Consider the following 72,089-nt stretch of genomic DNA (forward strand, 5'->3'; position numbering starts at 1 on the left):
TAAACGCCTACATACAGATTTAACGGTTTCAGTCCAGAATGGTTTGTATGGTCAGGGAACTTCTCCTATTCCGTCAACAAGGGGCGTAAGACAGGGATGTATCCTAGCGCCTTTTCTTTTCTTGATATATATAAATGGGCTTTATGACTCGCTGGTAAAACATGGAAAGGATGTACCAAAGATGGGCCAGAGACCACTTCCAGTTTTATTATATGCTGATGATGCTGTTTTAATTGCTCGTACCGCAAATGGTTTACAGAGACTCTTGGACCTATTTTGCAAATTTATGTTGGACCTTGATCTGAAAGTAAACTGCCCTAAGACTTTTGTTATGACATGCGGCCCACGTAATACAAAGTCCAAACAATTTATTATGGGTGGACATATTTTAAATAAGGCTAAACATTTTTGTTGTTAAGGTATGTATATGAGTTCCTCTTTGTCCTGAAAGTCTCACATTAATTTCAAGTTCCAGCAGTTGACAAGGAATAATGAAGCGATTTTTCGCTTTACTAGTAAATTAGGTCACAGACATGAAAACACTTTATAACTCCAAGTGTGCTGCAGCAGTCTTATATGGGGCAGGAGTTTGGGGCTATAACAAAATACCCTCCCTCCAAAGTGCTGAAAATAAATTCCTGCGTAGATTACTGACGGTTCCAAAGTGTATAGCAAACATCATCAGTCATGAGGAAATTGGTCAACGATTTTTGGAGGACAGGGTTTCAAATGCTCCTTTACTGCTCGGGATTAGATGCTGGCTGAACCCTGCGGTAAAACTTGTTCAAGACTGCATTTCTGATTGCTTACAGTTGGACAACTCAAATAGGATTCCCTGGCTTGTGTTTCTGCGAAACTCCTTTGAGAAGCTAGGGCTCAGGTACATGTTTGAAGAACCCCAACTGTTAACCACAAACTCTAGGTCTGTCTTGAAGTCAACTTATTTTGAGCACATATCAGAGTTGAGATTTTATAGCTCCCTGAAATTGAAATCTTTCGACCCCTATATCCGGATTGTAACTGTCCCATGTCTTGAACCTTACTTGATCTGGATTTCAAGTTCTAAAATAACCTCTCTTTTAACATTTTTTAGATTTAATTTGATTCATTTTAAGGTAGCCTTTCCCAAACCATGTTTTTGGAAAAAAGGATTTACCACCCTGCCCCTGTGATTCCAAATCAAAGCAGAGTACCTCACATTTTTTTCTCTTTTGTTCTTTATATGTTGCTCCTAGAAAGGTCTTTATTTTACCCATTTTATGTCCTCTTAGACCTATCCATTATAAGGAAGCTCTATTATATTTTCAGAGACTGCCAGATATTCAAACTTGTCACCACGTATTAAATTTTGTTACAGCTTCATTAAGTATCAAGAAAAGGTCTATTCCATTTTAATCTCTATATGTTTGTGAGAGATATCTGTATAATATTACAAGATAGTTTCTATTCTGAGATAACATCTGTAAATCTTGTGTTTCTGCGATTCTTAATTATGTTCAGTATACTTATTTGTCATATGTTAAGGGGTTTTTAGATCGGATGTTTACATGGTGTTCTTAGAATTTGTTTTTACAGTATTTAATAGTGTTTTATATTATTTACAGATTCGTAATATGTGTCTTTGTATGTACTTTTATGGCAACTGCCGAATAAAGTTCTTTGACTGACTGACTGACACTGGCAAAGAAGGTTCCTCCCGAGGGTATTAGGGCCCATTCCACCAGGGCTAAGTCTGCCACTTTGGCCTTGGCTAGAGGTGTGCCAGTTATGGATATTTGGAAGGCAGCTACTTGGGCTTCCCTCCATGCTTTCGTGAAGCATTATTGCTTGGATTCGGAAATTAGGATGGATGGCCATTTTGCACGTTCTGTGTTGTAGGGTTTCTTGGTGTGACCGACCAGGCACCCATCTCCGAGTGAAGGACTGCTTTGGGACTCTAGTCATAAGGAGAGGAATCCATAGGTAGTTGTAGGAGGCTGGACTGGCTTGTAGTGAGTACCAAGGGGTACTTGCACCTTGCACCAGGCCCAGTTATCCCTTATTAGTGTATAGGGTGTCTCGCAGCATAGGCTGATAGATAATGGTAGCTTAGCAGAGCAGCTTAGGCTGAACTAGGAGACGAGTGAAGCTCCTACAGTACCACAAGTGTCATATGCACAATATCATAAGAAAGCACAATACACAGTTATACTAAAAATAAAGGTACTTTATTTTTATGACAATATGCCAAAAGTATCTCAGTGGGTACCCTCAGTTTAAGGATAGCAAATATACACAAGATATATGTACACAATACCAAAATATGCAGTAATAGTATTAGAAAACAGTGCAAACAATGTATAGTTACAATAGGATGCGATGGGGACACATAGGGATAGGGGCAACACAAACCATATACTCTAAATGTGGAATGCGAACCACGAATGGACCCCAAACCTATGTGACCTTGTAGAGGGTCGCTGGGACTATTAGAAAATAGTAAGGGTTAGAAAAATAGCCCACCCCAAGACCCTGAAAAGTGAGTGCAAAGTGCACTAAAGTTCCCCAAAGGACATAGAAGTCGTGATAGGGGGATTCTGCAGGAAAGACACAAACCAGCAATGCAACAACGATGGATTTCCAGTCGAGGGTACCTGTGGAACAAGGGGACCAAGTCCAAAAGTCATAAGCAAGTCGGAGATGGGCAGATGCCCAGGAAATGCCAGCTGTGGGTGCAAAGAAGCTGCTACTGGACAGTAGAAGCTTAGGTTTCTGCAGGAACGACAAGGGCTAGAGACTTCCCCTTTGGAGGACGAATCCCTCACGCCGTGGATAATTGTGCAGAAGTGTTTTTCTGCCGAAAGACTGCCAACAAGCCTTGCTAGCTGCAAATCGTGCAGTTAGTGTTTTTGGATGCTGCTGTGGCCCAGGAGGGACCAGGACGTCGCCAATTGCGTCAGGGGACAGAGGGGGCGTCGAGCAAGACAAGGAGCCCTCTCAGCAGCAGGCAGCACCCGCAGAAGTGCCAGAAACAGGCACTACGAGGATGCGTGAAACGGTGCTCACCCGAAGTCGCACAAAGGAGTCCCACGTCGCCGGAGAACAACTTAGGAGGTCGTGCAATGCAGGTTAGAGGGCCGTGGACCCAGGCTGGACTGTGCACAAAGGATTCCCGCCGGAAGTGCACGGAGGCCGGAGTAGCTGCAAAAGTCGCAGTTCCCAGCAATGCAGTCTGGCGTGGGGAGGCAAGGGCTTACCTGCACCAAACTTGGACTGAAGAGTCACTGGACTGTGGGATTCGCTTGGACAGAGTTGCTGGATTCGAGGGACCTCGCTCGTCGTGCTGAGAGGAGACCCAAGGTACCGGTGATGCAGTTCTTTGGTGCCTGCGTTTGCAGGGGGACGATTCCGTCGACCCACAGGAGATTTCTTCGGAGCTTCTAGTGCAGAGAGGAGGCAGACTACCCCCACAGCATGCACCACCAGGAAAACAGTCGAGAAGGCGGCAGGATCAGCGTTACAAGGTCGCAGTAGTCATCTTTGCTACTTTGTTGCAGTTTTGCAGGCTTCCAGCGTGGTCAGCAGTCGATTCCTTGGCAGAAGGTGAAGAGAGAGATGCAGAGGAACTCGGATGACTTCTTACATTCGTTATCTAAGGAATCCCAAGAGACAGAGACCCTAAATAGCCAGAAAAGAGGGTTTGGCTACCTAGGAGAGAGGATAGGCTAGCAACACCTGAAGGAGCCTATCAGAAGGAGTGTCTGACGTCACCTGATGGCACTGGCCACTCAGAGCAGTCCAGTGTGTCAGCAGCACCTCTGTTTCCAAGATGGCAGAGGTCTGGAGCACACTGGAGGAGCTCTGGACACCTCCCAGGGGAGGTGCAGGTCAGGGGAGTGGTCACTCCCCTTTCCTTTGTCCAGTTTCGCACCAGAGCAGGGCTAAGGGGTCCCTGAACCGGTGTAGACTGGCTTATGCAGAAATGGGCACCAAATGTGCCCATGAAAGCATTTCCAGAGGCTGGGGGAAGCTACTCCTCCCCTGCCTTCACACCATTTTCCAAAGGGAGGGGGTGTAACACCCTCTCTCAGAGGAAGTCCTTTGTTCTGCCATCCTGGGACAAGCCTGGCTGGACCCCAGGAGGGCAGAAACCTGTCTGAGGGGTTGGCAGCAGCAGCAGCTGCAGTGAAACCCCTGAAAAGGCAGTTTGGCAGTACCAGGGTCTGTGCTACAGACCACTGGGATCATGGGATTGTGCCAACTATGCCAGGATGGCATAGAGGGGGCAATTCCATGATCATAGACATGTTCCATGGCCATATTCAGAGTTACCATTGTGAAGCTACATATAGGTAGTGACCTATATGTAGTGCACGCGTGTAATGGTGTCCCCGCACTCACAAAGTCCGGGGAATTGGCCCTGAACAATGTGGGGGCACCTTGGGTAGTGCCAGGGTGCCCTCACACTAAGTAACTTTGCACCTAACCTTTACCAGGTAAAGGTTAAGACATATAGGTGACTTATAAGTTACTTAAGTGCAGTGTAAAATGGCTGTGAAATAACGTGGGCGTTATTTCACTCAGGCTGCAGTGGCAGGCCTGTGTAAGAATTGTCAGAGCTCCCTATGGGTGGCAAAATAAATGCTGCAGCCCATAGGGATCTCCTGGAACCCCAATACCCTGGGTACCTCAGTACCATATACTAGAGAATTATAAGGGTGTTCCAGTAAGCCAATATAAATTGGTAAAATTGGTCACTAGCCTGTTAGTGACAATTTGTAAAGAGAGAGCATAACCACTGAGGTTCTGGTTAGCAGAGCCTCAGTGAGACAGTTAGGCATCACACAGGGAACACATACCTATAGGTCACAAACTTATGAGCACTGGGGTCCTGACTAGCAGGGTCCCAGTGACACATAACAAACATACTGAAAACATAGGGTTTTCACTATGAGCACTGGGCCCTGGCTAGCAGGGTACCAGTGAGACAGTGAAAACACCCTGACATACACTCACAAACAGGCCAAAAGTGGGGGTAATAAGGCTAGAAAGAGGCTACTTTCTCACACAACCCCCCCCAAACGAAGGACAATAAGGCTAACCTTGGCCAGTTGAGACTTTATTGTCTAAGTGGTGATAAGTAGAGAGTAGCTCTGCAATAGACTGGTTACTCCCTTTATCATCCACTATCTGGTTACTTCCCTGTGGGGATGTAAACCACCCTGTTTGAAGTTTTTTAGCTAAGCCACAATGTGAAGATGTATTTTCAGAGTTTCTATCAGTAAGTTTTAGTTTAGAGCAGTGAGAATTGTCCACTGAACCTATTTGTAGTGATGGAAATGCCAGACAGGGATGCTGTCTCAGAAAAGCCATGGCTGGGCAAAAACTTTGTCCATATGGCTGGAAGAGAGAACAGGGATGCTGTTTCTCTTGAGTTGGAGCAGGGCAGGGATGCTGTCCTATGAGCTCCACACTAGGGCAGGGATGCTGTCCTAAGTGTTGTGAGGCAGTGCAGAGTTTCTGCACTAAAGTTTCTCTGGGAGGGTTGGAGGGATGCTCCATGTTAACTAAAATGGTGCTCTTTTTCTCACCAATGTTAGTTATCCCACAGAGAGGTACTTCTACCTCAGGGAGTACAGCTTTGCCAGCTGATGTTTCCCTTGGAACAGGTGCCACCCCAGGAGAGGTTTCTCCCACCACAGGAATGGTATCCTGAATGGTAGGGTGGTTAGGGGATACTGTGGTACCCCTTTTACCTGTTGTTGGAGAGGGATCCTGAGTTTTCAGGCCTTCTCTCCTTTGCTTTTTCATTTCAGTAGAAATGAGAGGGAACAATTCCTCTGGGATGCCCAGCATGGCTGCATGGGCATAAAACTCTACATCAGCCCAACCTGAGGCCTCTAGGTCAATACCTAAGAGACAGTCTACAGGTAAGCTAGGTGATACCACCACCTGCTTAGGGCCAGTAACTCCACCCCAACTAAACTGAATTATAGCTAAGGGAAGAAACTTAGTGGAGTTATGGACATCAATAATTGTATACTGTTGTCCAATGATGTGTTGTTCAGGAGCCACTAGGTTTTCAGTCACCAAAGTGATACTGGCACCTGTGTCCCTGTAGGCTAAAGGCCTCAACACCATTTATTGAAACTGTCTGCCTGTACTTATCCATTGTAAGGGGACAAGCAGCCAGTGTGGCAAGGCCAATGCCACTAGGTGTGACAGAAACTGTCTTGGGACTGACTACCCCAGTTTCTATTATGGACCCATAAGTGAACCCAACTACACCCTTAACTAGACTGTTGCCAGCAGTCCCACCACTAGTACCACTACTGCTAGGGGCACTAGAGCTTGATGTATTAGTGGTGGTAGGCTCAGGGGCTTTACCTGGACAGGACTTATCCCCTGGCCTATGGCCTCTGTTTTTACACACAAAGCACCAAGGCTTTTTAAATTGTGTAGGTTGAGAAGAAGAAGAATTTGTTTTGTCCCCACCCCCTGAAGAGTGTTTAAGATTTGAAGTGGGATCTTTGGTTTTACCCTTATCCCCATGCTTATCTTGAGATTTTTCACCATCTTTCTTCTTATTGTTCTCTTTGTCACCCACTGTATGAACTTTTCTGTTCACCCTTGTTCTGACCCATTTGTCTGCCTTCTTTCCCAATTCTTGGGGAGAGGTCAGATCAGAGTCCACCAGGTACTGGTACAACAAATCAGACACACAATTATTAAGAATAGTCTCTCTCAGGATCAAGTTATACAGGCTGTCATAATCAGTAACTTTACTGCCATGTAACCACCCCTCCAAGGCCTTCACTGAATGGTCAATGAAATCAACCCAGTCTTGTGAAGACTCCTTTTTGGTCTCTCTGAACTTTATCCTGTATTGTTCAGTGGTTAAGCCATAACCATCCAGGAGTGCATTCTTAAGAACTTTGTCATCATTGGCTTCACTTTCTTTCACAGTAAGGAGCCTATCCCTACTTTTTCCACTAAATGATAGCCATAGCATAGCAGCCCACTGCCTTTGAGGGACATCCTGTACAGCACAGGCCCTCTCAAGTGCAGCAAACCACTTGTTAATGTCATCCCCCTCCTTATAAGGGGGAACTATCTTATGCAGATTCCTGGAATCATGCTCTTTTGCAGGATGACTATGGGGAATACTGCTGCTGCCACCATGGGTTTCTAAACCCAACTTCTGTCTTTCCTTCTCTACTTCTAAGGTCTGTCTATCCAAATCCAGCTGTTGCTTCTTGAGCTTCAGTCTGGTTTGTTCCACTCTCAATCTATTGAGTTCCCTTTCTAACAATCTGTCATCAGGGTGGGTGGGAGGGACATGCCTTGAAACAGAAGTATGGTGAGAATGGACAGAAGGAGACCTATCCCTTACAGAAGGCACCCTAACAGCTTGGTTAACAGAAACATCACTTCTACTGTGCTGAGAATGAATGCTCTTGCTATGATGTGAGACAACACTATCTGTATGGTGTGACTCTACATCAGTACCAACTATGCTAGACTGTCTAGTAATGGGCAGGCTCTGAAGTTCCTTTCCTGAATCTTTTCCTAGGGGTGTCCCTGGATCAGATTGGGAACCATTAGCTACTTTTTCAACAGATGGGGCCCCTTTGGCCTTATCTTGTTCTCTAAGCATGTTAAGCAATAATTCCAAGGAAGGATTCTTCCCTACACTCAAACCTCTTTCTACACAGAGACTCCTTGCCCCTTTCCAGCTAAGGTGGTCATATGCAAGTTTGGACAGATCAACATTTTGGCCTGTGCCAGACATTTTAGAAAGAGTTAAAGTGATAGAAAAAGGATAAAAAGTTTGTCAGAGCTTTTACAAAGACAGAAAAAAACTTTTTAAACTTTTTAGAACTTTTAGAAAGTTTAGAAGTACTTTTCAGCACTTAGAAAAGAGTGAAAAGAGGAAATGCAAAACTTTTTAGTTATGTGTACACACACTGAACTTGTTTTGTATATTTTTCTCTTATGAAAAGTACAATGACAAGAGTGGTAAGTAGTCTCAAAGCACTTATCCCACCGCTGCACAACCAATGTAGGAGGCTGGACTGGCTTGTAGTGAGTACCAAGGGGTACTTGCACCTTTCACCAGGCCCAGTTATCCCTTATTAGTGTATAGGGTGTCTAGCAGCATAGGCTGATAGATAATGGTAGCTTAGCAGAGCAGCTTAGGCTGAACTAGGAGACGAGTGAAGCTCCTACAGTACCACTAGTGTCATATGCACAATATCATAAGAAAACACAATACACAGTTATACTAAAAATAAAGGTACTTTATTTTTATGACAATATGCCAAAAGTATCTCAGTGGGTACCCTCAGTATGAGGATAGCAAATATACACAAGATATATGTACACAATACCAAAATATGCAGTAATAGTATTAGAAAACAGTGCAAACAATGTATAGTTACAATAGGATGCGATGGGGACACATAGGGATAGGGGCAACACAAACCATATACTCCAAAAGTGGAATGCGAACCACAAATGGACCCCAAACCTATGTGACCTTGTAGAGGGTCGCTGGGACTATTAGAAAATAGTAAGGGTTAGAAAAATAGCCCACCCCAAGACCCTGAAAAGTGAGTGCAAAGTGCACTAAAGTTCCCCAAAGGACATAGAAGTCGTGACAGGGGAATTCTGCAGGAAAGACACAAACCAGCAATGCAACAACGATGGATTTCCAGTTGAGGGTACCTGTGGAACAAGGGGACCAAGTCCAAAAGTCACAAGCAAGTCGGAGATGGGCAGATGCCCAGGAAATGCCAGCTGTGGGTGCAAAGAAGCTGCTACTGGACAGGAGAAGCTTAGGTTTCTGTAGGAACGGCAAGGGCTAGAGACTTCCCCTTTGGAGGACTGATCCCTCACGCCATGGAGAGTCGTGCAGAAGTGTTTCCCGCCGAAAGACCGCCAACAAGCCTTGCTAGCTGCAAATCGTGCGGTTAGTGTTTTTGGATGCTGCTGTGGCCCAGGAGGGACCAGGATGTGGCCAATTGCATCAGGGGACAGAGGAGACGTCGAGCAAGACAAGGAGCCCTCTCAGCAGCAGGCAGCAACCGCAGAAGTGCCAGAGCAGGCACTACGAGGATGCGTGAAACGTTGCTCACCCGAAGTCACACAAAGGAGTCCCACGTCGCCGGAGAACAACTTAGGAGGTCGTGCAGTGCAGGTTAGAGGGCCGTGGACCCAGGCTGGACTGTGCACAAAGGATTCCCGCCGGAAGTGCACGGAGGCCGGAGTAGCTGCAAAAGTCGTGGTTCCCAGCAATGCAGTCTGGCGTGGGGAGGCAAGGACTTACCTCCACCAAACTTGGACTGAAGAGTCACTGGACTGTGGGAGTCACTTGGACAGAGTTGCTGGATTCAAGGGACCTCGCTCGTCGTGCTGAGAGGAGACCCAAGGTACCGGTGATGCAGTTCTTTGGTGCCTGACATCAGACGGAGTCGCTTGCAGAGCTGTGCAATTGTGACGACCTCGTCGGCGTGAAGAGCTGGGAAGAAAGTTTCTGTCGAATGCTGGCGCATTGGGAGAATTCATAAGATGAGGAATCGACAGGTAGCTACTGTTTCCACCAGAAAAAGCGTTACCGAAGGTAAGTAACTTGTTTGTCAACGCTTTAGTATGCAGCGGTTCTGAATATTCTTGGTCGGCGCTGAAACAGTGCTCAAAGTTGAGAGTTGTTTCAATGTTGGAAGGTATTGGTTTTCTCATAGTTTCACAGTCTTCAACCATATTTGGCTCACCTTCTCAGAAATGGAAGAGAATCTCAGATACTTTATTTTCTACATAACTGTTGAGGGAAGAAGATACTTTTGCAAAAATCTCTTTACACAGCTACTTCAACACATCCACCTTCACTCCCATCGCTTGAACCACAACACAGAAATATCTGAAGCAGTCTAAACAAGTATTGTCAGCAGAGTCACCAAAAAGGGTGGTGTAGGAAAATGGCTCCCTGTTGCAGTTACCCCACCCACTTTTTGCCTGATATTGATGCTGGCTTGACTGAGAAGTGTGCTGGGGCCCTGCTAACCAGGCCCCAGCACTAGCGTTCTTTCGCTAAAAATGTACCATTGTTTCCACAATTCGCACACCCCTAGCACACAGATAAGTCCCTTGTAAAAGGTACCAGTGGTACCAAGGGCCCTGTGACCAGGGAAGGTCCCTAAGGGCTGCAGCATGTGTTGTGCCACCCAAAGGTACCCCTCACCCAACACATGCACACTGCCATTGCAGATTGTGTGTGTCAGTGGGGAGAAAAAAGCAAAGTCGACCTGGCATCCCTCTCAGAATGGCATGCACAAAAAACACTGCCTGTGGCATAGGTAAGTCACCCCTCTAGCAGGCCTTAAAGCCCTAAGGCAGGGTGCACTATACTACAGGTGATGGCATAGCTGCATGAGCAATACGACCCTACAGTTTCCAAGTCCATTCTGAGACATTTTAACTACAGTGTGGCCATATTAAGTATATGGTCTGGGAGTTTGTCAAAATGAACTTTTATAGCCCCATAATGGCTACACTGAACACTGGGAAGTTTGGCATCAAACATCTCAGAATAATAAACCCACACCGATGCCAGTGTTGGATTTATTACAAAATGCATACAGAGGGCATCTTAGAAGATGCCCCCTGTATTTTACCCAATTCTTCAGTGCAGGACTGACTGGTTTGTGCCAGCCGCCACTGAGAGATGAGTTTCTGACCCCTTGGGGTGAGAGCCTTTGTGCCCTCTTAGGCCAGAAACAAAGCCTGCACTGGGTGGAGGTGCTTATCACCTCCCCTCTGCAGGAACTGTAACACCTAGCAGCGAGCCTCAAAGGCTCAGGCTTCGTGTAACAATGCCCCACGGTACTCCAGCTAGTGGAGATGCCCACCCCCTGGACACAGCCCCACTTTTGGTGGCAAGTCCAGAGGAGATAATGAGAAAAACAAGGAGGAGTCACCCACCTGTCAGGACAGCCCCTAAGGAGTCCTGAGCTGAGGTGACCCCTGCCTTTAGAAATCCTCCATCTTGGTTTTGGAGGATTCCCCCAATAGAAATAGGGATGTGCCCCCCTGCCCTCAGGGAGGAAGCACAAGGAGGGTGTAGCCATCCTCAAGCACAGTAGCCATGGGCTACTGCCCCTCAGACCTAAACACATCCCTAAATTGAGTATTTAGGGATGACCCTGTACCCAGGAAACAGGATTCCTGCAACCTACAACAAGAAGAAGGACTGCTGACCTGAAAGCCCTGCAGAGACGACGGAGAGGACAACTGACTTGGCCCCAACCCTACCGGCCTGTCTCCAGACTCAAAGAACCTGCACAGCGACCCATCCGATAGGGACCAGTGACCTCTGAGGACTCAGAGGACTGCCCTAAACCCAAAGGAACAAGAAACTCCCAAGAACAGCAGCACTGTTCAAAATCTGCAACAACTTTGCAACAAAGAAACAACTTTCAAAGAACTCTCTATTCCTGGCGGAAGCGTGAGACTTCACACTCTGCCCCCGGCGCCCCCGGCTTGAGTTTAGGAGAACCAACACTGCAGAGGGGACTCCCAGGCGACTGCGATGATGTGGGTACCCTGAGTTGACCCCCCTGCCCCCCTATATCAATGCCCGCAGAGAGGATCCAGATGCTCCTCCTGACCGCGACTGCCTGGTAACAAAGGAACCAACGCCTGGACCAAGCACTGCACCCACAGACCCCAGGACTGAGAGGAACCACCTACCAGTGCAGGAGTGACCAACAGGCAGCCCTCATCCTAGCCCAGTCGGTGGCAGGCCCGAGAAGCCCCCCTGTGCCCTGCCTGCATCGCCAGAGTGACCCCCGGCTCCCTCCATTGATTTCTACAGCAAACCCGACACCTACTTTGCACACTGCACCCTGCCACCCCTGTGCCACTGAGGGTGTGTTTTGTGTGCCTGTTTGTTTCCACCTACCGTGCTCTACCAAACCCCCTTGGTCTGCTCCCTGAGGACGCAGGTACTTACCTGCTAGCAGACCGGAACCAGAGCACCCCTGTTCTCCATAGGCGCCTATATGTTTTGGGCACTCCTTTGACCACTGCACCTGACCGGCCCTGTGTTGCTGGTGCTGTGGCTTTGGGGTTGCCTTGAACCCCCAAAGATGGGCTGCCTATGCCCAGGAGACTGATTGTGTAAGTGGTTTACTTACCTGAGAAACCTAACCAAACTTACCTCCCCCAGGAACTGTTGATTTCTGCACTGTGTCCACTTTTAAAATAGCTTATTGCCCTTTTAACCTAAACTGTGTGTACTTCTGCTTTGAATCAAAGTTCTATACTTACCTGTGTGAAGTACCTTACATTTTATGTACTTACCTCAAATCTTGAATCTTGCGGGTATAAAACAAATTAAGAAAATAATTTGTTTCTATGTAAAAACTATAGGCCCGGAGTTAAGTCTTTGAGTGTGTCTTCCTCATTTATTGCCTGTGTGTGTACAACAAATACTTAACACTACCCTCTGATAAGCCTACTGCTCGACCACACTACAACAAAATAGAGCATTTGTATTATCTAATTTTGCCACTATCAACCTCTAAGGGGAACCCTTGGACTATCTCTCACTTTGAGATAGTATATACAGAGCCAACTTCCTACAGGTGGATTCTCCTTTATAATCACAAAAGAAAAACAAAGAGAAAATAGAGATATAGACTCCTGCCACAGTTGTTCCTGACTTCGTGATGGTGAGCCTCTTTGTCCAAGGAGGGTCAGGAGACACAGCAGGGTGTCTGACAATTCTGACTCATATTCTAATCTAGCTCCATCACCTCTACAGATTGAAGGGCTCTTTCACCTGTGTTATCCTTTCCAGTAGAGCTGCAAGGAAGTTCAGAGAGTACTAATAGGAGTACAAACATCAGTGTTTTTGAGACTATTCAGAAGGCACAAGCTCACCCCTCTAATTTCCAGAATTTTGGAACTAATTATAGAGGTTTTTAGTAATTAATTCTCGGTGTGCCCAGTATGTGTTATAGTGGGTACCTTGTGGTACTTACACCTTGTGCCAGGTCCAGTTATCCCTTTTTAGTAGATTTGAGGTGTTCTAGCAGCTTAGGCTGATAGCGGTAGCTATAGCAGAGCAGCTTAGGCTGAACTAGGAGACATGCAAAGCTCCTACTATACCACTTATATCACTTAGCACTATATCATAAGAAAACACAATACTGTGTTACTATATATACACACACAAACCAAATCAGGTAAGTAAACAATTAGAAAAGTAGTGCAAACACTGTAGAACACAATAGAATGCAATAGAAGATAATAGGCCTAGGGGTAACACAAACCATATACTCCAAAAGTGGAATGTGAACCACAAATGGACCCCAGGCCTAGTGTAGTGTGTAGAAGGTCGCTCGGAGTGTAAGAAAACACAAAGGGTGTCCAAGATATCCCACCACAAGACCCTGAAAAGTAGGAGTAAAGTTACCCCAGAAAGACAGTAAAGTCGAGACAGGGGATTCTGCAAGGACAACAACTGACTGCAAAGCACTGAAGACAGATTCCTGGACCTGAGGACCTGTAAAGGAAGGGGACCAAGTCCAAGAGTCATGCAAGTGTCCGGGTGGGGCAGGAGCCCAGTAAACTCCGGATGAAGGTGCAAAGGGCTGCCTCTGGGTGGAAGAAGCCAAAGATTCTTCAACAACAGAAGGTGCCAGGAACTTCTCCTTTAGTCAGAAGATGTCCCACGGCGTGATGGAGGATGCAGAGTTGTTTCCATGCAGAAAGCCTGCAAACAAGCCTTGCTAGCTGCAAGAGTTGTGTTTGAAGGTTTTGGGTGCCTGCCAGGGCCCACGAAGGACCAGGAGGTCGCCCCTTGGAGGAGGAGACAGAGGGGGTGCTCAGCAATACGGAGAGCCCACAAAGAAGCAGGCAGCACCCGCAGAAGCACCTGAGCAGGCACTTAGAAGATTGGTGTAACTGGAGTCACAAAAGGAGGGTCCAACGACGTCGGAGTCCAACTCAGAGGGCTGAGCACTGCAGGACGGAGTGCTGGGGACCCAGGCTAGGCTGTGCACAAAGGAATCCTTGGAGAAGTGCACAGAAGCTGGAGCAGCTGCAAATCACGCATTGCACAGGTTTGCAGTCTAGCGTGGGGAGGCAAGGACGTACCTCCACCAAACTTGGACTGAAGGATCACTGGACTGTGGGGGTCACTTGGATCAAGCTCCTGTGTTCCAGGGACCACGCTCGTCAGGATGAGAGGGGACCCAGAGGACCGGTGATGCAGTCTTTTGGTGCCTGCGTTAGCAGGGGAAAGATTCCGTTGACCCACAGGAGATTTCTTCTTGGCTTCCAGTGCAGGGTGAAGGCAGACAGCCCCCAGAGCATGCACCACCAGGAAACAGTAGAGAAAGCCGGCAGGATGAGGCGCTACAATGTTGCTGGTAGTCGTCTTCCTACTTTGTTGCGGTTTTGCAGGCGTCCTGGAGCAGTCAGCGGTAGGTCCTTGGCAGAAGTTAAAGAGAGAAGTGCCGAGGAACTCTGGTGAGCTCTTGCATTCATTATCTCAAGAATACCCCAAAGGAGAGACCCAAAATAGCCAGAAAAAGGAGGTTTGGCTACCAAGAAAGGAGTTTTGTCTACCAACAGAGGTGAGAACCTATCAGAGGGGGTCTTTGACGTCACCTGCTGGCACTGGCCACTCAGAGCAGTCCAGTGTGCCCCCAACACCTCTGAATCCAAGATGGCAGAAGTCTGGGACACACTGGAGGAGCTCTGAGCACCTCCCCTGGGAGGTACTGGTCAGGGGAGTGGTCACTCCCCTTTCCTTTGTCCACTTTCGCGCCAGAGCAGGGCTGGGGGATCCCTGAACCGGTGTAGACTGGCTTATGCAGAGATGGGCACCATCTGTGCCCATCAAAGCATTTCCAGAGGTTGGGGGATGAAGTACTGGGTTTTTCAGAACCCAGTGGTGCCAGGGAACACACCCTAAGACTTCGAGTCCTTCCTGTTTCAGACTACAGAAACACAGAGGGGGTCATTCCTACCCTGGCGGTCCGAGACCGCCAGGGTAGGGGACGGAGGAAGCACCGCCAACAGGCTGGCGGTGCTTCTGGGGCTATTCTGACCGCGGCGGTAAAGCCGCGGTCAGAAAAGGGACCCTGTGAATCCTCCACGGGGATTCCGACCCCCTTCCCGCCATCCTGGTCCTGGCGGTAAAATCCGCCAGGAACAGGATGGCGGGAACGGGTGTCGTGGGACCCCTGGGGACCCCTGCCACTGGCATGGGCACTGCAGGGGCCCCCTAACAGGGCCCCATTGAGATTTTCAGTGTCTGCTTGGCAGACACTGAAAATCGCGACGGGTGCAACTGCACCCGTCGCACACCAGCAACTCCGCCGACTCCATTCAGAGCCGGCTTCCTCGTTGCTGGTGCTTTCCCGCTGGGTGGGCGGGCGGCCTTTTGGCGGTCGCCCGCCAGCCCAGCGGGAAAGTCAGAATGACCGCCGCGGTCTTTTGACCGCGGTACGGTCTTCTGGCGGTTCCCGCCAGGAGGGCGGCGACCACCACCCGCCAAGGTAGGAATGACCGCCAGAGTCTTCTTGGTGAAGTCAAATATCTTGTTTATTGGCTGCAGCCAGTAACAGGTATCCTAGAAGTACAACACGGTGTATATTCTCAGGAGTCTGCTCCCCTTGCAAAGCTAACCTTCTCTTTTTATACAAAATATTATGCTTTAGGCAAACATCCCTTATTTTACAGTTGACCATTCACATATTTTCACTACAAAGAAATAGCAGGGTTATGATGACAAGCCCATATTTCAGTTTGTCCAGCCCTCAATCAATTACCCGGCAAGGCTCAGTACTTTCATCAGATATCGATGGACCCCCAATATAAACAGGCACCTCCTCCTTGTAAAGCAAGTCATAAAGAAAGAAACAGGGACAGGTGCGTGTAAGATTAGGCATGGTTTGTGTGTGATGAAAGGTTTTATGATGTGTTGTGCCTTGATACTAATCTCATTCAGCCACTGGGAAAGAAACTGGCCGAACAGGTTTGGCTTCAGGCAGTGGAGTCAGCTTGCCCAGGTCACAGAGGAGTCAGCAAAGATGTACGTGTCCTTCAGACTCGTTTTCGGCATTATTCATTGGCCTATGTGAGGGCAATCACAAAATGGCTGTCGTTTAAATGGAACCCGAGGGTTCAGGACGGAAACTCTGATATTCGGGTGATTTCGTCACCCGAATATGAATACAATGCTTGTGCATACTATTCTCATCATTCTCGGTCTGCTGATACCAAAATCGTTGTGATACGACGATGTTTATAACACGGGTCCAGAATTTTCAGTACCACAGACCCTCCTTTTGCCCTTACATAGGCAATAACCTATACTCACGCTAATCTGAGTCCAGGTCTATATTCATAAAGTCGTTGAGATGTTGCTGTAGCATCATCCTATTACCTAGCTCGTCTTTTGATACAGGTTTCCTTACACATGATGTAGCACAGAGGCCACATATTGCAGGAGCACACTGTACACACAGACAGGACAGGAAAAGAATGGCTAAGATCATCCCAATGACTACCAGAGTCTTCCATCCCCAGGCGGATATCAGCTCCCAGAACCACCCCATCAATGACCAATCTCCTTTATCCACGTGAATAGATTCGGAGATCTTATGCAGTTTGGAAATGGCCTGGTAGACTGTCGGAGCGTTATCTGGGATGAAAACACAGCAACTTGATTGGATCACTTTACATACCCCACCTCGGTCTGCAAGTATGACGTCTAATGCGACCCTGTTCTGAAGAGTCATAAGGCGATCCGACTGGAGCTCAGCAGTCAAATTACTAAGGGCACCGGCGGTTTCAACTACCGTGGATTCAACCACCCTTGTCAATTGCCTTATGTTCCTGCTGTTAACCATAGGAACCCAAAACGGCAGAAAACCCTTTACGAAATCTCCAAATTCTTGTCCTGTAGTGTCTTCTTTACTTATGACACCTCTAACTATCCTTGTCTTATGGTAATCTGCCGCGGCCGTGTAGGTGGGAGGTAACAGGAACGAAACAAAACATGTGCCTGAGAAGTCAGGGGGCAACCATGTATAGGCTCTATTATGGCAGATGAAATAGGTACCCTTAGTTGCTAAGAACGAAGGAGAAGTCTGAGACGCAAAAACATATGTTTCAGTGCAGATACTTTTCCCTAACTGAGCTCTGGGATTCTTGCCATTACCTTGCAGACATAGGTGACCCTGATGGGGTACAATCCAAATCGGGGAGGATCTCTTTGCTCGCTGGTTCCCACTCAGAGTAACTCCATATCCTGTTATGTTCCATCCAATATATGCTAGTGTCTCATCTCTCGGGATAGTCTCATAGGAAATATCTTCCCTAATCATTTCTACTATACCCTTAGCTAGAGCACTATTCTTAGGATTATCTTTCACAGAACGTAGGGGGTTGGCTTCATACGCGTATATGAACACCGTTCTATATGCCCACACAGAACCATTATGGCTGAAAGGCAGGACCAGATAAGGGATACCTTTATCAGTAGTATGAGGCATAAGACCACACACCCAACAGTTAGTTGTGTTCACTAATAATTGGTGTTGGTGTAGAAGCTGAATGAATGAATTGTTGACAAATTCTAATCTTCTGGCAGACTTGTGTTCAGGCAGGGGGTGAAAAGAATGCGAGGAAACAGTAGAAGGAGGTATGGGCTGTGTAATGGGTGCAAATGTCACTTGAAAAGAGAATAAAAACATATCCTATTAAAAACTTCATTACACTAAGAAACATGAAAATACATAATATCAAAAATCGTTTCTTTGTCATTATTATACACATTCTGGCTTTAAAGTCCATCTGTCTGGCAGGTCTCTCATTCTTGAAAAACTCCATCCTCTCTAATTGCTGCTCGCGGTGGTAGGGTGTTCTATGCTAGGGAATGCTTCTGTCAGTCCAGGGCAACTCCCTTAGACCGACCAGAACTGTCGACCTAACGTCTTCAGCTGCACTCCAAAGACTTGGGCAACCACGACCCTACAGCTGAACCCGGATGGCGGTTCGAAAAGAAAAAAAACAAAAATAAGAAAGTTTCTCAGATGAGAGAGCCGCACTTTAAAAAAAAATAGCAAAGGAACAGGAAAAAAATTATTTGTCATTAGTTCTTGGTCTCAAATTATAACGGCTTTTTCCAGGTACTGTCTGGTTCTGGAACAAGAGTTCAGGCTCTGTAGTGTTCAATCGAATTGACGATGGCACAGCTTCTTGCAAATTATTGTCACTTTCTCGTTCAGAAATTGTTCCTTTTACACGTGCATCGCTAAATGGCAAAAAACGAGGCACAGTCTCAGTCTCAGAGTCAGCGATCCCCTCCTGGATCCACCGGTCGTACGGTAGAGGAAAAGGGACCCTCTTGCAGTGTACGCCGTGGATCCAGTTCTTTTTCCCTTCCACTCGAACAGCTGATCTTGTTGAGAGAAGGACGAGGTGGGGGCCGGTCCAACGGGGCTCGTCATTCTTTGTCCGCTGGAAGTTCTTGACCAGCACCCATGATCCAGGATCAATAAGATGTCCTGGAGCTTCAGAGACCTGAGGCAGAGTATCGTGAACCTGTTGGTGTAGAACACGCAATTTAGCCGTCAATTCATACAAATAATCAAGCAGTACAGGGTGTTCGATCTCACTGAATTTTGTTGGTCTTGGCACTCCCCATATGTTGGCCGGGCGGCCAAACACAATTTCATAGGGACTAAGTCCCACTCGCGAATGCACAGTCATTCTTGTTGATAGGAGTGCTAAAGGCAGAGCGTCAGGCCATTTAAGACCAGAGCTCGCTTGTATCTTTGCCAACTTCAGTTTTAGCGTGCCATTATAGCACTCTACTAGTCCAGCTGATTGGGGGTGATTTGCAGCGTGGAATTTTTGCTGGATACCTAGCCCCTCACATACTTTTTTCATCACTCAACCCACAAATTCACTCCCATTATCACTCCAGACCATTCTCGGCATTCCAAACCTAGGGAAGAATTATTTGGCAAGGGCTTTAGTTGTGGATAAGGCAGTGTTGTCTTTTAAAGAATATGCTTCTACCCATCTTGAAAAAGCACAAACAACAACGAGTACGTATTTCAGATTGTTGCACCTTTCCATGTGGATGAAATCTAGCTGCAAAACCTCGAACGGATACGTTGGAGGCGCAAAATGACCAGCTGGAGTTGGGGTTCCCCTACCAGGATTGTATTTCAGACACAACATGCAATTCTTGACCACATTCTCTGCACATTTAGGAATTCCAGCATTTTGCCATACTGGAGCCAACAACTTACAAATCCCTTTCACACTGATATGGGCCATTCCATGAGCCATTGTCACCACTGCAAGCACATACGCATCGGGTAACAACCATCGCTGATGTTCTGACAAGTCAACCCAACAACCATTTTCATCCAATTTACCCGTACTTTCTTTCCACACATTCAACTCTTTCTCTGAAGCTTCAGCTTGAAAAGACTTCACACCCTCTATCGTATCTTCACACATTCCAACGTCACCAACCCATCTTGCGGGGCCTGCAACATACATTCGATTCATCACATCTTTTGCTGTTTCTTTTGCGATTTCGTCAGCAAATGCATTGCCACGACCGACATCATCAGTAACCTTCTTGTGTGCACTGCATTTCACAATCGCAACTTGTAATGGCAAGGTCAGTGACTCAAGAAGCTCATTCACCAACTGACCATGCTGAATTTTAGCTCCATGCAAAGTCAGGAACCCACGTTCTTTCCACAATCGTCCAAAACTATGGGCCACACCAAACGCATACTGGCTGTCGGTATATATGGTCACTTTCATTCCTTTCGATAACACACACGCTCTCGTAAGTGCAATCAGCTCTGCTGCTTGAGCTGAATTATGTGGTATACGTGCAGCTTCAACAATCGTATGCAAAGTTGTGACAGCATATGCTGCAGTCGTATCACCATTCGGAAGCTTGAAGCATGAACCATCCACCCATAAGGTACCATCATACTTTACAAGAGGAGTATCTTTAAGATCTACTCTCCCTTTCGTTTCTTCTTCTGTCCTAAGAAAACAATCATGTTGTTCAACATCATCTGTCTCTACTGAAATCGGCAATAACGTGGCTGGATTCAACGTATTGCACCTCTTTATGTGCACATGACTCGCTAACAGTGTCAACTCGTAACCTGACAATCGAGCACTAGTTAAATGCTGTGTCTTGGTCCTGTTTAACAACGTGTCCACTGCATGTGGAACCATCACAATCAACATATTATTCATCACTAACCCAGCAGACTGTCGAATAGAAACAGCTGCTGACGCTGTGGCTCTCAAGCAACTCGGCAATGCTTTAGCTACCGGATCCAAAGTCGCCGAAAAATATGCGCATGGGCGCTGCTTGTCTCCAAAAGACTGTGTCAGCACTGACAATGCACAACCCTCTTTCTCATGGACATACAGGGGGTCATTCTGAGTTTGGCTGGCGGCGGGTGTCGCCAGCCAAACGGGAACTGCCAGAAGACCGTACCGCGGTCAAAAGACCGCAGCGGTCATTCTGAGTTTCCCGCTGGGCTGGCGGGCGACCGCCAGAAGGCCGCCCGCCCGCCCAGTGGGAAACCCCCTTCCACGAGGATGCCGGCTCCGAATGGAGCCGGCGGAGTGGAAAGGGTGCAACGGGTGCAGTTGCACCTGTTGCGATTTTCAGTGTCTGCTATGCAGACACTGAAAATCTTTGTGGGGCCCTGTTAGGGGGCCCCTGCAGTGCCCATGCCCAGGGGCCCCATGACACCCGTTACCGCCAGCCAGGTTCTGGCGGTCAAAACCACCAGAACCAGGCTGGCGTTAAGGGGGTCGGAATCCCCATGGCAGCGCTGCCTGCAGCGCCGCCATGGAGGATTCTGCAGGCCAGGGGAAAACCGGCGGGAAACCGCCGGTTTCCCTTTTCTGACTGCGGCTTTACCGCCGCGGTCAGAATTGGCCTGGATGTACCGCCAGCCTTTTGGCGGTGTATCCGCGGTCCCCGGCCCTGGCGGTCCATGACCGCCAGGGTCGGAATGACACCCACAGTGTAAAGGGCTTACTGTAGTCGGGGGTACCCAACACAGGAGCCGAACACAATGCATTACGCAATTCGGAAAAACTATTCTGACAATCTTCAGACCACAGAACGGGGTTCGGTGTATCTTTATAGGTCAATGCTACCAAAGGTTTGGCCAGCAAAGAAAAATTCGGTATCCATTGTCTGCAGTATGATGTAATGCCCAAGAAAGCACGTACTTCTCTCTGTGTCCTTGGCACACTCAATTTTGCAATTGCCTGAATTCTTTCTGAGGTCAGTTTCCTTCCCTACTTCGATAAGAGATGACCTAAGTAGGTCACTTCTTGTCGACAATATTGCAGTTTTGAAAGGGACACTTTGTGATGTAAATCAGACAAATGACGCAACAACGACAAGGTGGCTTCTTTACAAATCTCTTCAGTATCTGTAGCGACTAGCAAATCATCGACGTACTGAATAAGGGTAGCGCCGTCAGGTAAAACAATTGCATCAAGCTGTGTTTTTAAAGCCTGACTATATATTGATGGACTTTCACAGTAGCCTTGAGGAGCGCGTTTGAAGCGGAAACTTCGGCCTCCTAAACTGAAGCCAAAAATATCCCTGCTCTCCTCGGCAAACGGGATGCTGAAGAAAGCATTCTTTAAGTCAATCACCGAGAACCAGGTGGCGGAAGCTGGAATCATAGTCAATAGGGCAGTGATATCAGGAACAACTGGAAACTGTGGCACAACTATTTTATTTACCTCTCTAAGATCAATCACGAACCTGTAAACAGGTGGCTTAGAGGTGTCAGTACGTTTCAAAACAGGCAGAACAGGACTATTACAAACGTTGCCTCTTGTCTCTTCAATTACATCTTTTTCAATTAAATCATAAATGATCGCTAGCAACGCCTTTTCACCTTCACTAGAGATCTTGTATTGTTGAATGCGTGGTAATTTAACATTGGCTTTTAATGTCACAACATAAGGCAGTATTTCCAAAAGACCCACATCATTAGGACCAGTAGCCCAAATGATATCAGGAAGAAACGACAATTCGGTCGGAAGTTTATCCTTCAACAAATACATTGGAGAGACCATTTTCCTACCCAGTGTAAGTTGTACTCCCGAAGGAGAACAATATAATGTCGCATACAATCTTTTCAACAAATCCAATCCTAACAAGTTTTCACCACAACCTGTTGTCAGAATAAGGGGTGCTTCCAATTCACAAGGTCCAACAGAAAGGGACATAGGACTAGAAATCGGGATCCTAACCGGGGCGCCAGAAAAACCTACTGAAACATTCATCTCGCCAGACAAAGGTGCGCCAGGGAGTTTTGAGTGCATAATAGAACTCTTTGTAGCACCAGTATCCAACAGAAAAGGCTCCGACACACCGATGTAATCACCTTAACATAAGGTCCATTCTGATCTACTGGAACTAAAAAAACTCCCTCTCTTCGTCTATGGCTGTCCTAGCAATTATTACCTTCCAGATTCTCATCTTCTGCAAAGTAGTCGTCAGCATAGTACTGAGCCGTCCTACCAGACGCGTTATGTTGCTGGTCAAAACTATTCATTGAGTTTTGAGACGAAAAGGAACGCGTGTTCTTGGGGAAACTTCCACGTCCTCTACCTCTAGGAGCTTGTTGAACACCTCGACCTCTTGCGCCAGAAGCACCATTCGTACGCTGTAACAAAATAGGACAACTATACTTGAAATGACCCTCTTCTTTACAATATGAACACTGATTGGGACCTACAGGAACACGTGGTTGAGAAAACTCGAACCTTTGCGAGTTTCTCTGGAACTGTTGAGGTTGCTGATAGTTACTCTGACCACCACGTGGCGGATACGCCTGTTGTAAAAGAACCTTCGTCTTTAATTCTTTAGTTTTCTTGTCTGCTCTATCCTTCTCATCTTTATCCCTATTTTCGTAGTACTGTGCAGTAGCCAATATTTGTGCTGAAGAGGAAACAGCCCAAGAACTCTCTGAATCCTTCAATTTCTTACACAGCTCGGCAAGCAAATTGTGCACAAACTTGTCGACGAACAACCGTTGACCACCTTCTGTACTCATATCTTGACCACTGTGGTCGATAAACGTTTCCTCAAACCTGGTGAAGAAATCAGACACTGTTTCATCTTTCTTCTGCTTACACGCAGACAATTTATCCCAATTCACACGCATCGCAGGCATTAAAGTCTTCATGTAAGTAATGATCCTAGCAGGCAGTTCTGCTACCAAAGGCTCAGGCTTGGCACCACCAACTTGTCTATCATTTACAGCACTAATATTAGCCCATGAGTCACCTAACTCTTGCGCATGATCTGTACGGCGAATCAATCCCCACAAAGGCTGTGGAACAACATTCCCAAATAACATGTCTATGTCGCCTAAATTCATAATGCATGAGTCTGCAGTCTGTGATAATTCCTTATAATACCCTGCAGGGTTTTTACGGGGATCAGGCAAAGTCTGCTTAAGGGCTAAAACTTCAGCTCGCTTCCACGGAACATGTACCCAAACACGCTGAAAATGAGCTGGGACAGCATCAATTTGATTAGCAACATCAGCCGCAACGGCGTCCTTCCATACCGGAGGGACGTCTCTCATTGGGTACTGTTGCACCTTTTTTTTAACAGAGGAGTCATGTTCGAACAATGACTGAGAAGGATGCTTATTCCTAAAGGACAACAACAACGTCGCAACTGCTTTCTCAACATCGGAACCCACAATCGTGCCCTTTTCAAACTCAAACCGTACACGGCACAAATCAGGCGGATTTGTTTCCAAATCATTATCCTCCAATTCCTCACAAAGGAAAGCACACATTTTCTCAAAAACGTATCTTTGTTTCGGTGCTTCCCATTGACGGAAGACATCCATAACAGACTCTACATCGTATCTTAAAGGCTAAACAACCCATTTACGCGCCATACGGTCAAACATTTCTCTCTCTCGAGAATTAGGCAGTTGACTACCCGACTGCTTGCGCTCCGAATCTGGGGTCACACCAGATGACCCAAAGAGAGGAACTATAAGGCTGGCAACAGTATCTGTCATTCTCTGTCGGACAGAAGGAGAAGTTGATGAAAGAACAGGAGGAAAAACAGAGGGAGGCAAGGCAGACGCAGAGGCAGACGCAGAGGCAGTATCAGGAAGAACACCAGAAGAGGCAGTCGATGTAGTACATAAAGTCGTAGAAGGTACAGATGGAGCAGGTAGCGAAGTCGGCGGCCCTTGAAGGGGCTGCGCCATAGTAGTAGGAGCCAACTGAAGAGGAGCTGGCGGCTGTGGAAGAATCTGAGGCACAATAACCGGAGGTTGCACAGCTAAAGATTGCGGGGGTGCTGTAGCATTCTGCGCATAAGGGGGTGGCGAACTCAACAAGTGTGACATTAAAGGATCTTTCTCAAGTTCTTTTGCTGCATCTTGCTGAAGAAGCGGAAAAACTGGATAACATTTATCGGTCACCATTTTACGTTGCCTATGCAACTGCTCATTCATCTGTTCTTCTTCATCATCTTTAAACTGCATGGCAGCTTGCATTATCGAGATACCCTCTTCCCTCTTATTTCTCTTTGCTAATTTAATTTCCTTCTGTTTGGCTTCCTTACGCCATAGGCGGAAAGAGTCAAACATCGCCAGCCGGGCTTTCTTCTTAAAAAGTTTAACCTCCAGATTATCCAGAATCTCTGTGTCAAAACTACCATATTGGGGCCATTTTAAAACACCATCTTTCCTGGTGTATCGGATCCATACTTCATTATATGTGAGGGGGCCTATGCCATGTTTCACATATAGTTCATAGGTTGGAGTTCCAATCGGAGGAACCGGACACGAGTCCTCCAATCGGGAATCCCTATAATAACCAAGACAAAACAAATTTCCATGTCTGCTAAGACCAGGCATCTTCGCTCTCCAGTCTAGCGTGAAACTTCAAAGGATTATTGAATACGATAGTCTCGTGAATACACGAATCCCTCGGCTTTGGTACTTGCAAGTTCCAAATCAAAGATCCCAAGGGGATACCAAACTAAGAACCAAACTAAGGACTGGGAGACGCTCCACTTATACTTAACTGAGGTATCGATGACATCACCAGAAGACTCGTTTATCGTTTCGCTCTACCAAATCATCAAGGGTCCAAAACAGGGCGATAGTCAGGGCAGCAGTCCTTCGTAGCTGTCGGGAAGCGGGGAACCTCGCAGCAAAGACTTTCGGACCACGTCGACATACAGGGGTCGATGAAGTGGCGGCCTCCCTCCAGAATTTTCACGCAAAGCTCCTCACGAACCTCTGGCTTGGACTGTTACCGCTGAAATCGCCCCACGTTGGGCGCCAACTGAAGTACTGGGTTTTTCAGAACGCAGTGGTGCCAGGGAACACACCCTAAGACTTCGAGTCCTTCCTGTTTCAGACTACAGAAACACAGAGTCTTCTTGGTGAAGTCAAAGATCTTGTTTATTGGCTGCAGCCAGTAACAGGTATCCTAGAAGTATAACACAGTGTATATTCTCAGGAGACTGCTCCCCTTGCAAAGCTAACCTTCTCTTTTTATACAAAATATTATGCTTTAGGCAAACATCCCTTATTTTACAGTTGACCATTCACATATTTTCACTACAAAGAAATAGCAGGGTTATGATGACAAGCCCATATTTCAGTTTGTCCAGCCCTCGATCCATTACCCGGCAAGGCTCAGTACTTTCATCAGATATCGATGGACCCCCAATAGAGATCCTCCTTGTAAAGTAAGTCATAAAGAAAGAAACAGAGACAGGTGCGTGTAAGATTAGGCATGGTTTGTGTGTGATGAAAGGTTTTATGATGTGTTGTGCCTTGATACTAATCTAATTCGGCCACTGGGAAAGAAACTGGACGAACAGGTTTGGCTTCAGGCAGTGGAGTCAGCTTGCCCAGGTCACAGAGGAGTCAGCAAAGATGTACGTGTCCTTCAGACTCGTTTTCGGCATTATTCATTGGCCTATGTGAGGGCAATCACAAAATGGCTGTCGTTTAAATGGACCCCGAGGGTTCAGGACGGAAACTCTGATATTCGGGTGATTTCGTCACCCAAATATGAATACAATGCTTGTGCATACTATTCTAATCATTCTCGGTCTGCTGATACCAAAATCGTTGTGATACGACAATGTTTATAACACGGGTCCAGAATTTTCAGTACCACAGGGAGGCTACTCCTCCCCAGCCCTTCACGCCTATTTCCAAAGGGAGAGGGTGTAACACCCTCTCTCAGAGGAAATCCTTTGTTCTGCCCTCCTGGGACGGGGCTGCCCAGACCCCAGGAGGGCAGAATCCTGTCTGTGGGGTTCGCAGCAGCAGCAGCTGCAGCAGCTGTAGTGAAAACCCCAGAAAGGCAGTTTGGCAGTTCCCGGGTTCTGTGCTAGAGACCCGGGGGATCTTGGAATTGTCCCCCCAATACCAGAATGGTATTGGGGTGACAATTCCATGATCTTAGACATGTTACATGGCCATTTTCGGAGTTATCATTGTGACGCTATACATAGATAGTGACCTATGTATAGTGCACGCGTGTAATGGTGTCCCCACACTCACAAAGTTCAAGAAAGTTGCCCTGAACAATGTGGGGGCACCTTGGCTAGTGTCAGGGTTCCCACACACTAAGTAACTTGGTACCTAACCTTCACCAAGTGAGGGTTAGACATATAGGTGACTTATAAGTTACTTATGTGCAGTGAAAATTGACTGTGAAATAACGTGGACGTTATGTCACTCAGACTGCAGTGGCAGACCTGTGTAAAAATTGCCTGAGCTCCCTATGGGTGGCAAAAGAAATGCTGCAGCCCATAGGGATCTCCTGGAACCCTAATACCCTGGGTAACTAGGTACCATATACAAGAGAATTATATGGGTGCACCAGTGTGCCAATGAGCATTGGTAAGATTGGTCACTAGCCTGCAGTGACGATTTTAGAAAGCAGAGAGAGCATAAACACTGAGGTTCTGGTCAGCAGAGCCTCAGTGATACAGTTAGGCACCACACAGGGAACACATACAGGGCATACATTATGAATACTGGGGTACTGCCTAGCAGGATCCCAGTGACACAAGGGCAAAAACAAACATACACACAGTGAAAATGGGGGTAACATGCCAGGCAAGATGGTACTTTCCTACACAACCCCCCTCCAAATGAAGGACAATAAGATTAGCCTTGTCCAGGTGAGTACTTTCCTGCAGAAGGGCCTGGGAGGAGTAGGCTCTCCTGGCCTCTGCAAATGCTTTGACGGGCACAGATGGTGCACTCCTTGCATAAGCCAGTCTGTACTGGTTCAGGGATCTCCCCAGCCCTGCTCTGGCGTGAAACTGGACAAAGGAAAGGGGAGTGACGTCTCCCCTGACCAGCACCTCCCAGGGGAGGTGCCCAGAGCTCCTCCAGTGTGTCCCAGACCTCTGCCATCTTGGATGCAGAGGTGTGAGGGCACAATAGATAGCTCTGAGTGGCCAGTGCCAGCAGGTGACATTAGAGACCCCTCCTGATAGGTGCTTACCTTCATCTGTGGCCAATCCTCCTCAGTGGGCTATTGAGGGTCTCTCCTGTGGGTGTCTAACCAGATAACAAATGCAAGAGCTCACCAGAGTTCCTCCTCACTTCCCTCTTCGACTTCTGCCAAGGATCGACCGCTGACTGCTCCAGGACGGATGCATAACCGCAACTAGGTAGCAAGAAGACTACCAGCAACATTGCAGCGCCTCACCCTGCTGGCTTTCTCGACTTTTTCCTGGTGGTGCATGCTCTGAGGGCTGTCTGCCTTCACCCTGCACTGGAAGCCAAGAAGAAATCTCCTGTGGGTCGACGGAATCTTCCCCCTGCCAACGCAGGCACCAAACTTCTGCATTACCGGTCCTCTGGGTCCCCTCTCATCCTGACGAGCGTGGTCCCTGGAACACAGGAACTGGGTCCAAGTATCTTCGACAGTCCAGTGGCCCTTCTGTCCAAATTTGGTGTAGGTAAGTCCTTGCCTCCCCACACCAGACATTAAACCTGTGTACTGTGTGAACTGCAGCTGCTCGGGCTTTTGTGCACTTTTGCAAGACTTGCTTTGTGCACAGCCTAGCCCAGGTCCCCAGCACTTTGTCCTGCATTGCCCAACTCGCTGCGTTGGACTCCGATGTCGTGGGACCCTCCTTTGTTGCTCTGAGTCGACCATCGTCCTCAGATCTTTTAAGTGCCTGTTCAGGTGCTTCTGCGGGTGCTGCCTGCTTCTGCGTGGGCTCTCTGTGTTGCTAAGCGCCCCCTCTGTCTCCTCCTCCAAGGGGCGACCTCCTGGTCCTTCCTGGGCCCTGGCAGCACCCAAAATCCTCAACTGTGACTCTTGCAGCTAGCAAGGCTTGCTTGTGGTGTTTCTGCATGGAAACAGCTCTGCATCCTCCAGCATGTCGTGGGTCATCTTCTGACCAAAGGAGAAGTTCCTGGCACCTTCCGTTGATACAGAATCTTTGGCTTCTTCCACCCGGAGGCAGCCCCTTTGCACCTTCATTTGGGGTTTAGTGGGCTCCTGCCCCCCCTGGACACTTGTGTGACTCTTGGACTTGGTCCCCTTCCTTTACAGGTCCTCAGGTCCAGGAATCTGTCTTCAGTGCTTTGCAGTCAGTTGTTGTCCTTCTAGAATCCCCTATCTCGACTTTACTGTTTTTTTTGGGTAGTAGGGTAACTTTACTCCTACTTTTCAGGGTCTTGGGTTGGGGTATCTTGGACACCATTAGTGTTTTCTTACACTCCCAGCGACCCTCTACACACTACACTAGGCCTGGAGTCCATACTTGGTTCGCATTCCACTTTCGGAGTATATGGTTTGTGTTGCTCCTAGGCCTATTGTCTCCTAATGCATTCTATTGTGTTCTACAGTGTTTGCACTACTTTTCTAACTGTTTACTTACCTGATTTGGTTTGTGTGTGTATATTTTTTGTATATTACTTACCTCCTAAGGGAGTATATCCTCTGGGATACTTTTAGCATATTGTCACTAAAATAAAGTACCTTTATTTTTAGTAACTCTGAGTATTGTGTTTTCTTATGAAATAGTGCTAAGTGATATAAGTGGTACAGTAGGAGCTTTGCATGTCTCCTAGTTCAGCCTAAGCTGCTCTGCTATAGATACCTCTATCAGCATAAGCTGCTAGAACACATCTAATCTACTAATAAGGGATAACTGGACCTGGCACAAGGTGTAAGTACCACAAGGTACTCACTATAAGCCAGGCCAGCCTCCTACATTGGTGGTGCAGCGGTGGGATAAGTACTTGTAACTGCTTTAGAACATATACCAAATACTTCAAGATATACACATTGAATTAAACAGTTTAACTTTCCTTCTCTAAAACGTTCTACAAAGTTTCTGAAAAGTTGTGAAAACTTTTCAAAGTTTCAAAAAGTTTCAAAAAGGTTTTTTCTCTGTGCTTTCAAAACTTCTAAATCTTTTTCTCTCTCTGTCCTAAACCTTTTCTATCATGTCTGCAGTAGAGAGTACTCCCAAAGTTGTTCAGACAACCTATGAGAGTTTAAACTTTAAAAGTTTGCGGGGTCTCTGCATAGAAAGAGGTTTAAGCATTGGCAAGAATCCTAACAAAGACTTTCTCTTTAGCCTTCTCCTAGAAAGTGACCAGAATCAGTCTGGTCCATCCTATGAACAGGAGGTAGGAGGTCAGGTTACCCAGTCAGATTCAGAGGAATCCTCTGAAGAGACTGGGGAGGGTTCATCCAAAGACCTGCCAGCTATCAGGCCACCTAGAGGGAGGAGGTCACACATTAGTAGGGCACCTTTCACTACTAAAGGCCAGGTTACTAGGGTCCAGCCAGTTAGGGACAGGTCTCTCTCTGCCAATTCCCAAATTTCCTCTGTGTCTCACAATTCCCAAGCCTCCCACCCTGAGGATAACTTAATGGAAAGGGAACTCAAAAAGCTGAGGTTGGAAGAGGCCAGGCTGAAGCTTAAACAGCAGCAGCTGGCCTTAGACAGGGAATCTCTGGATGTAGAGAGGGAAAGGCAAAGATTGGGGTTAGTTCCCCATGGTGGCAGCAGCAGTGTTTTTGATAGCAATCCTGTTAAAGAGCAAGATTCCAGAAACCTGCACAAGATAGTCCCCCTTTACAAGGAGGGGGATGACATTAACAAGTGGTTTGCTGCACTTGAGAGGGCCTGTATGGTACAGTTAGTCCCTCAAAGGCAGTGGGCTGCTATATTGTGGCTATCTTTCACTGGTAATGGTAGGGAAAGGCTCCTTACTGTCAGAGAAAGTGACGCTAATAACTACAAAGTTTTGAAGGATGCACTCTTGGATGGATTTGGCTTAACCACTGAACCATACAGGGGTAAGTTCAGAGACACCAGAAAAGAGTCCTCTTAAGACTGGACAGACTTTGTAGACTGTTCAGCGAAGGCCTTGGAGGGTTGGTTACATGGCAGTAAGGTGATTGACTATGAAAGCCTGTATAATCAGATCCTGAGAGAGCATATTCTGAACAATTGTGTGTCTGATTTGTTGCACCAGTACTTAGTAGACTCAGATCTGACCTCTCCCCAAGAATTGGGAAAGAAGGCAGAGAAATGGGTCAGAAGAGTGAACAGAAAAGTTCATACAGGGGGTGACAAGGAAGGCAAGAAGAAGGATGGTAAGTCTTCTGACAAGGGTGGGTACAAAGATAAAAAACATTCTGAGTCTTCATCAGGCCCACTAAAATCCTCTGGGGGTGGTGGGTCCAAATCCTCTTCTATCAATCAAAAAAAGCCTTGGTGTTATTTATGTAAAGTAAAAGGCCATTGGGCCAGTGATTCCACTTGTCCAAAGAAAAACCCCAAACCTCCCACCACCACAACCCCAACTGCAACCTCTAGTGCCCCCAGTAATAGCAGTGGTGGTGGGAAGTCTACCACAAATAGCCAATCCAAGGGTGTAGCTGGGCTCACTATTGGCAGTGTAGTTGGGGTTGGTCTTGTTAGGGAGACCACAGAGGCTGTTTTAGTCTCTGATGGTGGAATTGACTTTGCCACCTTGGTTGTTTGTCCCCTTAATATGGGTAAGTGCAAGCAACTACCCCTAATCAAAGGTGTTGAGGTTGAGGTCTACAGGGACACAGAGTCAGTGTAACTATGGTTATAGAGAAACTGGTCCACCCTGATCAACACCTGCTTGGTCAACAGTACCAAGTGACTGATGCTCACAATAACACACTTAGCCACCCCATGGCTGTTGTAAATCTCAACTGGGGGGGTTACTGCTCCAAAAAAAGTTGTGGTAGCCACTCAATTACCTGTAGATTGCTTACTAGGCAATGATTTGGAGACATCAGCTTGGGCTGAAGTGGTGTTGGAGGCTCATGCAGCAATGCTGGGCATTCCTGGGCATATTTTTGCTACAACCAGGGCTTAGGCCGAGAAGCAAAAAGGACAGGGAAACGTGGATCCTGGAACAATGGACCAAGTGCTCCCAAATGCTAGGGGTAGAAAGGGGAAATCTCTGCCCTCTACCCCTCCCTCTCCAGAAGATTCCCCTTTTGAGAAAGAAGAATCCTCTCCCTGTGCAGAACCTACACCAGAAGAGCTGGCAGCAGACACTGCTGAACGTTTGGGTGCAGGGGGGCCTACTAGGGAAGAGCTGAGTGTGGCACAGCAAACCTGTCCCACACTAGAGGGTTTGAGACAGCAAGCTGTCAAACAGCAGAATGGGGATGTCAGTGATAGCCATTAGGTGTATTGGGAAGACAACCTCCTGTATACTGAATCAATGGACCCTAAACCTGGAGCTGCCAGGAGATTGGTCATCCCTTTGCAATACAGAGAGTTTCTTCTTACCTTGGCACATGACATGTCCTTGGCTAGGCATTTGGGCCAAACTAAAACTTGGGAGAGGCCTGTTCCCCTGTTTCACTGGCCTCATATGTTAGAGAACACCAAAGAGTTTTGTCGCTTTTGTGTGACCTGCCAAGACTTTGGCAAGACTGGTGGCACCCCAAGGGCCCTCTTAATTCCACTTCCTGTGGTTGGGGTGCCCTTTGAAAGGGTAGGGGTTGACATAGTTGGCCCCCTTTATTCTCCAACAGCTTCAAGTAATAGGGGTATCCTGGTGGTAGTGGACCATGCCACTAGGTACCCTGAAGCCATCCCCTTAAGGACCACTACAGCTCCTGCAGTGGCAAAGGCCCTCCTGGGAATCTTTTCCAGAGTGGGCTTCCCTAACAAAGTGGAGTCAGACAGAGGTAGTAACTTCATGTCTGCATACCTCAAAACAATGTGGAAGGAGTGTGGTGTAAGTTACAAGTTTACTACTCCTTATCATCCACAAACAAATGGTCTGGTTGAGAGGTTTAATACAATTCTCAAAGGTATGATAACGGGACTCCCTGAAACACTCAGAAGGAGATGGGATGTCCAATTACCTTGCCTCCTTTTTGCTTACAGGGAGGTACCCCCAAAAGGAGTGGGCTTTAGCCCCTTTGAACTCCTCTTTGGACACCCTGTGAGAGGTTCCCTTGCACTTGTTAAGGAGGGTAGGGAACAGCCTTTAAAAGCTCCTAAACAGGACATTGTGGATTATGTACTTGGCCTAAGATCAAGAATGGCTGAGTACATGAAAAAGGCCAGCACAAACCTTCAGGCCAGCCAGGAGCTGCTAAAGCAATGGCATGACCAGAAGGCTGTCCTGACTCAGTACCACCCAGGACAGAAGGTGTGGGTATTGGAGCCTGTCACCCCAAGAGCACTCCAGGACAAATAGAATGGACCCCATCTCATTGTTGATAAAAAGGGTGAGGTTACCTATTTGGTAGACCTTGGCACTGTCAGGAGTCCCCTTAGGGTGCTCAAGGTCAACCGCCTGAAACCCTACTATGACAGGGCTGATCTCAACCTGCTCATGGCAACTGATGAGGGACAGGAAGAAGAGAGTGACCTTCCCCCTGATCTCTTCTCCACCACTGAAGCTGATGGCTTAGTGGAGGGAGTAGTACTGGCAGATTGTCTTACTACTGAGCAGAAAGATAACAGATAGTTTTCTGAATTCTTCTCACTGATTCCAGGTACCACTACTTGGTGTGAGCATAAAATCAACACTGGAGACAGTTTACCTGTCAAAAGTAAGATTTATAGGCAGCCTGGCCATGTCAGGGACTGCATTAAATAAGAGATTCAGAAAATGCAAGACTTAGGAGTGATTGAGCCTTCAGAAAGCCCATGGGCTAGCCCAGTGGTGCTTTTCCCTAAACCTCACAGTAAGGATGGAAAAAGATAGATGAGGTTTTGTGTTGACTATAGAGGGCTCAACGAAGACAGATGCTCACCCTATACCCAGGGCAGATGAGCTCATAGATACACTGGCTTCTGCCAAGTATCTTAGCACTTTTGATCTAACTGCAGGGTGATGGCAGATTAGGTTATCCGAAGATGCAAAACCAAAGACTGCATTTTCAACTATTGGAGGGCAGTATCAATTTACTGTAAATGCCCTTTGGTCTGAAGAATGCACCTGCCACTTTTCAAAGGTTGGTAAACACAGTCCTGCAAGGGTTGGAAGCTTTTAGTGCAGCATATCTGGATGATATAGCTGTCTTTAGCTCCACCTGTGATGATCACCTGGTCCACCTGTGGAAAGTTTTAGAGGCCCTGCAAAAAGCAGGCCTCACTATCAAGACCTCAAAGTGCCAGATAGGGCAGGGGAAAGTGGTTTATCTGGGTCACCTGGTAGGTGAGGAACAGATTGCACCACTGCAGGGGAAGATCCAGACCATTATGGAATGGGCTCCCCCTACAACTCAAACCCAGGTGGGAGCCTTTTTAGGCCTCACAGGGTTCTATAGGAGGTTTATTAAGAATTATGGCTCCATTGCAGATCCTCTTAATAACCTCACTAGTAAGAAGATGCCTAAAAAGGTATTGTGGGCAGCTAGCTGTCAAAAATGCTTTTGATGAGCTCAAACAGGCCATGTGCTCTGCACCTGTCCTAGAAAGCCCTTGCTACTCCAAAAAGTTCATAGTCCAGACTGATGCTTCTGAATTGGGGGTTGGGGCAGTGCTATCACAACTTAATACTGAGGGCCCGGATCAACCTGTTGCTTTTATCAGCAGTAGGTTGACCCCTAGAGAAAAGCGTTGGTCTGCCATAGAGAGGGAGGCCTTTGCTGTGGTCTGGGCACTGAAAAAGTTGAGACCATACCTGTTTGGTACTCACTTTATTGTTCAGACAGACCACAAGCCTCTACTTTTGCTAAAACAAATGAAAGGTGAAAACCCTAAATTGTTGAGGTGGTCCATATCCCCACAGGGAATGGACTTAACAGTGGAACATAGACCTGGGAGCACCCACTTTAATGCAGATGGACTCTCCAGATATTTCCACTTAGACAATGAAGACTCATCTGGACAAGGCTAGTCTTATTGTCCTTCTTTTGGGGGGGGTTGTGTAGGAAAGTACCATCTTGCCTGGCATGTTACGCCCATTTTCACTGTATGTATGTTTGTTTTTGCCCTTGTGTCACTGGGATCCTGCTAGGCAGGACCCCAGTATTCATAATGTATGCCCTGTATGTGTTCCCTGTGTTGTGCCTAACTGTATCACTGAGGCTCTGCTAACCAGAACCTCAGTGTTTTTGCTCTCTCTGCTTTCTAAAATTGTCACTGCAGGCTAGTGACTAATTTTACCAATTCTTATTGGCACACTGGTACACCCATATAATTCCCTTGTATATGGTACCTGGGTACCCAGGGTATTGGGGTTCCAGGAAATCCCTATGGGCTGCAGCATTTCTTTTGCCACCCATAGGGAGCTCAGGCAATTCTTACACAGGCCTGCCACTGCAGACTGAGTGAAATAACATCCACATTATTTCACTGCCATTTTTCACTGCACATAAGTAACTTATAAGTCACCTATATGTCTAACCCTCACTTGGTGAAGGTCAGGTGCCAAGCGGCTTGCTCTTTTTTGCCAGATATCCCCCTTCATCCTGATTTGAGGTGTCCTGGGATGACCCATATCCATGCCCCTGATTCTGATGGGCATTTTGGAACCCTGCATTTGAGGGAGAAGATGGCCATAAGCTGCTGCTGGGGGCTGGCGCGTGCGGTCTGGACCTCTGAGGACCCACGATGACCAGGGCCATGGGTGAGCCCGTCGAGGCCACCGAACCTCACTGGGCTGCCTTGCTAGAATCCATCCTGCTTGAGATGAACGGGGCCCCCACATGCCTTGCTGATCGTGCTTGAGCTGGCAGAGGAGACTACAGGCAAATGTTGGGCCTCGATGCCATTCACAGTGTCCCAGAGGGTGCCAACATCTGCTCATGAAGAGCATTGGTAGGTGGCGGTTCAAGGCCCAGCAGTAGCCTTTCCCTGGGCTGCACTAGGTGCTTGCTTAACTGACCTCTCTCTGTGGGGAGAGACTGGGGCTGGGGCCCTGCTCCCCCTTCAAGGCTACTCCCCACATGAGGCTCGGTGGGTGGTGTGCTACTCTTTTCCACAGCCTCAATGGGGTGCCATTTTGAGGCACGGGCCGTGAGCAGGCCACTTGGCGCCTGCTCAGCTTATGCTGCGAGTGACCCTTCTTGCCTCCACTGACTGTGACCATACTGGACGCCCACTGAGGATGGGAGAGTTGATAGATCCAATCCCATGCTGACTGGGGGAAGGGGCATCCTGCACTTATGAACGCCAGACTCCACCAGTTTACCACTGCCCTCCCACTTTCCCCCTGACACATTGTCCTCCCCTTGCCCCCACAGTCTAGTCAAACAGGGGCAGGGCCCAGTGTTGTGGTAGGGAGCCATCCATTATGCTGCACCTCCCCATTCAAATACATCGAGGCTTTCCCCCACTTTGTGAGCTTTGGCATTGCCATAAGACGCAGATTGCTGCTGCACGTTAGAAAGATATAGATTGCTATCTGCCTATTCCCCCCCAGCATCACATTGCAAACTGGGACAACTATGGGACTTGGGGATCCCTAGCCAAGGAAACTCATATTTGACTATGCCAAGACCCTTAGACATCAGCAGTATCAGTCAAACACAGAAGAGGGACCCTTTGGATGCTCCAAAACGGGCCCTTCAGATGGCACAACTACAATCATGTTGGAGCTTCATGTTGGCTTTGGTTCCCTGGATGCTCTTCTTGATTGCCTGACTAATAGACTGGATCCAATGGGAAATCAACATGATTGCCACTCCACTGGACTGGATGACGCAAGAAAATGCATTTCCGAACTGGAAGAAAATTCCACATCTGTTGCGAAACGCCTAGAAAAAGTGGAGAAATTGTTCAAATCTGTGATGGCCAAGAACAAAGCCCTCAAAGCGCGATAATGCAGAAATAGGTGTTACAGGCTTGGGAGGGGTAGCCTCCCCAAACCTCTGGAAATGCTTTGAAGGGCACAAATGGTGCCCTCCTTGCATAATCCAGTCTACACCGGTTCAGAGACCCCCCGTCCCTGCTCTGATGTGAAACTGGACAAACGAAAGGGGAGTGAACACTCCCCTGTCCATCACCACCCGAGGGGTGGTGCACAGAGCTTCTCCAGAGAGTCCCTGGGTTTTACCATCTTGGATTCCACATTGGCGGGGCACTCTTGGAGCATCTGAGTGGCTACTGCCAGCAGGTGATGTCAGAGCCCTCCCCTGTTGGAAGCTGGCTCTGTATATACTATATCAAAATGAGACATAGGCCCTCATTACAACCCTGGCGGTCGGTGTTAAAGTGACGGTAATACCGCGAACAGGCTGGCGGGAAAAAAAATGGGATTATGACCACGGCGGAAACTGCCAACAAAGACAGCCACAGCGGTACAGACAAACAGCAAGGCTGTCACTGCCAACAGTCAGGCGGAACACAATGTACCGCCCACACTATTATGACAGGCCAATCCGCCACCTTTTCCGGGTGTATCCAACGCAAACAAAAACACGGCGGAAACAGGACTTGGAAGGGGGAACTCTCACCTTTACACAACCCACGAGGAACCAGGACGCCATGGAGCCTGAACTCCAAATACTCCCTGCGATTGTCTTCCTGCTCCTCTACCAGGAGCACGTCCGACGGCGGCGACGACCACGTGAGTACTGCACCTAAAACCCAGGGGAGGGGGAAGGGAAAAGAGAGTGGCACACACACGCAACACCCCCACCCTCACCCACTACAACACACACACCAATACATGCTGAAACATTACATTTACACCTCCCAACCCCCCTGGAAGAACGCAATGACAAAAGGAAATGAGTTGAACGATTGTAATCATGTAAAATCCAATAATAAAAAATGTTTAAACACTATAAACAAATATGTACACCAAGAATTCAAGTCCAGGTACTGCATCAATATAGTCCGTGGACCAAAGGGCCCAAAATGCATGGGCGAGGCCCACACAAGATACCCGATCGAAATGGAGACAACATTGCAGGGGCATCAGATCGGAAAAAAAACAGGCACCTCAGGGTGGAAGGGACGGTGGGGCACCTCAGCCGGATGAGTACACGACACCAGCTCCACGAGGAGGCTCCATGCCCACTGTATTATCCTGGGGAGTGCAAAGCCACAGTCTCACAAGTTTCTCCAGTGGTTGGTTTGCCCACTGCATTATACTGGGGAGTGCAAAGCCACAGTCTCTCAAGTCTCTCAAGTGGGTGGTTTGCCCACTGCATTATCCTGGGGAGTGCAAAGCCACAGTCTCTCAAGTCTCTCAAGTGGGTGGTTTGCCCACTGCATTATCCCGGGGAGTGCAAAGCCACAGTCTCTCAAGTCTCTCAAGTGGGTGGTTTGCCCACTGCTTTATCCTGGGGAGTGCAAAGCCACAGTCTCTCAAGTCTCTCAAGTGGGTGGTTTGCCCACTGCTTTATCCTGGGGAGTGCAAAGCCACAGTCTCTCAAGTGGATAACAGTCTCCACTGGTTCTGGAATGGGCTTTGTGCCCAGAGTGCTTCATCCTGCCAAGGACTGAGGTAGTGGATGACTTTCTCCACTGGTTCTGGAGGGGGCTTTGCGCCCAGAGTGCTTCATCCTGCCAAGGCCTGAGGTAGTGGATGCCTTTCTCCACTGGTTCTGGAGGGGGCTTTGCGCCCAGAGTGCTTCATCCTGCCAAGGACTGAGGTAGTGGATGCCTTTCTCCACTGGTTCTGGAGGGGGGTTTGTGCCCAGAGTGCTTCATCCTGCCAAGGAATGAGGTAGTGGATGTGATACTCCACTGACGGTGGGGCAACATGGAAGCTGCCCAGGCCCATGGAACTGACCACCAGCTTCGTACGAATGACCACTGGGGATGGCAGCCCAGCCATGTCTGCAGTGGTGCCACTGGCTCAGGATGTGGCGTGGCTGCTGGCGGTGCTGGCGGCGGGCTCAGTAGCGGTGGTGCTTGCGGCGGTCATTGGGCATCGGTGCTGGTGGCGGGCTCACTGACCTCGGTGCTGGTGGCGGTGTGATGAGCGGCAGTGCTGGTGAGGGGATCACTGACCTCGGTGCTGGGGGCGGTGAAATGAGCGGCGGTGCTGGTGGGGGGCTCACTGACCTCGGTGCTGGCAGCGGTGTCATGAGCGGCGGTGCTGGTGGGGGGCTCACTGACCTCGGTGCTGGCGGCGGTGTCATGAGTGGCGGTGCTGGTGGGGGGCTCACTGACCTTGATGCTGGTGGCGGTGACATGAGCGTCGGTGCTGCTGAAGGGCACAGTGTCTGCGGTGCTGGTAAAGGGCTCAGTATCTTGGGTGCTGGTGGAGGTGCCCGTGGCGGCGGTGCATGTGATGGTGCCGGTGACAGTCTTGTCCGCCGTGCAGGTTGGCGGCGACGTTGACCTGCCTTTCTTTTTCAGGCCCTTCCCCACCTTGGATGGCGGCGCAGCTGTCTTGCCACTCCCAACTGATGTCTTGGCTGAGCCTTTGGTGGCAGGTGTTTTGGCCTTCTCCCTCCAGGATGTGGGCAACTTCTTCTGTTTTGGAGGTGGGGGAATGTCCTTGGGCTCGCTCCTTGGGACATTGGTAGCCCTGCTGTTTGGCGCACTCCAGAATCCGGTGACTGCTGGCACCACTGTGCCCGGTGGCTGAGGTGCTGGGTTGGGACCTGGAAAGGTGGGCCCTAGGGGACGGAAGGGGTGGGGGAGGTGAAGGGAAGAGGTCAAGCTTTGACAGGAAACATTTTTTAGACACACTGGGACGGGTAGCTGGAGGGGGTTTGGGGTGGAGGAAGAGGTAGTGGTTGTAGCAGGTGTTCGTTTGCTGACTTTGGGTGAAGGTGCATGGGCTGGAGGCTGTCGTGAGGTGGATGGCTGTTGGGTGGGTGTGTGGCAGCGTTTGTGTACTTTGGGAGGAGGGCTCACAGACACACTGGTAGAGGACACAGGGGATGTGTGAATGATAGTGGGGTGGTGATTGCACGTGAGCGGTGTGTGGTGATGGGCGTGCTGGTGATGGAGGTAGTGGCTGAGGATGTAGTGCATGCAGGTGTTAGTGGAGACGTGACAGGGAGGGGGGAAGGAGACGTGGAGGAGGGGGACACAGTGGAGGCAGTTGATGTTGGTATGTGTGCATGGGTATGTGCTTGTGTGAGTGCCTGTGGGATGTTGGTGCTTATGTTTGCCAGAGCTGCCCTTGTGTGTTGAGGTGTGTGCATGCTGGTCTGATGGTGTGCTTAGGATAGCTGAGGTACAGGGGATTGGGTCTGGCTGGAGGAAGTTGGAGGGGGGAGGTTGGACACAGGGACAATGGCTGCCATCAGTGCTGAGGCCAGAGTCTGAAATGCTCACTGTTGGGCTGCATGGCCAGAATGAATGCCCTCCATGTATGCATTGGTCTGTTGCAACTGCCTCTCTACACCCTGGATGGCATTAAGAATGGTAGACTGCCCAACAGTGAGGGATCTCAGGAGGTCAATGGCCTCCTCACTGAGGGCAGCAGGGCTGACTGGGGCAGGGCCTGAGGTGCCTGGGGCGAAGGAGATGCCCACCCTCCTGGGTGAGCGGCCACGGGGCACACGCTGCGGGGCTGCTGGGAGGGCGGTGCTGGTTGGGGAGGTGGCGGCTGTACCTGTAGATGCAGTGGGCACAGAGGGGCCTGCCACCGCAAGGGAGCTCCCATCAGAGCAGGAGTCGGTGTCGCTGGTCTCTGCTCGAGTCCCCACCGTGGAGCTCCCCTCGCCCTTTGTCCGACTGGTGAATTCTGACTCCGTAGTCTCGCCCTCCAGGGCCATGTGGGATGCAGCTCCCTCCTGCTCCGGTGGCACAGTTCCTCCGCTTGATGATGCTAATGCACCACAAAAAGGGGGGGAAAGAAAGTAGAAAGACATGTTCAGTACATGCAATACCGCTACCGTTGGCGGACACTACAGACACAGCAGTCCTCTGCACTACGCCATGCACTTAGAGTTCCCTAATTCCTCACAGGGACATGGGGTACATGGCCTATTCCCCATTGCTGCACACATGGAAGTCACAGGAGCCTGACTAGGTGTGGATGGCTCTTACTACTGGTGGGGTTGAGGGGCCACTTAGCCTGCCTCACAAAGGGGCCTTGCCTACAAGGCTCGCCCTAGCCTAGGGGAACCCACAGCCCACCTCCCCCACCCAGACACCTCCAATGCGCGCAGAGTCAGATGGATGTGACTGTACTCATACCGTTCTGGCTGCTGTGATGCCCTCAAGCGCACATCCAACTCCGGATATACCACCGCCAGGATCCGGAACATCAGGGGGGTCATGGTGCGACGGGCACCCCTCCCACATTGGGAGTCCATCCCCAGCTGGGCCTCCCCGTCTTCTTGCTCCATTAGCGAATGTCCTCCCATCTTTTACGGCAGTGGGTGCTCCGCCTGTGTGTTGACACCCAGGGCCCGGACGTCCTTGGAGATGGCACGCCAAATATCCTTCTTCTGGTGGGCGCTGACCTAAAGGAATAGTACAGGGGAAAAGGTACAACATTAACCGTCCGCACCATCACAGTCATTGGCCCACGTTCCCACCCTTGCCCTGACGCACATACACTCACCGTCGGATCATGCACGCCTCATCCCCCCCATCTCCCATCCACACCACTCCAAACAGGCATTGCCCATACAGCATGCTCACAGTTTACTCACCTGTTTGTCTGGAGGACTGTAGAGTAGCGTGTACTGGGGGAGGAACCAATCCACTAGTTTGTCCAACTCCTCCGATGTGAAGGCGGGGGCCCTTTCCCCAGACACATCAGCCATCGTCGCTTCCAGACTGAGGTCACAGCAGCACTTGCAGTGTAGGTCCTCTCCTGTTGAAGATCAGGTATCAAGTGAGTGAACAGAGAGAAAATGGCGGTCAAATCCGCTGCGGTGCGTATAGTCACCGCCGGCGTACATCGTCATTGGCTCCTGGGACCCATAGGGTCCAATGCTAACCAATGCAGGATTGCGCCGTGGTCTTCGAACGCCTACCGTGACGGTGTACAACGCCAGCGCTGTTACCTCATATCCCTTTGTCCCACATTACAGGTCAGGCAGCCGCCATTTCAAGGGGCCACATGGCATTAATTTTAAATCTGTCACACATATCTAGGCCTTGCATGCACACTAAGACAGGCACATAGCGGACTGACATTTGTGTGCAATAAAGTTGTTTTTTTAGTACCTCAGTGTTGGCTGACCCTCTGATCGCTGTTCTCATCCATAGAGCACATCTGCTGGGGCAGGAGAGGAGATGGCAGCATCCTCCGGTGTACAGACCGCTGGTGGACCTGTCAACAATGGAAGAGCGACATGTAATTGTCAACTACAGACTTGATCGTGCCACAATCCATGAACTTTGTGCCCAGTTGGAGCCAGACCTGATGTCAGCTATCCGCCATCCCACAGGAATCCCCCCTCTAGTGCAGGTCCTGTCAGTATTCCATTTCCTGGCTGTAGGAAAGTACCATCTTGCCTGGCATGTTATCCCCATATTTCACTGTATATATGTTGTTTTAGTCTATGTGTCACTGGGACCCTGCCATTCAGGGCCCCAGTGCTCATAAGTATGTACCCTGTATGTGTTCCCTGTGTGATACCTAACTGTCTCACTGAGGCTCTGCTAACCAGAACCTCTGTGGTTATGCTCTCTCTGCTTTCCAAATTTGTCACTAACAGGCTAGTGACTAAATTGACCAATTCACATTGGCATACTGGTACACCCAAATAATTACCTAGTATATGGTACTGAGGTACCCAGGGTATTGGGGTTCCAGGAGATCCCTATGGGCTGCAGCATTTCTTTTGCTAATCATAGGGAGCTCTGACAATTCTTACACAGGCCTGCCACTGCAGCCTGAGTGAAATAACGTCCACGTTTTTTCACAGCCATTTACCACTGCACTTAAGTAACTTTTAAGTCACCTATATGTCTAACCTTCACCTGGTGAAGGTTGGGTGCAAAGTTACTTAGTGTGTGGGCACCCTGGCACTAGCCAAGGTGTCCCCACATCGTTCAGGGCAAATTCCCCAGACTTTGTGAGTGCGGGGACACCACTACATGCTTGCACTATACATAGGTCACTACCTATGTATAGCGTCACAATGGTAACTCCGAACATGGCCATGTAACATGTCTAAGATCATGGAATTGTCACCCCAATACCATTCTGCAGCATGAGAAGCGATGAAGCTTGCAGAGGTGTTCCCACGCAGAAAGACCTAGCTGCAAGGGTTGCGGTAGAGGTTTTTGGGTGCTGCTGAGGACCAGGAAGGACCAGGATGTCGCCCCTTGGCGGAGGAGACAGAGGGTCCATACAGCAACTCAGAGAGCCCTCACAGAAGCAGGCAGCACCCGCAGAAGTAACTGAATAGGCACTTGGAAGATTTGTGAACTGCAGTCCAGGCAGAGATACAAAAGAGGGTCCCAGGACGTCAGAGGCCAACTCAGAGGGTTGAGCACTGCAGGACGGAGTGCTGGGGACCCAGACTAGGCTGTGCACAAAGGAAATCCTGGAAGAGTGCACAGAAGCCGGAGCAGCTGCAAATCACGAAGTACACAGCTTTGCAGTCTAGAGTGGGGAGGCAAGGACTTACTTCCACCAAACTTGGACTGAAGGGCCACTGGACTGTGGGAGTCACTTGGGTAGAGTTCCTGTGTTCCAGGGACCACGCTCGTCAGGATGAGACGGGACCCAGAGGACCAGTGATGCAGTCTTTTGGTGCCTGCGTTAGCAGGGGGAAGATTCCGTCGACCCACAGGAGATTTCTTCTGAGCTACCAGTGCAGGGTGAAGGCAGGAGACCCCCCGAGCATGCACCACCAGTAAACAGTTGAGAAAGCCGGCAGGATGAGGCGCTACAATGTTGCTGGTTTTCGTCTTGCTACTTTGTTGCGGTTTTACAGGCGTCCTGGAGCATTCAGCGGTCGATTCTTGGTAGAAGTCAAAGAGGGAGATGCAGATAAACTCTGGTGAGCTCTTGCATTCGTTATCTGAAGAATTCCCCAAAGCAGAGACCCTAAATAGCCAGAAAGGAAGGTTTGGCTACCAAGAAAGGAGGATTGGCTACCAAGAAAGGTAAGAGCCTATCAGAGGGGGTCTCTGACGTCACCTGCTGGCACTGGCCACTCAGAGCAGTCCAGTGTGCCCCCAACACCTCTGTTTCCAAGATGGCAGAGGTCTGGGACACACTGGAGGAGCTCTGGGCACCTCCCCTGGGAGGTGCTGGTCAGGGGAGACGTCACTCCCCTTTCCTTTGTCCAGTTTCGTGCCAGAGCAGGGCTGGGGAGATCCCTGAACCGGTATAGACTGGCTTATGCAAGGAGTGCACCATCTGTGCCCGTCAAAGCATTTGCAGAGGCCAGGAGAGGCTACTCCTCCCCAGCCCTTCACACCTATTTCCAAAGGGAGAGGGTGTAACACCCTCTCTCAGAGGAAATCCTTTGTTCTGCCTTCCTGGGCCAGGGCTGCCTGGACCCCAGGAGGGCAGAATCCTGTCTGAGGGTTTGGCAGCAGCAGCAGCTGCAGTGGAAACCCCGGGAAAGGCAGTTTGGCAGTACCCGGGTTCTGTGCTAGAGACCCGGGGGATCATGGAATTGTCCCCCCAATACCAGAATGGTATTGGGGTGACAATTCTATGATCTTAGACATGTTACATGGCCATGTTCGGAGTTACCATTGTGACGCTATACATAGGTAGTGACCTATGTATAGTGCACGCGTCTAATGGTGTCCCCGCGCTCACAAAGTCTGGGGAATTTGCCGTGAACGATGTGGGGCACCTTGGCTTGTACCAGGGTGCCCACACACTAAGTAACTTTGCACTCAACCTTCACCAGGTGAAGGTTAGACATTTAGGTGACTTATAAGTTACTTATGTGCAGTGTAAAATGGCTGTGAAATAATGTGTACTCCGTCCTGCAGTGCACAACCCTCTGAGTTGGCCTCCGACGTCGTGGGACCCTCTTTTGTAACTTCGCGTGGACTGCGGTTCACTATTCTTCTAAGTGCCTGTTAGGGTACTTCTGCGGGTGCTGCCTGCTTCTCTGAGGGCTCTCTGAGTTGCTGAGTGCCCCCTCTGTCTCCTCCTCCAAAAAGCAATATCCTGGTCCTTCCTGGTCCTCAGCAGCACCCAAACACATCTACCGCAACCCTTGCAGCTAGCAAGGCTTGTTTGCTGTATTTCTGCGTGGAAACACCTCTGCAATCTTCATCGCGACGTGGGACATCTGTCTTCAAAAAGGAGAAGTTCCTAGTCCTCTTCGTTCTTGCAGAAATCCAAGCTTCTTCCATCCGGAGGCAGCTTCCTTGCACCTTCATCCGGGGTTTCCTGGGCTCCTGCCCCCCCAGACACTGTCGCGACTATTGGACTTGGTCCCCTTGCCTTGCAGGTCCTCAGGTCCGGAAATCCGTTGTCAGTGCACTGCTGGTGTTTGTTGTTCTTGCAGAATCCCCCTATCACGATTATTGTGCTCTCTTGGGGTAGTAGGTGTACTTTACTCTTACTTTTCAGGGTCTTGAGGTGGGGTATCTTGGACACCCTGACTGTTTTCTTACAGTCCCAGCGACCCTCTACAAGCTCCCATAGGTCTGGGGTCCATTTGTGATTCTCATTCCACTTTTGGAGTATATGGTTTGTGATGTCCCTAGACCTATGTTCTCCTACTGGAACCTATTGTAATTCTACACTGTTTGCATTACTTTTCTGACTCTTACTTACTTGATTTTGGTTTGTGTACATATAACTTGGGTATATTACTTACTTTCTTACTGAGGGTACTCACTGAGACACTTGTGGCATATTGTCATAAAAATAAAGTACCTTTATTTTTAGTAACTCTGTGTATTGTGTTTTCCTATGATATTGTGTATTTCATATAAGTGATATAGTAGGAGCTTTGCATGTCTCCTAGTTCAGCCTAAGCTGCTTTGCCATAGCTACCTTCTATCAGCCTAAGCTGCTAGAAACACCTCTATTCTACTAATACTAAATAACTGGACCTGGCACAAGGTATAAGTACCTTTGGTATCCACTACAAGCCAGGCCAGCCTGCTACATTGGTGGTGCAGCGATGGGATAAGTACTTGTAACTGCTTTACCACTTTGTCATTTTGTACTTTTCATAAAAGAATCATATACCAAACAGTTCAGTGTATGTACACTTAAACCAAAAAGTTTGCTTTTCTTTTCTAAAACTTTTTACAAAGTTCTGAAAAGTTTCTTAAAACTTCTAAAAGTTTCTTAAAAGTTAGAAAAAGTTTTTTTCTCTGTGCTTTCAAAAGTTCTAAAACTTTTTCTTTCTTCTCCTTATCTCTAAACCTTTTACTATTATGTCTGTGGTAGATTCTGCTCTTAAAACTGTCAATGCTTCTTATGACATTTTGAACTACAAGAGCCTAAGTAGTCTCTGCTTAGAAAGAGGTTTATGTTTTATGAAAGAACCCTACGAAAGAGTTTCTGTTTAACATACTTATGGTGGATGACCAGAACCAGTCTGGCCCATCCAATGAGAGGTTAGTAGAAGCTTCCCAGTCTGATTCAGAGGAACCCCTTAAGGAAGCTGGGGAGGGTTCTGATAAGGGTCTGCCCCCTAGCAGGGCACCTAGTAATGCTGGTAGTGATAAAGGTTCCCATCACAGTAGGGCATCCTTTATTCATAGAGGCCAGGTTACCAGGGTCCAGACAGTTAGGGACAGATCCCCCTCTGAAGTTTCCAATTTGTCATCTGTGTCAAAGCATTCCCAACCCACCCACCCTGAGGAGAACTTGTTAGAAAGGGAACTCAAAAAGGTTGAGGGTAGAAGAGACCAGACTGAAGCTTAATTAGCAACAGCTGGCCTTAGATAGGGAATCCCTAGACATTGAGAAGGAAAGGCAGAGGTTGGGTTAGGTCCCCATGGTGGCAGCAGCAGTATTCCTGATAGCAATCCTGTTAGAGAGCATGATTCCAGGAATCTGCACAAGATAGTCCCCCCTTACGAGGAGGGGGATGACATCAACAAGTGGTTTGCTGCACTTGAGAGGGCCTGTATGGTACAGGGGGGTCCCTCAAAGGCAGTGGGCTGCTATTCTACGGCTATCTTTCAGTGGAAAGGGTATGGATAGGCTCCTTACTGTTAGAGAAAGTGATGCCAATAATTTTGCAGTTTTGAAGGATGCACTCTTGGATGGATTTGGCTTAACCACTGAACAATACAGGATTAAGTTCAGAGAAACCAGAAAAGAGACCTCACAAGACTGGGTAGACTTTGTTGACTATTCAGTGAAGGCCTTGGAGGGGTAGTTACATGGCAGTAAAGTTTGTGACTATGAAAGCCTGTACAATCTAATCCTGAGAGAGCATATTCTGAATAACTGTGTCTCTGATTTGTTACACCAATATCTAGTGGACTCAGATCTGACCTCTCCCCAAGAATTGGGAAAGAAGGCAGACAAATGGGTCAGAACAAGAGTGAAGAGAAAAGTTCATACAGGGGGTGACAAGGATGGCAAGAAGAAGGATGGTAAGTCTTCAGACAAGGGTGGGGACAAATCTAAAAATGAGTCTTCATCAGGCCCACAAAAACACTCTGGTGGGGGTGGTGGGTCGAAATCCTCTTCTAATCAAGTAAAGAAACCATGGTGCTATTTATGTAAAGTAAAAGGCCATTGGACAACTGATGCCAGTTGTCTAAAGAAAAGCACCAAGCCTCCCACTACCACAACCCCTACTGCAACCACTAGTGCCCCTAGTAATAGCAGTGGTGGTGGGAGCAAACCTACTAATAGCCAATCCAAGGGAGTAGCTGGGCTCAACTTTAGTAATTTAGTTGGGGTTGGTTTTGTTAGGGAGACCACAGAGGCTGTGCTAGTCTCTGAAGGTGCCATTGATTTGGCCACCTTGTTTGCTTGTCCCTTTAATATGGATAAGTACAAGCATCTTCCCCTAATCAATGGTGTTGAGGTTCAGGCCTACATGGACACAGGTGCCAGTGTTACCATGGTAATAGAGAAACTGGTACACCCTGAACAACACCTACTTGGTCACCAGTACCAAGTGACAGACGCTCATAACAACACTCTTAGCCACCCCATGCCTGTTGTAAATCTCAACTGGGGGGGGGGGGTTACTGGTCCAAAGAAAGTTGTGGTTGCCTCAGATTTACCTGTAGACTGTCTACTATGGAACGATTTAGAGACATCAGTTTGGGCAGAAGTGGAGTTGGAGGCTCATGCAGCAATGCTGGGCATTCATGGGCATATTTTTGCTTTGACAAGGGCTCAGGCCAAAAAGCAAAAAGGACAGGGTGACTTGGATCCTGGAACAATGGACCAAGTGCTCCCTAAAGCTAGGGTTAGTAAGGGTAAATCCCTACCCACTATCCCTCCCTCTACAGATGATTCAACTTCTGAGGAAGAAAAATGTCCCCCCTGTGCAGAACCTTCACCAGAGGAGCTGGCAGCAGACACTGCTGAGCTTTTGGGTGGAGGGGGGCCTGCCAGGGAGGAGCTAAGTGTGGCACAGCAATCCTGTCCCACATTAGAGGGTCTCAGACAGCAAGCTGTCAAACAGCAAAATGGGGATGTCAGTGACTCACATAGACTTTACTGGGAGGACAACCTCTTGTACACAGAGGCAAGGGACCCAAAACCTGGAGCATCCAGGAGATTGGTCATTCCCCTGCAGGACAGAGAGTTCCTCCTAACTCTGGCACCCAACATTCCCTTGGCTGGACATTTGGGTCAGATTAAAACGTGGGGAAGGTTTGTCCCCCTGTTTCACTGGCCTAGGATGTCAGAGGACACAAAAGACTTTTGTAAATCTTGCGTGACTTGCGAAGCCAGTGGAAGACTTGTGGCACTCCAAAGGCTCCCCTTCTTCCACTGCCTGTGGTTGGGGTTCCCTTTGAAAGGGTAGGGGTTGACATTGTTGGCCCCCTTGACCCTCCTACTGCTTCAGGCAATAGGTTTATCTTGGTGGTAGTGGACCATACCACAAGATATCCTGAAGCTATTCCTCTAAGGACCACTACAGCACCTGCAGTGGCAAAAGCCCTCCTGGGAATCTTTTCCAGGGTTGGTTTCCCAAAAGAGGTTGTATCAGACAGGGGTAGCAACTTTATGTCTGCATACTTGAAGGCCATGTGGGAGGAATGTGGTGTAACATACAAATTCACTACACCTTATCATCCACAAACAAATGGACTGGTAGAGAGGTTTACTAAAACTCTCAAAGGAATGATAATGGGACTCCCTGAAAAACTCAGGAGGAGATGGGATGTCCTGTTACCTTGCTTCCTTTTTGCTTACAGGGAGGTACCCCAGAAAGGAGTGGGCTTCAGCCCTTTTAAACTCCTATTTGGACACCCTGTAAGAGGTCCCCTAACACTTGTGAAGGAGGGTTGGGAACAACCTTTAAAAGCTCCCAAGCAAGACATAGTGGACTATGTACTCGGCCTAAGATCCAGAATGGCTGAGTACATGAAAAAGGCCAGTAAAAACCTTCAGGCCAGCCAGGAGCTCCAACAGCAATGGCATGACCAGAAGACTGTTCTGATTCAGTACCAACCAGGACAGAAGGTGTGAGTATTGTAGCCTGTGGCCCCAAGAGCACTCCAAGACAAATGGAGTGGGCCACATCTCATTCTTGAAAAGAAGGGCGAGTTCACCTACTTGGTTGACCTGGGCACTGCCAGGAGTCCCCTTAGGGTGCTCCATGCCAATCGCCTTAAACCCTACTATGACAGGGCTGATCTCACCCTGCTCATGGCAACAGATGAAGGACAGGAAGAAGAGAGTGACCTTCTCCCTGATCTCTTCTCTTCCACAGAACAGGATGCTCTAGTGGAAGGTGTAGTTTTGGCAGACTGTCTTACTGCTGAGCAGAAAGACAACTGAATAAATCTCCTAGGTCAGTTTCCTGAACTCTTTTCAACTGTGTCAGGCACCACATCTTGGTGTGAGCACACAATAGATACTGGAGACAGCATGCCTGTCAAAAGTAAAATCTATAGGCAGCCTGTCCATTCTTGAATGCTTGAACTAGGAGTGGTTGAACATTCTGAAAGCCCATGGGCCTCTCCTGTGGTGCTTGTACCAAAGCCTCACCCCAAAGATGGAAAAAGGGAGATGAGGTTTTGTGTAGATTACAGAGGTCTCAACCAGGTAACACAAACTGATGCTCACCCTATACCCAGGACAGATGAGCTCATAGATACACTGGCATCTGCCAAGTATCTAAGCACCTTTGATTTGACTGCAGGGTATTGGCAGATCAAGTTATCAGAGGATGCTAAAGCAAAAACTGCATTTTCGACTATTGGAGGGCACTACCAATTCACAGTAATGCCCTTTGGTTTGAAAAATGCACCTGCCACTTTTCAGAGGTTGGTGAATACAGTCCTGCAAGGGTTGGAGGCTTTTAGTGCAGCATTTCTGGACGATATAGCTGTCTTTAGCTCCACCTGGGATGATCACCTGGTCCACCTGTGGAAATTTTTTGAGGCCCTGCAAAAGGCAAGCCTCACTATCAAGGCTTCAAAGTGCCAGATAGGGCAGGGGAAAGTGGTTTATCTGGGACACCTGGTAGGTGGATAACAGATTGCACCACTTCAGGGGAAAATCCAAACAATCATGGATTGGGTTCCCCCTACAACTCAGACCCAGGTGAGAGCCTTCTTAGGCCTCACTGGGTATTACAGGATATTCATTAAAAACTATGGCTCCATGGTAGCCCCACTTAATGATCTCACTTCCAAGAAGATGGCTAAAAAGGAATTGTGGACAGCTAGCTGTCAGAAAGCTTTTGAGGAGCTCAAACAGGCCATGTGCACTGCACCTGTCCTAAAAAGCCCATGTTACTCCAAGAAATTCATTGTTCAAACTGATGCATATGAATTAGGGGTAGGGGCAGTCTTATCACAACTTAATTCTGAGGGCCAGGATCAACCTGTTGCTTTTATCAGCAGGAGGTTGACCCCTAGAGAAAAGCGTTGGTCTGCCATAGAGAGGGAGGCCTTTGCTGTGGTCTGGGCACTGAAGAAGTTGAGGCCATACCTGTTTGGCACTCACTTAATTGTTCAGACAGACCACAAACCTCTACTTTGGCTAAAACAAATAAAAGGTGAAAACCCTAAATTGTTGAGGTGGTCCATATCTCTACAGGGAATGGACTATACAGTGGAACATAGACTTGGGAGTACCCACTCCAATGCAGATGGACTCTCCAGATATTTCCACTTAGACAATGAAGATTCATCAGGTCATCGCTAGTCTTATTGTCCTTCGTTTGGGAGGGGGAGGGTTGTGTAGGAAAGTACCATCTTGCCTGGTATGTTACCCCCATATTTCACTGTATATATGTTGTTTTAGTGTATGTGTCACTGGGACCCTGCCAGCCAGGGCACCAGTGCTCATAGGTGTGCCCTTTATGTGTTCCCTGTGTAATGACTAACTGTCTCACTGAGGCTCTGCTAACCAGAACCTCAGTGGTTATGCTCTCTCTGCTTTCTAAATTGTCACTAACAGGCTAGTGACCAATTTCATCAATTCACATTGGCATACTGGAACATCCTTATAATTCCCTAGTATATGGTACTGAGGTACCCAGGGTATTGGGGTTCCAGGAGATCCCTATGGGCTGCAGCATTTCTTTTGCCACCCATAGGGAGCTCTGACAATTCTTACACAGGCCTGCCACTGCAGCCTGAGTGAAATAACGTCCACGTTATTTCACAGCCATTTACCACTGCACTTAAGTAACTTATAAGTCACCTATATGTCTAACCTTCATCTGGTGAAGGTTGGGTGCAAAGTTACTTAGTGTGTGGGCACCCTGGCACTAGCCACGGTACCCCCACATCGTTCAGGGCAAATTCCCCGGACTTTGTGAGTGCGGGGACACCATTTCACGTGTGCACTATACATAGGTCACTACCTATGTATAGCGTCACAATGGTAACTCCGAACATGGCCATGTAACATGTCTAAGATCGTGGAACTGTCACCCCAATGCCGTTCTGGCATTGGGGAGACAATTCCATGATCCCCCGAGTCTCTAGCACAGACCCGGGTACTGCCAAACTGCCTTTCCCGGGGTTTCACTGCAGCTGCTGCCAACCCCTCAGACAGGTTTCTGCCCTCCTGGGGTCCAGCCAGGCCTGGCCGAGGAAGGCAGAACAAAGGACTTCCTCAGAGAGAGGGTGTTACACCCTCTCCCTTTGGAAAAAGGTGTCAGGGCTGGGGAGGAGTAGCCTCCCCCAGCCTCTGGAAATGCTTTGATGGGCACAGATGGTGCCCATCTCTGCATAAGCCAGTCTACACCGGTTCAGGGATCCCCCAGCCCTGTTCTGGCACGAAACTAGACAAAGGAAAGGGGAGTGACCACTCCCCTGACCTGCACCTCCCAGGGGAGGTGCCCAGAGCTCCTCCAGCGTGCCCCAGACCTCTGCCATCTTGGATTCAGAGGTGTGCTGGCACACTGGACTGCTCTGAGTGGCCAGGGCCAGCAGGTGACGTCAGAGACTCCTTCTGATAGGCTCTTACCTGTGTTACTAGCCTATCCTCCTTAGGTAGCCAAACCTCCTTTTCTGGCTATTTAGGATCTCTGCTTTGGGGAATTCTTCAGATACCTAATGCAAGAGCTCACCAGAGTTCCTCTGCATCTCCCTCTTCACCTTCTGCCAAAGGATCGACCGCTGACTGCTCAGGATGCCTGCAAAACCGCAACAAAGTAGTAAAGACGACTACTGCAACCTTGTATCGCTTCATCCTGCCGGCTTTCTCAACTGTTTCCTGGTGGGGCATGCTCTGGGGGTAGCCTGCCTCCTTTCTGCACCAGGAGCTCTGAAGAAATCTCCCGTGGGTCGACGGAATCTTCCCCCTGCAACCGCAGGCAACAAAAGACTGCATCACCGGTCCTCTGGGTCTCCTCTCAGCACAACGAGCTTGGTCCCTGGAACTCAGCAACTCCGTCCTAGTGACTCCCACAGTCCAGTGACTCTTTAGTCCAAGTTTGGTGGAGGTAAGTCCTTGCCTCCCCACGCTAGACTGCATTGCTGGGCACCATCTGTGCCCATCAAAGCATTTCCAGAGGCTGGGGGAGGCTACTACTCCCCAGCCCTGACACCTTTTTCCAAAGGGAGAGGGTGTAACACCCTCTCTTTGAGGAAGTCCTTTGTTCTGCCTTCCTGGGCCAGGCCTGGCTGGACCCCAGGAGGGCAGAAACCTGTCTGAGGGGTTGGCAGCAGCAGCAGCTGTAGTGAAACCCCGGGAAAGGTAGTTTGGCATTACCCGGGTCTGTGCTAGAGACTCGGGGGATCATGGAATTGTCTCCCCAATGCCAGAATATCATTGAGGTGAGAATTCCATGATCTTAGACATGTTACATGGCCTTGTTCGGAGTTACCAATTGTCAGAGCTCCCTATGGGTGGCAAAAGAAATGCTGCAGCCCATAGGGATCTCCTGGAACCCCAATACCCTGGGTACCTCAGTACCATATACTAGGGAATTATATGGGTGTTCCAGTATGCCAATGTGAATTGGTGAAATTGGTCACTAGCCTGTTAGTGTCAATTTGTAAAGAGAGAGCATAACCACTGAGGTTCTGGTTAGCAGAGCCTCAGTGAGACAGTTAGGCATCACACAGGGAACACATACATATAGGCCACAAACTTATGAGCACTGGGGTCCTGGATAGCAGGGTCCCAGTGACACATAACAAACATACTGAAAACATAGGGTTCTCACTATGAGCACTGGGTCCTGGCTAGCAGGATCCCAGTGAGACAGTGAAAACACCCTGACATATACTCACAAACAGGCCAAAAGTGGGGGTAATAAGGCTAGAAAGAGTCTACTTTCTCACAAATGGTAATTCCGAACTTGGCCATGTAACATGTCTAAGATCATGGAATAGTCACCCAATGCCATTCTGGCATTGGGGAGATAATTCCATGATCCCCTGAGTCTCTAGCACAGACCCGTGGAATGTCAAACTGCCTTTCCCGGGGTTTCACTGCAGCTGCTGCTGCTGCCAACCCCTCAGACAGGTTTCTGCCCTCCTGGGGTCCAGCCAGGCTTGGCCCAGGAAGTCAGAACAAAGGACTTCCTCAGAGAGAGGGTGTTACACCCTCTCCCTTTGGAAAAAGGTGTCAGGGCTGGGGAGGAGTAGCCTCCCCCAGCCTCTGGAAATGCTTTGATAGGCACAGATGGTGCCCATCTCTGCACAAGCCAGTCTACACCGGTTCAGGGATCCCCCAGCCCTGCTCTTGCGCGAAACTGGACAAAGGAAAGGGGAGTGACCACTCCCCTGACCAGTACCTCCCAGGGGAGGTGCCCAGAGCTCCTCCAGTGTGTCCCAGACCTCTGCCATCTTGGAAACAGAGGTGTTGGGGGCACACTGGACTGCTCTGGGTGACCATTGACAGCAGGTGATGTCAGAGACCCCCTCTGATAGGCTCTTACCTTTCTTGGTAGCCATTGGTCCTTTCTTGGTAGCCAAACCTCCTTTTCTGGCTATTTAGGGTCTCTTCTTTGGGGAATTCTTCAGATAACAAAAGCAAGAGCTCACCAGAGTTCCTCTGCATCTCCCTTTTCGCCTTCTACCAAGGATCGACCGCTGACTGCTCCAGGATGCCAGCAAAACCGCAACAAAGTAGCAAGACGACTACCAGCAACATTGTAGCGCCTAATCCTGCCGGCTTTCCCGAATTTTTCCAGGTGGTGCATGCTCTGGGGGTAGTCTGCCTTCACCCTGCACCAGAAGCTCCGAAGAAATCTCCCGTGGGTCGACGGAATCTTACCCCTGCTAACGCAGGCACCAAAAGACTGCATCACTGGTCCTCTGGGTCCCCTCTCATCCTGACGAGCGTGGTCCCTGGAACACAGCAACTCTGTCCAAGTGACTCCCACAGTCCAGTGACTCTTCAGTCCAAGTTTGGTGGAGGTAATTCCTTGCCTCCCCACACTAGACTGCAAATTGATTTGCAGCTGCTCCGGCTTCTGTGCACTCTTCCAGGATTTCCTTCATGCACAGCCTAGCCTGGGTCCCCAGCACTCCGCCCTGAAGTGCACAACCCTCTGCGTTGGCCTCTGATGTCGTGCGATCCTGTTTTGTAACTTCGCATGGATTCTGGTTCACTATTCTTCTAAGTGCCTGTTGCAGTACTTCTGCGGGTGCTGCCTGCTTTTGTGAGGGCTCTCTGAGTTGCTGAGCTCCCCTCTGTCTCCTCCTCCAAAAGGCAACATCATGGTCCTTCATGGTCTTCAGCAGCACCCAAAAACCTCCACTGCGACCCTTGCAGCTAGCAAGTCTTGTTTGCAGTATTTCTGCGTGGGAACACATCTGCAAGCTTCATCGTGAAGTGGGACATCTGTCTTCCAAAGGAGAAGTTCCTGGTCCTCTTCGTTCTTGCAGAAATCCAAGCTTCTTCCATTCAGAAGCAGCTTCCTTGCACCTTCATCCGGGGTTTCCTGGGCTTCTGCCCCCCCTAGACACTGTTGTAGGAGGCTGGACTGGCTTGTAGTGAGTACCAAGGGGTACTTACACCTTGCACCAGGCCCAGGTATCCCTTATTAGTGTATAGGGGTGTCTAGCAGCTTAGGCTGATAGAAAATGGTAGCTTAGCAGAGCAGCTTAGGCTGAACTAGGAGACGAGTGAAGCTCCTACAGTACCACTACTGTCACTTGCACAATATCATAAGAAAACACAATACACAGATATACTAAAAATAAAGGTACTTTATTTTTATGACAATATGCCAAAGTATCTCAGTGAGTACCCTCAGTATGAGGATAGCAAATATACACAAGATATATGTACACAATACCATAAATATGCACTATAGCAATAGAAAACAGTGCAAACAATGTATAGTTACAATAGGATGCAATGGGAGCACATAGGGATAGGGGCAACACAAACCATATACTCCAAAAGTGGAATGCGAACCACGAATGGACCCCAAACCTATGTGACCTTGTAGAGGGTCGCTGGGACTGTAAGAAAACAGTGAGGGTTAGAAAAATAGCCCACCCCAAGACCCTGAAAAGTGAGTGCAAAGTGCACTGAAGTTCCCCAAAGAGCACAGAAGTCGTGATAGGGGAATTCTGCAGGAAAGACCAAACGCAGCAATGCAACAACAATGGATTTCCAGACGAGAGTACCTGTGGAACAAGGGGACCAAGTTCAAAAGTCACGATCAAGTTGAGAGTGGGCAGATGCCCAGGAAATGCCAGCTGTGGGTGCAAAGAAGCTGCTACTAGGCAGTAGAAACTGAGGATTCTGCAGGAACAACAAGGGCTAGAAACTTCCCCTTTGGAGGATGGATGTCCCACGTCGTGAAAAGTCGTGCAGAAGTGTTTTCCCGCCAAAAGACCGCAAACAAGCCTTGCTAGCTGCAATCTTGCGGTTTAGGGTTTTTGGATGCTGCTGTGGCACAGGAGGGACCAGGATGTCGCCAATTGCGTGAGGGGACAGAGGGGATGTCCAGCAAGAAAAGGAACCCTCTCAGAAGCAAGCAGCACCCGCAGAAGTGCCAGAACAGGCACTACGAAGTGGAGTGAAACAGTGCTCACCCGACGTTGCACAAGAGAGTCCCACGCCGCCGGAGGACAACTCAGGAGGTAGTGCATTGCAGGTTAGAGTGCCGTGGACCCAAGCTTGGCTGTGCACAAAGGAAATCCTGGAAAAGTGCACAGGAGCCGGAGTAGCTGCAAAAGACGCGGTTCCCAGCAATGCAGTCTGGCGTTGGGAGGCAAGGACTTACCTCCACCAAACTTGGACTGAAGAGTCACTGGACTGTGGGAGTCACTTGGACAGAGTTGCTGAGTTCAAGGGACCTCGCTCGTCATGCTGAGAGGAGACCCAGAGGACAGGTGATGCAGTTCTTTGGTGCCTGCGGTTGCAGGGGGAAGATTCCGTCGACCCACGGTGTAGGAGGCTGGACTGGCTTGTAGTGAGTACCTAGGGGTACTTACACCTTGCACCAGGCCCAGTTATCCCTTATTAGTGTATAGGGTGTCTAGCAGCTTAGGCTGATAGATAATGGTAGCTTAGCAGAGCAGCTTAGGCTGAACTAGGAGACGTGTGAAGCTACTACAGTACCACTTAGTGTCATATGCACAATATCATAAGAAAACACAATACACAGTTATACTAAAAATAAAGGTACTTTATTTTTATGACAATATGCCAAAGTATCTTAGAGTGTACCCTCAGTGAGAGGATAGGAAATATACACAAGATATATGTACACAATACCAAAAATATGCAGTATAGTCTTAGAAAACAGTGCAAACAATGTATAGTTACAATAGGATGCAATGGGGACACATAGGGATAGGGGCAACACAAACCATATACTCCAAAAGTGGAATGCGAACCACGAATGGACCCCAAACCTATGTGACCTTGTAGAGGGTCGCTGGGACTATTAGAAAATAGTGAGGGTTAGAAAAATAGCCCACTCCAAGACCCTGAAAAGTGAGTGCAAAGTGCACTAAAGTTCCCCAAAGGACATAGAAGTCGTGAAAGGGGAATTCTGCAGGAAAGACACAAACCAGCAATGCAACAACGATGGATTTCCAGTCGAGGGTACCTGTGGAACAAGGGGACCAAGTCCAAAAGTCACAAGCAAGTCGGAGATGGGCAGATGCCCAGCAAATGCCAGCTGTGGGTGCAAAGAAGCTTCTACTGGACAGAAGAAGATGAGGTTTCTGCAGGAACGAAAAGGGATAGAGACTTCCCCTTTGGAGGACCGATCCCTCACGCCGTGGAGAGTCGTGCAGAAGTGTTTTCCCGCCGAAAGACCGCCAACAAGACTTGCTAGCTGCAAATCATGTGTTAAGCGTTTTTGGATGCTGCTGTGGCCCAGGAGGGACCAGGATGTCGCACATTGCGTCAAGAGAGAGAGGAGACGGCGAGCAAGACAAGGAGCCCTCTCAGCAGCAAGTAGCACCCGGAGAAGTGCCAGAAACAGGCACTACGAGGATGCGTGAAACAGTGCTCACCCGAAGTCGCACAAAGAAGTCCCACGTCGCCGGAGAACAACTTAGGAGGTCGTGCAATGCAGGTTAGAGTGCCGTGGACCCAGGCTGGACTGTGCACAAAGGATTTCCGCCGGAGGTGCACGGAGGCCGGAGTAGCTGCAAAAGTCGCGGTTCCCAGCAATGCAGTCTGGCGTGGGGAGGCAAGGACTTACCTCCACCAAACTTGGACTGAAGAGTCACTGGACTGTGGGATTCGCTTGGACAGAGTTGCTGGATTCGAGGGACCTCGCTCGTCGTGCCGAGAGGAGACCCAAGGGACCGGTAATGCAGCTTTTTTGTGCCTGCGGTTGCAGGGGGAAGATTCCGTCGACCCACGGGAGATTTCTTCGGAGCTTCTAGTGCAGAGAGGAGGCAGACTACCCCCACAGCATGCACCACAAGGAAAACAGTCGAGAAGGCGGCAGGATCAGCGTTAAAGAGTTTCAGTAGTCGTCTTTGCTACTATGTTGCAGTTTTGCAGGCTTCCAGCGCGGTCAGCAGTCGATTCCTTGGCAGAAGGTGAAGAGAGAGATGCAGAGGAACTCGGATGAGCTCCTGCACTCGTTATCTAAAGTTTCCCCAGAGACAGAGACCCTAAATAGCCAGAAAAGAGGGTTTGGCTACCTAGGAGAGAGGATAGGCTAGCAACACCTGAAGGAGCCTATCAGAAGGAGTCTCTGACGTCACCTGGTGGCACTGGCCACTCAGAGCAGTCCAGTGTGCCAGCAGCACCTCTGTTTCCAAGATGGCAGAGGTCTGGAGCACACTGGAGGAGCTCTGGACACCTCCCAGGGGAGGTGCAGGTCAGGGGAGTGGTCACTCCCCTTTCCTTTGTCCAGTTTCGCGCCAGAGCAGGGCTAAGGGGTCCCCTGAACCGGTGTAGACTGGCTTATGCAGAATTGGGCACATCTGTGCCCAAGAAAGCATTTCCAGAGGCTGGGGGAGGCTACTCCTCCCCTGCCTTCACACCATTTTCCAAAGGGAGAGGGTGTAACACCCTCTCTCAGAGGAAGTCCTTTGTTCTGCCATCCTGGGCCAGGCCTGGCTGGACCCCAGGAGGGCAGATGCCTGTCTGAGGGGTTGGGAGCAGCAGCAGCTGCAGTGAAACCCCAGGAAGGGCAGTTTGGCAGTACCAGGGTCTGTGCTACAGACCACTGGGATCATGGGATTGTGCCAACTATGCCAGGATGGTATAGAGGGGGCAATTCCATGATCATAGACATGTTACATGGCCATATTCGGAGTTACCATTGTGAAGCTACATATAGGTAGTGACCTATATGTAGTGCACGCGTGTAATGGTGTCCCCGCACTCACAAAGTCCGGGGAATTTGCCCTGAACAATGTGGGGGCACCTTGGCTAGTGCCAGGGTGCCCTCACACTAAGTAACTTTGCACCTAACCTTTACCAGGTAAAGGTTAGACATATAGGTGACTTATAAGTTACTTAAGTGCAGTGTAAAATGGCTGTGAAATAACGTGGACGTTATTTCACTCAGGCTGCAGTGGCAGGCCTGTGTAAGAATTGTCAGAGCTCCCTATGGGTGGCAAAAGAAATGCTGCAGCCCATAGGGATCTCCTGGAACCCCAATACCCTGGGTACCTCAGTACCATATACTAGGGAATTATAAGGGTGTTCCAGTATGTGAGAAAGTAGCCTCTTTCTAGCCTTGTTACCCCCACTTTTGGCCTGTTTGTGAGTGTATGTCAGGGTGTTTTCACTGTCTCACTGGGATCCTGCTAGCCAGGGCCCAGTGCTCATAGTGAAAACCCTATGTTTTCAGTATGTTTGTTATGTGTCACTGGGACCCTGCTAGTCAGGACCCCAGTGCTCATAAGTTTGTGGCCTATATGTATGTGTTCCCTGTGTAGTGCCTAACTGTCTCACTGAGGCTCTGCTAATCAGAACCTCAGTGGTTATGCTCTCTCATTTCTTACAAATTGTCACTAACAGGCTAGTGACCATTTTTACCAATTTACATTGGCTTACTGGAACACCCTTATAATTCCCTAGTATATGGTACAGAGGTACCCAGGGTATTGGGGTTCCAGGAGATCCCTATGGGCTGCAGCATTTCTTTTGCCACCCATAGGGAGCTCTGACAATTCTTACACAGGCCTGCCACTGCAGCCTGAGTGAAATAACGTCCACGTTATTTCACAGCCATTTTACACTGCACTTAAGTAACTTATAAGTCACCTATATGTCTAACCTTTACCTGGTAAAGGTTAGGTGCAAAGTTACTTAGTGTGAGGGCACCCTGGCACTAGCCAAGTTGCCCCCACATTGTTCAGAGCCAATTCCCTGAACTTTGTGAGTGCGGGGACACCATTACACGCGTGCACTACATATAGGTTACTACCTATATGTAGCTTCACAATGGTAACTCCGAATATGGCCATGTAACATGTCTATGATCATGGAATTGCCCCCTCTATGCCATCCTGGCATAGTTGGCACAATCCCATGATCCCAGTGGTCTGTAGCACAGACACTGGTACTGCCAAACTGCCTTTCCTGGGGTTTCACTGCAGCTGCTGCTGCTGCCAACCCCTCAGACAGGTTTCTGCCCCCCTGGGGTCAAGCCAGGCTTGTCCCAGGATGGCAGAACAAAGGACTTCCTCTGAGAGAGGGTGTTACACCCTCTCCCTTTGGAAAATGGTGTGAAGGCAGGGGAGGAGTAGCCTCCCCCAGCCTCTGGAAATGCTTTCTTGGGCACAGATGTGCCCAATTCTGCATAAGCCAGTCTACACCGGTTCAGGGGACCCCTTAGCCCTGCTCTGGCGCGAAACTGGACAAAGGAAAGGGGAGTGACCACTACCCTGACCTGCACCTCCCCTGGGAGGTGTCCAGAGCTCCTCCAGTGTGCTCCAGACCTCTGCCATCTTGGAAACAGAGGTGCTGCTGGCACACTGGACTGCTCTGAGTGGCCAGTGCCACCAGGTGACGTCAGAGACTCCTTGTGATAGGCTCCTTCAGGTGTTGCTAGCCTATCCTCTCTCCTAGGTAGCCAAACCCTCTTTTCTGGCTATTTAGGGTCTCTGTCTCTGGGGAAACTTTAGATAACGAATGCAAGAGCTCAGCCGAGTTCCTCTGCATCTCTCTCTTCACCTTCTGATAAGGAATCGACTGCTGACCGCGCTGGAAGCCTGCAAAACTGCAACAAAGTAGCTAAGACGACTACTGCAACTCTGTAACGCTGATCCTGCCGCCTTCTCAACTGTTTTCCTGCTTGTGCATGCTGTGGGGGTAGTCTGCCTCCTCTCTGCACCAGAAGCTCTGAAGAAATCTCCCGTGGGTCGACGGAATCTTCCCCCTGCAACCGCAGGCACCAAAAAGCTGCATTACCGGTCCCTTGGGTCTCCTCTCAGCACGACGAGCGAGGTCCCTCGAATCCAGCGACTCTGTCCAAGTGACCCCCACAGTCCAGTGACTCTTCAGTCCAAGTTTGGTGGAGGTAAGTCCTTGCCTCACCTCGCTGGGCTGCATTGCTGGGAACCGCGACTCTTGCAGCTACTCCGGCCCCTGTGCACTTCCAGCGGAAATCCTTTGTGCACAGCCAATCCTTGGTCCACGGCACTCTAACCTGCATTGCACGACGTTCTAAGTTGGTCTCCAGCGATGTGGGACTCCTTTGTGCGACTTCGGGTGAGCACCGTTTCACGCATCCTCGTAGTGCCTGTTTCTGGCACTTCTCTGGGTGCTATCTGCTGCTGAGAGGGTTCCTTTTCTTGCCCGACGTCCCCTCTCTCTCCTGGTCCAATTTGCGACCTCCTGGTCCCTCCAGGGCCACAGCAGCGTCCAAAAACGCTAACCGCACGATTTGCAGCTAGCATTGCTTGTTGGTGTTCTTTCGGCGGGAAAACACTTCTGCACGACTCTCCACGGCGAGATGGATCTGTCCACCAAAGGGGAAGTCTCTAGCCCTTTTCGTTCCTGCAGAAACCGCAGCTTGTTCTGTCCAGTAGAAGCTTCTTTGCACCCGCAGCTGGCATTTCCTGGGCATCTGCCCATCTCCGACTTGCTTGTGACTTTTGGACTTGGTCCCCTTGTTCCACAGGTACCCTAGATTGGAAATCCACAGTTGTTGCATTGTTGGTTTGTGTCTTTCCTGCATTATTCCTCTAACACGACTTCTTTGTCCTTAGGGGAACTTTAGTGCACTTTGCACTCACTTTTCAGGGTCTTGGGGAGGGTTATTTTTCTAACTCTCACTATTTTCTAATAGTCCCAGCGACCCTCTACAAGGTCACATAGGTTTGGGGTCCATTCGTGGTTCGCATTCCACTTTTGGAGTATATGGTTTGTGTTGCCCCTATCCCTATGTTTCCCCATTGCATCCTATTGTAACTATACATTGTTTGCACTGTTTTCTAAGACTATACTGCATATTTTTGCTATTGTGTATATATATCTTGTGTATATTTCCTATCCTCTCACTGAGGGTACACTCTAAGATACTTTGGCATATTGTCATAAAAATAAAGTACCTTTATTTTTAGTATAACTGTGTATTGTGTTTTCTTATGATATTGTGCAAGTGACACTTGTGATACTGTAGTAGCTTCACACGTCTCCTAGTTCAGCCTAAGCTGCTCTGCTAAGCTACCATTATCTATCAGCCTAAGCTGCTAGACACCCTATACACTAATAAGGGATAACTGGGCCTGGTGCAAGGTGCAAGTACCCCTTGGTACTCACTACAAGCCAGTCCAGCCTCCTACATTGGTTGTGCAGCGGTGGGATAAGTGCTTTGAGACTACTTACCACTCTTGTCATTGTACTTTTCATAAGAGAAAAATATACAAAACAAGGTCAGTGTATATACACATAGCCAAAAGGTTTAGCATTTCCTCTTTTCACTCTTTTCTAAGTGCTGAAAAGTACTTCTAACTTTCTAAAAAGTTCTAAAAAGTTTAAAAAGTTTTTTTTCTCTGTCTTTCTAAAAGCTCTGACAAACTTTTTTCTCTTTTTGTATCACTTTAACTCTCTCTAAAAATGTCTGGCACAGGCCAAAATGTTGATCTGTCTAAACTTGCATATGATCACCTTAGCTGGAAAGGAGCAAGGAGTCTCTGCATAGAGAGAGGTTTGAGTGTAGGGAAGAATCCTTCCTTGGAACTGTTACTTAACATGCTTAGAGAACAAGATAAGGCTATAGGTGCCCCATCTGTTGAAAAAGTACCTAATAGTTCCCAATCTGATTCAGGGACTCCCCCAGGAAAAGATTCAGGAAAGAAACTTCCTAGCCTGCCCATTACTAGACAGTCTAGCATAGTTGGTAATGATGATGAGCCACACCATACAAATAGTGTTGTCTCACATCATAGCAAAAGCATTTATTCTCACCATACTGGTAGTAATGTTTCTGTTAGCCAAGCTGTTAGGGTGGCTTCTGTAAGGGACAGGTCTCCTTCTGTTCATTCCCATCATACCTCTGTATCTAGGAATGTCCCTCCCACCAACCCTGATGACAGAATGTTAGAGAGGGAACTCAATAAGTTGAGGGTGGAACAAACCAGACTGAAGCTTAAAAAGCAACAGCTGGATTTGGATAGACAGTCTTTTGAACTAGAGAAGGAAAGACAGAAGTTGGGTTTAGAAACCCATGGTGGCAGCAGCAGTATTCCCCATAGTCATCCTGCAGAAGAGCATGATTCCAGGAATCTGCACAAGATAGTTCCCCCTTATAAGGAGGGGGATGACATTAACAAGTGGGTTGCTGCACTTGAGAGGGCCTGTGTTGTACAGGATGTCCCTCAAAGGCAGTGGGCTGCTATCCTATGGCTATCATTTAGTGGAAAAGGTAGGGATAGGCTCCTTACTGTGAAAGAAAGTGATGCCAATAATTTTACAGTTCTTAAGAATGCACTCCTGGATGGTTATGGCTTAACCACTGAACAATACAGGATAAAGTTCAGAGAGACCAAAAAGGAGTCTTCACAAGACTGGGTTGATTTCATTGACCATTCAGTGAAGGCCTTGGAGGGGTGGTTACATGGCAGTAAAGTTACTGATTATGAAAGCCTGTATAACACAATCCTGAGAGAGCATATACTTAATAATTGTGTGTCTGATTTGTTGCACCAGTACCTGGTAGACTCTGATCTGACCTCTCCCCAAGAATTGGGAAAGAAGGCAGACAAATGGGTCAGAACAAGGGTGAACAGAAAAGTTCATACAGGGGGTGACAAAGATGGCAATAAGAAGAAAGATGGTGAAAAATCTCAAGATAAGCATGGGGATAAGGGTAAAACCAAAGATCCTACTTCAAATCTTAAACACTCTTCAGAGGGTGGGGATAAAACTAATTCTTCCTCTTCTTCTCAACCCACACACATTAAAAAGCCTTGGTGCTTTGTGTGTAAAAATAGAGGCCATAGGCCAGGGGATAAGTCCTGTCCAGGTAAACCCCCTGAGCCTACCACCACTAATACATCAAGCTCTAGTGCCCCTAGCAGTAGTGGTACTAGTGGTGGGACTGCTGGCAACAGTCAAGCAAAGGGTGTAGTTGGGTTCACTTATGGGTCCATCATAGAAACTGGGGTAGTCAATCCCAAGACAGTTTCTGTCACACCTAGTGGCATTGGCCTTGCCACACTGGCTGCTTGTCCCCTTACAATGGATAAGTACAGGCAGACAGTTTCAATAAATGGTGTTGAGGCCTTGGCCTACAGGGACACAGGTGCCAGTATCACTTTGGTGACTGAAAACCTAGTGCACCCTGATCAACACATCATTGGACAACAGTATAACATTATTGATGTCCATAACTCCACTAAGTTTCTTCCCTTAGCTATAATTCAGTTTAGTTGGGGTGGAGTTACTGGCCCTAAGCAGGTGGTGGTATCACCTAGCTTACCTGTAGACTGTCTCTTAGGTAATGACCTAGAGGCCTCAGGTTGGGCTGATGTAGAGTTTTATGCCCATGCAGCCATGCTGGGCATCCCAGAGGAATTGTTCCCTCTCATTTCTACTGAAATGAAAAAGCAAAGGAGAGAAGGCCTGAAAACTCAGGATCCCTCTCCATCAACAGGTAAAAAGGGTATCACAGTATCCCCTAACCACCCTACCATTCAGGATAGCATTCCTGTGGTGGGAGAAACCTCTCCTGGGGTGGCACCTGTTCCAAGGGAATCATCAGCTGGCAAAGCTGGACTCCCTGAGGTAGAAGTACCTCTCTGTGGGATAACTAACATTGGTGAGAAAAAGAGCACCATTTTAGTTAACATGGAGCATCCCTCCAACCCTCCCAGAGAAACTTTAGTGCAGAAACCCTGCACTGCCTCACAACACTTAGGACAGCATCCCTGCCCTAGTGTGGAGCTCATAGGACAGCATCCCTGCCCTGCTCCAACTCAAGAGAAACAGCATCCCTGTTCTCTCTTCCAGCCATATGGACAAAGTTTTTGCCCAGCTATGGCTTTTCTGAGACAGCATCCCTGTCTGGCATTTCCATCATTACAAATAGGTTCAGTGGACAATTCCCACTGCTCTAAACTAAAACTTACTGATAGAAACTCTGAAAATACATCTTCACATTGTTGCTTAGTTAAAAAACTTCAAACAGGGTGGTTTACATCCCCACAGGGAAGTAACCATATAGTGGATGATAAAGGGAGTAACCAGTCTATTGCAGAGCTACTCTCTACTTATCACCACTTAGACAATAAAGTCTCAACTGGCCAAGGTTAGCCTTATTGTCCTTCGTTTGGGGGGGGGGGTTGTGTGAGAAAGTAGCCTCTTTCTAGCCTTGTTACCCCCACTTTTGGCCTGTTTGTGAGTGTATGTCAGGGTGTTTTCACTGTCTCACTGGGATCCTGCTAGCCAGGGCCCAGTGCTCATAGTGAAAACCCTATGTTTTCAGTATGTTTGTTATGTGTCACTGGGACCCTGCTAGTCAGGACCCCAGTGCTCATAAGTTTGTGGCCTATATGTATGTGTTCCCTGTGTAGTGCCTAACTGTCTCACTGAGGCTCTGCTAATCAGAACCTCAGTGGTTATGCTCTCTCATTTCTTACAAATTGTCACTAACAGGCTAGTGACCATTTTTACCAATTTACATTGGCTTACTGGAACACCCTTATAATTCCCTAGTATATGGTACAGAGGTACCCAGGGTATTGGGGTTCCAGGAGATCCCTATGGGCTGCAGCATTTCTTTTGCCACCCATAGGGAGCTCTGACAATTCTTACACAGGCCTGCCACTGCAGCCTGAGTGAAATAACGTCCACGTTATTTCACAGCCATTTTACACTGCACTTAAGTAACTTATAAGTCACCTATATGTCTAACCTTTACCTGGTAAAGGTTAGGTGCAAAGTTACTTAGTGTGAGGGCACCCTGGCACTAGCCAAGGTGCCCCCACATTGTTCAGAGCCAATTCCCTGAACTTTGTGAGTGCGGGGACACCATTACACGCGTGCACTACATATAGGTTACTACCTATATGTAGCTTCACAATGGTAACTCCGAATATGGCCATGTAACATGTCTATGATCATGGAATTGCCCCCTCTATGCCATCCTGGCATAGTTGGCACAATCCCATGATCCCAGTGGTCTGTAGCACAGACACTGGTACTGCCAAACTGCCTTTCCTGGGGTTTCACTGCAGCTGCTGCTGCTGCCAACCCCTCAGACAGGTTTCTGCCCCCCTGGGGTCAAGCCAGGCTTGTCCCAGGATGGCAGAACAAAGGACTTCCTCTGAGAGAGGGTGTTACACCCTCTCCCTTTGGAAAATGGTGTGAAGGCAGGGGAGGAGTAGCCTCCCCCAGCCTCTGGAAATGCTTTCTTGGGCACAGATGTGCCCAATTCTGCATAAGCCAGTCTACACCGGTTCAGGGGACCCCTTAGCCCTGCTCTGGCGCGAAACTGGACAAAGGAAAGGGGAGTGACCACTCCCCTGACCTGCACCTCCCCTGGGAGGTGTCCAGAGCTCCTCCAGTGTGCTCCAGACCTCTGCCATCTTGGAAACAGAGGTGCTGCTGGCACACTGGACTGCTCTGAGTGGCCAGTGCCACCAGGTGACGTCAGAGACTCCTTGTGATAGGCTCCTTCAGGTGTTGCTAGCCTATCCTCTCTCCTAGGTAGCCAAACCCTCTTTTCTGGCTATTTAGGGTCTCTGTCTCTGGGGAAACTTTAGATAACGAATGCAAGAGCTCAGCCGAGTTCCTCTGCATCTCTCTCTTCACCTTCTGATAAGGAATCGACTGCTGACCGCGCTGGAAGCCTGCAAAACTGCAACAAAGTAGCTAAGACGACTACTGCAACTCTGTAACGCTGATCCTGCCGCCTTCTCGACTGTTTTCCTGCTTGTGCATGCTGTGGGGGTAGTCTGCCTCCTCTCTGCACCAGAAGCTCCGAAGAAATCTCCCGTGGGTCGACGGAATCTTCCCCCTGCAACCGCAGGCACCAAAAAGCTGCATTACCGGTCCCTTGGGTCTCCTCTCAGCACGACGAGCGAGGTCCCTCGAATCCAGCGACTCTGTCCAAGTGACCCCCACAGTCCAGTGACTCTTCAGTCCAAGTTTGGTGGAGGTAAGTCCTTGCCTCACCTCGCTGGGCTGCATTGCTGGGAACCGCGACTCTTGCAGCTACTCCGGCCCCTGTGCACTTCCGGCGGAAATCCTTTGTGCACAGCCAATCCTGGGTCCACGGCACTCTAACCTGCATTGCACGACGTTCTAAGTTGGTCTCCGGCGACGTGGGACTCCTTTGTGCGACTTCGGGTGAGCACCGTTTCACGCATCCTCGTAGTGCCTGTTTCTGGCACTTCTCTGGGTGCTACCTGCTGCTGAGAGGGTTCCTTTTCTTGCGCGACGTCCCCTCTCTCTCCTGGTCCAATTTGCGACCTCCTGGTCCCTCCAGGGCTACAGCAGCGTCCAAAAACGCTAACGGCACGATTTGCAGCTAGCAAGGCTTGTTGGCGTTCTTTCGGCGGGAAAACACTTCTGCACGACTCTCCACGGCGAGAGGGATCTGTCCACCAAAGGGGAAGTCTCTAGCCCTTTTCGTTCCTTCAGAAACCGCAGCTTGTTCTGTCCAGTAGAAGCTTCTTTGCACCCGCAGCTGGCATTTCCTGGGCATCTGCCCATCTCCGACTTGCTTGTGACTTTTGGACTTGGTCCCCTTGTTCCACAGGTACTCTAGATTGGAAATCCACAGTTGTTGCATTGTTGGTTTGTGTCTTTCCTGCATTATTCCTCTAACACGACTTCTTTGTCCTTAGGGGAACTTTAGTGCACTTTGCACTCACTTTTCAGGGTCTTGGGGAGGGTTATTTTTCTAACTCTCACTATTTTCTAATAGTCCCAGCGACCCTCTACAAGGTCACATAGGTTTGGGGTCCATTCGTGGTTCGCATTCCACTTTTGGAGTATATGGTTTGTGTTGCCCCTATCCCTATGTTTCCCCATTGTATCCTATTGTAACTATACATTGTTTGCACTGTTTTCTAAGACTATACTGCATATTTTTGCTATTGTGTATATATATCTTGTGTATATTTCCTATCCTCTCACTGAGGGTACACTCTAAGATACTTTGGCATATTGTCATAAAAATAAAGTACCTTTATTTTTAGTATAACTGTGTATTGTGTTTTCTTATGATATTGTGCAAGTGACACTTGTGATACTGTAGTAGCTTCACACGTCTCCTAGTTCAGCCTAAGCTGCTCTGCTAAGCTACCATTATCTATCAGCCTAAGCTGCTAGACACCCTATACACTAATAAGGGATAACTGGGCCTGGTGCAAGGTGCAAGTACCCCTTGGTACTCACTACAAGCCAGTCAAGCCTCCTACATTGGTTGTGCAGCGGTGGGTTAAGTGCTTTGAGACTACTTACCACTCTTGTCATTGTACTTTTCATAAGAGAAAAATATACAAAACAAGGTCAGTGTATATACACATAGCCAAAAAGTTTAGCATTTCCTCTTTTCACTCTTTTCTAAGTGCTGAAAAGTACTTCTAACTTTCTAAAAAGTTCTAAAAAGTTTAAAAAGTTTTTTTTCTCTGTCTTTCTAAAAGCTCTGACAAACTTTTTTCTCTTTTTGTATCACTTTAACTCTCTCTAAAAATGTCTGGCACAGGCCAAAATGTTGATCTGTCCAAACTTGCATATGATCACCTTAGCTGGAAAGGAGCAAGGAGTCTCTGCATAGAGAGAGGTTTGAGTGTAGGGAAGAATCCTTCCTTGGAACTGTTACTTAACATGATTAGAGAACAAGATAAGGCTATAGGTGCCCCATCTGTTGAAAAAGTACCTAATAGTTCCCAATCTGATTCAGGGACTCCCCCAGGAAAAGATTCAGGAAAGAAACTTCCTAGCCTGCCCATTACTAGACAGTCTAGCATAGTTGGTAATGATGATGAGCCACACCATACAAATAGTGTTGTCTCACATCATAGCAAAAGCATTTATTCTCACCATACTGGTAGTAATGTTTCTGTTAGCCAAGCTGTTAGGGTGGCTTCTGTAAGGGACAGGTCTCCTTCTGTTCATTCCCATCATACCTCTGTATCTAGGAATGTCCCTCCCACCAACCCTGATGACAGAATGTTAGAGAGGGAACTCAATAAGTTGAGGGTGGAACAAACCAGACTGAAGCTTAAAAAGCAACAGCTGGATTTGGATAGACAGTCTTTTGAACTAGAGAAGGAAAGACAGAAGTTGGGTTTAGAATCCCATGGTGGCAGCAGCAGTATTCCCCATAGTCATCCTGCAGAAGAGCATGATTCCAGGAATCTGCACAAGATAGTTCCCCCTTATAAGGAGGGGGATGACATTAACAAGTGGGTTGCTGCACTTGAGAGGGCCTGTGTTGTACAGGATGTCCCTCAAAGGCAGTGGGCTGCTATCCTATGGCTATCATTTAGTGGAAAAGGTAGGGATAGGCTCCTTACTGTGAAAGAAAGTGATGCCAATAATTTTACAGTTCTTAAGAATGCACTCCTGGATGGTTATGGCTTAACCACTGAACAATACAGGATAAAGTTCAGAGAGACCAAAAAGGAGTCTTCACAAGACTGGGTTGATTTCATTGACCATTCAGTGAAGGCCTTGGAGGGGTGGTTACATGGCAGTAAAGTTACTGATTATGAAAGCCTGTATAACACAATCCTGAGAGAGCATATACTTAATAATTGTGTGTCTGATTTGTTGCACCAGTACCTGGTAGACTCTGATCTGACCTCTCCCCAAGAATTGGGAAAGAAGGCAGACAAATGGGTCAGAACAAGGGTGAACAGAAAAGTTCATACAGGGGGTGACAAAGATGGCAATAAGAAGAAAGATGGTGAAAAATCTCAAGATAAGCATGGGGATAAGGGTAAAACCAAAGATCCCACTTCAAATCTTAAACACTCTTCAGAGGGTGGGGATAAAACTAATTCTTCCTCTTCTTCTCAACCCACACACATTAAAAAGCCTTGGTGCTTTGTGTGTAAAAATAGAGGCCATAGGCCAGGGGATAAGTCCTGTCCAGGTAAACCCCCTGAGCCTACCACCACTAATACATCAAGCTCTAGTGCCCCTAGCAGTAGTGGTACTAGTGGTGGGACTGCTGGCAACAGTCAAGCAAAGGGTGTAGTTGGGTTCACTTATGGGTCCATCATAGAAACTGGGGTAGTCAGTCCCAAGACATTTTCTGTCACACCTAGTGGCATTGGCCTTGCCACACTGGCTGCTTGTCCCCTTACAATGGATAAGTACAGGCAGACAGTTTCAATAAATGGTGTTGAGGCCTTGGCCTACAGGGACACAGGTGCCAGTATCACTTTGGTGACTGAAAACCTAGTGCACCCTGATCAACACATCATTGGACAACAGTATAAAATTATTGATGTCCATAACTCCACTAAGTTTCTTCCCTTAGCTATAATTCAGTTTAGTTGGGGTGGAGTTACTGGCCCTAAGCAGGTGGTGGTATCACCTAGCTTACCTGTAGACTGTCTCTTAGGTAATGACCTAGAGGCCTCAGGTTGGGCTGATGTAGAGTTTTATGCCCATGCAGCCATGCTGGGCATCCCAGAGGAATTGTTCCCTCTCATTTCTACTGAAATGAAAAAGCAAAGGAGAGAAGGCCTGAAAACTCAGGATCCCTCTCCATCAACAGGTAAAAAGGGTATCACAGTATCCCCTAACCACCCTACCATTCAGGATAGCATTCCTGTGGTGGGAGAAACCTCTCCTGGGGTGGCACCTGTTCCAAGGGAATCATCAGCTGGCAAAGCTGGACTCCCTGAGGTAGAAGTACCTCTCTGTGGGATAACTAACATTGGTGAGAAAAAGAGCACCATTTTAGTTAACATGGAGCATCCCTCCAACCCTCCCAGAGAAACATTAGTGCAGAAACCCTGCACTGCCTCACAACACTTAGGACAGCATCCCTGCCCTAGTGTGGAGCTCATAGGACAGCATCCCTGCCCTGCTCCAACTCAAGAGAAACAGCATCCCTGTTCTCTCTTCCAGCCATATGGACAAAGTTTTTGCCCAGCTATGGCTTTTCTGAGACAGCATCCCTGTCTGGCATTTCCATCATTACAAATAGGTTCAGTGGACAATTCCCACTGCTCTAAACTAAAACTTACTGATAGAAACTCTGAAAATACATCTTCACATTGTTGCTTAGCTAAAAAACTTCAAACAGGGTGGTTTACATCCCCACAGGGAAGTAACCATATAGTGGATGATAAAGGGAGTAACCAGTCTATTGCAGAGCTACTCTCTACTTATCACCACTTAGACAATAAAGTCTCAACTGGCCAAGGTTAGCCTTATTGTCCTTCGTTTGGGGAGGAGGTTGTGTGAGAAAGTAGCCTCTTTCTAGCCTTGTTACCCCCACTTTTGGCCTGTTTGTGAGTGTATGTCAGGGTGTTTTCACTGTCTCACTGGGATCCTGCTAGCCAGGGCCCAGTGCTCATAGTGAAAACCCTATGTTTTCAGTATGTTTGTTATGTGTCACTGGGACCCTGCTAGTCAGGACCCCAGTGCTCATAAGTTTGTGGCCTATATGTATGTGTTCCCTGTGTAGTGCCTAACTGTCTCACTGAGGCTCTGCTAATCAGAACCTCAGTGGTTATGCTCTCTCATTTCTTACAAATTGTCACTAACAGGCTAGTGACCATTTTTACCAATTTACATTGGCTTACTGGAACACCCTTATAATTCCCTAGTATATGGTACAGAGGTACCCAGGGTATTGGGGTTCCAGGAGATCCCTATGGGCTGCAGCATTTCTTTTGCCACCCATAGGGAGCTCTGACAATTCTTACACAGGCCTGCCACTGCAGCCTGAGTGAAATAACGTCCACGTTATTTCACAGCCATTTTACACTGCACTTAAGTAACTTATAAGTCACCTATATGTCTAACCTTTACCTGGTAAAGGTTAGGTGCAAAGTTACTTAGTGTGAGGGCACCCTGGCACTAGCCAAGGTGCCCCCACATTGTTCAGAGCCAATTCCCTGAACTTTGTGAGTGCGGGGACACCATTACACGCGTGCACTACATATAGGTTACTACCTATATGTAGCTTCACAATGGTAACTCCGAATATGGCCATGTAACATGTCTATGATCATGGAATTG

Source organism: Pleurodeles waltl, chromosome 4_1 (genome assembly GCF_031143425.1).
Source record: "Pleurodeles waltl isolate 20211129_DDA chromosome 4_1, aPleWal1.hap1.20221129, whole genome shotgun sequence".
Lineage (NCBI taxonomy): Eukaryota > Metazoa > Chordata > Amphibia > Caudata > Salamandridae > Pleurodeles > Pleurodeles waltl.